General features: G+C 33.3%; 6 protein-coding genes and 2 long non-coding RNA genes across 16 annotated transcripts in view; 3 read left to right on the top strand and 5 right to left on the bottom strand.

Moving 5' to 3' along the window:
• Positions 1-171, top strand: part of mask (multiple ankyrin repeats single KH domain) — a 17,452-nt gene extending 17,281 nt beyond the window's left edge. For all 8 annotated transcript variants that reach the window (XM_066290667.1, XM_066290668.1, XM_066290670.1 and 5 more), the window contains exon 32: positions 1-171. This exon is cut by the window's left edge and continues 1,569 nt beyond it. The gene's annotated coding sequence lies outside the window, so the exon portion shown is untranslated.
• A 348-nt stretch (positions 172-519) lies between these two features.
• Positions 520-1,900, bottom strand: MED4 (mediator complex subunit 4). The gene is made up of 5 exons (XM_066290676.1): positions 1,585-1,900; positions 1,394-1,523; positions 1,118-1,320; positions 883-1,067; positions 520-822 (listed from the first exon to the last, which is right to left on the bottom strand). Exons 1-5 carry the CDS (start codon positions 1,647-1,649, stop codon positions 650-652), a joined length of 756 nt encoding a protein of 251 aa, XP_066146773.1. The 5' UTR covers positions 1,650-1,900; the 3' UTR covers positions 520-649.
• A 6,754-nt stretch (positions 1,901-8,654) lies between these two features.
• On the bottom strand, positions 8,655-12,962 carry LOC136343519 (uncharacterized). The gene has a single exon (XM_066290285.1). It carries the CDS (start codon positions 12,649-12,651, stop codon positions 11,131-11,133), a length of 1,521 nt encoding a protein of 506 aa, XP_066146382.1. The 5' UTR covers positions 12,652-12,962; the 3' UTR covers positions 8,655-11,130.
• Positions 12,963-13,039: 77 nt separating this feature from the next.
• On the top strand, positions 13,040-15,664 carry LOC136343518 (RNA-binding protein 28). Its single transcript, XM_066290284.1, has 4 exons — positions 13,040-13,273; positions 13,825-14,504; positions 14,567-14,744; positions 14,799-15,664. The coding sequence occupies exons 1-4, from the start codon at positions 13,240-13,242 to the stop codon at positions 15,614-15,616; spliced, it is 1,710 nt and encodes a 569-aa protein (XP_066146381.1). The 5' UTR covers positions 13,040-13,239; the 3' UTR covers positions 15,617-15,664.
• A 9,005-nt stretch (positions 15,665-24,669) lies between these two features.
• Positions 24,670-29,289, bottom strand: LOC136343671 (uncharacterized). Its single transcript, XR_010732832.1, has 2 exons — positions 27,629-29,289; positions 24,670-26,781 (listed from the first exon to the last, which is right to left on the bottom strand). It is a non-coding gene; the product is annotated as an uncharacterized lncRNA (long non-coding RNA).
• A 1,027-nt stretch (positions 29,290-30,316) lies between these two features.
• Positions 30,317-35,829, bottom strand: LOC136343670 (uncharacterized). The gene is made up of 2 exons (XR_010732831.1): positions 33,528-35,829; positions 30,317-33,415 (listed from the first exon to the last, which is right to left on the bottom strand). It is a non-coding gene; the product is annotated as an uncharacterized lncRNA (long non-coding RNA).
• A 6,196-nt stretch (positions 35,830-42,025) lies between these two features.
• LOC136343770 (uncharacterized) lies at positions 42,026-44,572 on the bottom strand. Its single transcript, XM_066290692.1, has 4 exons — positions 44,410-44,572; positions 43,921-44,199; positions 43,693-43,851; positions 42,026-42,480 (listed from the first exon to the last, which is right to left on the bottom strand). The coding sequence occupies exons 1-4, from the start codon at positions 44,570-44,572 to the stop codon at positions 42,026-42,028; spliced, it is 1,056 nt and encodes a 351-aa protein (XP_066146789.1).
• A 12,590-nt stretch (positions 44,573-57,162) lies between these two features.
• LOC136343668 (piggyBac transposable element-derived protein 4-like) lies at positions 57,163-59,380 on the top strand. 2 transcript variants are annotated; one of them, XR_010732829.1, is made up of 3 exons: positions 57,163-57,256; positions 57,311-59,250; positions 59,308-59,380. XR_010732829.1 is itself a non-coding variant. In XM_066290549.1 (2 exons), exon 2 carries the CDS (start codon positions 57,314-57,316, stop codon positions 58,655-58,657), a length of 1,344 nt encoding a protein of 447 aa, XP_066146646.1. In that variant the 5' UTR covers positions 57,163-57,256; positions 57,311-57,313; the 3' UTR covers positions 58,658-59,380. The 2 variants fall into 2 exon arrangements, 1 of the variants encoding a protein (XP_066146646.1); XM_066290549.1 differs by having other exon boundaries at positions 57,311-59,380.
• Positions 59,381-72,089: the final 12,709 nt, after the last annotated feature.

Here is a 72,089-nt window from a genome sequence, read left to right on the forward strand (position 1 = left end):
TCTAATCGAATATATTCTGAATTTTTCTTTTCCTACCAAGGGGTCCTTTCGAGAGGGCGCCCTATTCGGGGGGGATCGCCGCCCCCTTGTTATACTGTAGGATTATTATAATACGGATTATTATGTAATATTGCTTGTACATGAAGACAAATATATCTTTATGCACTATAACTTTAATTTGTTTTTTTTCAAAATGGCTTTAAGTTCCAGTAGTAGTATCTTCTAGAGACGTATTTGAAATGGTACCACCGTGGAGTACATGGTAGTGCAGTGTTAATTAAACAATTTCCATAATACACTGTAACTTTTTAAAAATTTAGATGACTGACATGGCTTGTACCCGTCGTAAAATTCGGTCAAATAGAATTATTTTGCTGAAAATATCGTGTTAAGCACTTCATTAGTACTCATAGGCTGAACTAACCTTTTAATGTTTCACACGTGTAGGTGTTTCTTATACTATGTTGAGCGTATACAAACCTTCAATTGCACCTTTCCTCTTGTAAAAAAAAAACTGAATCCGCAAAATTATAATATAATAATAACTATTATGTTAAATCTTAACCTACACGAAACAACTTATAATAAACACTTTCCAGAGTTACACAGTCCCATGTCAAGGATATGTTTAAGACTTCCTTTTATTATGCTATTGAGAATCGCTTGAGGAGCTGCTACTCGAATCAGTTGACATGACTTCAACATCTTCGTTTTCTTGTTTGTGGTTGCGAGTGTCCATTGGTACTGAGCCTTGTCCAACACTAATATGCATTTCGCCCGAGGGATGCCACGCGAATTGGTTTTGATTTGAGGCCGGGATATCTATGAGAAAAAAAAATGCAATAAGGTGGTGTGCTTAAAGTTAAGTCAACAATGCCTAACCTCCTGGATGGCCTGCCCGATGTAGGTCACTCATTGAGCTTTGTTGTTGCAGCATATGTCCATTAATTGGATCTCCTAATCGACCTAACATGCCCAGTCTCATCTCAATGTCTGTGGGATAAGGTCGTCTAGGATCACCTTGCTGCCAAGTCAATGGGGCGCAAATGGCATTTGATGCACTTATTCTAAATTGGGTTTTACAAAAAAAGGTTGCTGTATTTTATGGTATAAGTACCTATGAGCAAATTTAATAAGCTCTTCAGAGGAAACTGGTCGTTTTTTAGCTCGAGAGATACTCTGCAATTTTTGGTTGGCTTGATAAATTGCTGTTGATAAAATTTGTTCTGCCTCTTTCAGCTGCTTTTGTAAATTGTTGATATCCTGGTCTTGTCGTTCCACTTCAGCTTTTAGAAGCTCCATTTTGCTGTTTATCTGACCCTAAGAAGTGATATAAAATAAGGAGGAAGAACAGATTATTATTTCAATTTATTAATATACGTTCTTCAACTACCTGCTCTGCAGCAAGTTTTAATGTGTCCTTTAACTCTTTGTCTTTATCTACAAGTAAATCAGTGAGTTGCGAATATTCAGGTCCTGTTAATTTATTGCCTTTGGGAGCTATAGCATTCTCAATTATTTCCCTACAAATATCATACATAATCAGGGAGGTACGATAAACCGGGCTTGAAAGAGATTACATACTTTGCAACCAATTCCAAATCATCGATGATATATAAAAGTTTCTCCTTGGTGCTGATTTGGGACATTGCTAGTTTAAAGAATATTATCGAGAGCTTAGAAAAAATCCGTAACTTGTTTAGGCCTTCTAAAGTAAGAAAGAACAAGCAAATTAGAGATTAGAAAGTATAACAAGGGCTCGCCGCACCGTGTACGGCAAAGTAGTTAAGCATAAAACACGTTCATATCAATACAGAATTTGAACAGACTGAAGGAGCGCACAATTCGGATCTTACTGTAAATAATCACAAAAATACAGGGAGATAAACTAATGCGAAAAAAATTAATTGTCAGTGTCAGTAGTCATTATTGACATGACTTTTGACATTTCACAGGAAATACATATCGCAATATGCTGATATCAAAAGTTCCAGAGGAAATATAGAGATAGTGCACGTGAGAGAAGGATCGCATAAGTTTTATTATGTCTCTGACAAAGACCAACGAAGTGAGAGGAGCAAATTTGGCTGGTGTCTCCATTTCGATGTTTAAATGAATATCGATTTCGCTGCGTTTGTCAATTTTTATCGAACCATATTAAAACTTGAGCGATTCTTCTGTTACTCGCACAATTCCTATGTTTCACTAGAACTTGTCATATATACAGTGGTGCAAATAAGTATTTGGAAATGTTATTTCATTTTTATTTTTATTAAAAATTATTTTAATTTCCATTTATCACGGAAGAACATTGAGTTAACAATAGAAGCAGTTATTTATTAATACATACAATTACTCACAAAATTAACTCTACATAGGACAAAAAATAATAAAATGGTCGTAAGCCAATATATACTATATTATATTTATCGATATATTTTTGGCCAAGGAATATTTGGTTGAGTCTTGACTCTCTCATTATGGGACACCTTGTATATTGCAAAAAAACTTACAAAAATAGTTCTAAGTCGATAAATATAAATAACAAATAAAAATAAGCGAAAAATATAGGAACAAATATAACCGTACAAACATAAATACGTATATCATATAATCATTTTAGTATTTGAAGAAGTTTAAAGAAAACAGTCAACATTTAGGATTCAACATTTGGTGACATTCCCCTTCGCCTCAATTATGATCTTCAGGCAACACGGTATGAATTCTATAAACTTTCTAGCTACATCCGAAAAAATGTTTTCCCGTACGTTAAAAATTACTTTTTTTAGCTCTTCTAAATTATTGCAGTTTCTGCAATTTTGTACTTCATTTTTTTTTAATTTGCCACAAATTATTAACGGCGTTGAGATATGGCGATTGAGGTGGAGAATTTAATAATTTTGGTACATTATGTATTTACCAAAGCTTTACAATGTCAGCGGTGTGCTTTGGATCGTTGTCCTGTTGGAAATAAAACACTCTCAGCATGTTCAACTTCTCAGCTGATTGTCGCAAATTGGCTCTTAAAATATCATGGTAGATATTTTTATCCATTAATCCCTTAATTTGGTGTAAAGTACTGGTATCATTCGCTTCCATAACACTCTAACATTAATGATCCATCCCCGAGTTTCACTATTTTCTTTATGTTTCTATCGTGCAGTTGTGTATTTGGTTTCCTCCATACGATTTGTCTCTCATTTCATCGAAACAAGTTTATTTTCGTTTCATCTGTAAAGATAATAGTATTCTAAAACTAGACAGGCTTTTTTACATACTTTCTTGCAAAATCGAGGTGTTCCTGTTTATTAATTTTTGATACAGTTTCTTCCTTGGTATTCTACCGTTAAAACCGCTTTGTCTGAGAACTTTACTTACTGTTTCAGTTGACACAGTTTTGCCGATTTTCTAGAATATTTCTTTTGTTATTTTAAGGAAACTTTTTTTCGGATTAATTTTTAGTTCTCGTATAATAAATCGTTCATTCTCTTCAGAGTTTTTTTTCGTGTTCTTCCAGACTTGTCTGGTCAAATCCTTGACAATGATATTTGCTTATTATCCACTGTACTATCAAACTCGTGCTTCGTGTTAAATTATCAATTTCTCAGATAATTTTTCGGGTACAATAAAATTTTATTATTAATTGGCGTATCGCGATGTCGGTTTGCACTCTTTTATTTACCTTTCTTAACATTCAAGAAATAAATGAAACTGTTAAATGATGCTAGAATCATCTTATCGGTCTTGAACAAACTTGCAAAAAAAATTTGTAGATAAATATTTACACTTAAAATAAAAATGAATATGATGCGGTGTACGGTTAAATTTGTGCCTACGTTTTTCGTTTATTGTTTTTTGTTATCTATTTTTATTTAATTGAAATTATTTTTGTATGTTTTTTTTGTAACATATGTTCTATACTTATATTTGCAATGAATATTTTATCTTTTGTAAAACAAAAGAGGCTAGAAATATTGGCTTATGACCATTTTATTAATTTGTGCCCTATGTATTGTTAATTTTGTGAATAACTGTTTAATATATTTCTGAACATTATGATACTTACGAAAACAATAATATTAAATATGTAATGAGGAAAAACGAGTTTTATATTAATAATTCTAATATTTAGTTGAATAACCTTCAGCTTTGATAACGGTTACTAATCGTTTTGACATTGAATCGACAAGTTTTGCAAGTTGTTGATGAACGCCAGTTTTACTTAATTTTTAATGGATAACTGCAATACAGTCTGTTTTGTTAGACGTCTTGTATTTGCTTATCCTATTTTTAAAATTTTTCCAAAGATGTTAAATTGGGTTTAAATCTGGTGAGTTAGGAGGTGTACGAAGACATTTTGGATTATCATACAATAATCACTCTTGGACTATTTCAGGCTAATGTTTGGGGTCATTTTCTTTCTGGAAAAAATAATTTCCGTAAAGACCTTTCATGCATAATTTCGTTTATAATATGTAAATTTCCCACTCCATCGACAGTCATACACTTCCGTAACATCAACGAAGCTTCCCCCATGTTTGACCTATCGAAGCAGATTTTCTATTTCTAACGCGGTTCCTGATGTTTGCCCCCTACACTATTGTTCATCGGAACCAAATAAATTTATTTTCGTTTTATCGAACCAAATGACACGTTTCCAAAATTCTATCGACTTGTTACGATATTGCTTTGCAAAAGGCAGTCTTTTGCGAAAGTTAACTTTACTAATGAACAGTTTTTTCCTAGCAATTCTCTTAACATAGTTTCTCTTTCTTAACGTACGTTTCATTGTTTCGGTATTAATTGATTATTTAGAAATCTTTTCAATATCATAACAAGGTTTTTTACACTTTCATGCAGATTTTTTGAATTTCTTGAATAACTTTGCTCTCGATCGGTGAGTTTTTTTGGAAATCTTTCTCTAGGCTTATTTCTGATCAAATTATCAACTTTAAACTCTTTTATCATACATCCAACCGTAGAAATGTATTTTTTGCGGATGTTTCGCTTATTTGTTGGTAAGTTTTACCATCCAGATGTAGTTTAATCATAAACTCGCGTTTTGATCAGTTAATTTCTTTAGTTTTAATTTTTCATTGGCCAGATATGTTATTATAACGACTTTTTTAATGTGAACTAATAAACATTGATTAATTGTAAACCCTATCGATTTGATTTTTTCATTAAATAAATTAAAATTTTACTTCCAAATACTTTTATCGTTTATTGACACTAGTCGCTGTTACTACACTACACTTAGTACACTGTATTTTCAAATAGTGATGTGCTCAGCTGTATATTCGTTAGAGTTAGCAGAGTTCGGTCTAAAAAGTAAACAATGTAGAGTTTTATGGAACAATTAATTAATAAATGTACGAGACCGTCTTACTTTCGTTTTGTTTAAATACACTGCTCCAAAAAATTAACGCACCACTGCGTAATTTCTAATTTTTATTTTTGTTTACCTGAATTGAGGAATGAAACATTTTTCTTCTTTAACGTTAATCAAAATGCTTTTAAATAACCGATTTTTCCTTGTACATAACGTCAACTAAACCGTGAATCAGTAAAATTTGTCATTAATAATACTGTGAAAGAAACAAGTGACTTATTAAATTTACATAAGCCCCAAAGCTTATGTAAAATCTTACAAATTTAATAGCGGGTATTTTCACCTCTGCTTCTAATCGTGTCCTGACAACGACAATTCATGCTTAGAACCAGGTTGCGGATAGTGTCATGATCCAGGTTGTTCCATATTTCAATGAGAAGGCACCCGAGGTCTTCTAAGTTGTTAGGCTGGTTAGGATGACTCCGCAGTTGTCGTCCCAGTATGTCCCAGACTTGTTCTATTGGATTGAGGTCGGGACTTCGAGCTGGCCAAACCATAGTCTCAATACCAACATCCAATAGATAGTCACGAACGACTCGAGCCGTGTGGGGCCTAGCATTATCTTGCATAAACAAGAAATTGTGACCAATGTAGGGAGTAAATGGGACAACGTGGTCTTCTAGGATGTTCGAAATGTACCGATCAGCATTCAAAGTTCCGTTGTTTAACACTACCAAGTCAGTGCGTGCTGTCAAAGAAATTCCACCCCACACCATAACTGATCCTCCACAGGACAACGTTGTGTTTACCATGTTACATTGGGCATATCTTTCATTTCGTCTTCTAAAAACACGAACTTGTCTGTCGCAAGTATAGAGACAAAATCGCGATTCATTTGTCCAAAGAACTCGTTCCCAATCAGTATCTTCCCAGTTCACATGATTTGTTGCAAACTGTAATCGGGCTCTGCGGTGATCCACAGTTAACGCTGGACCTCGGGCTGGAATACGAGGACGCAAGTTTGCTTTCAGAAGACGTTCCCGAATTGTTTCCAGACTTATTCGATGGTTGTGTGCATTTTCAAGCTGGGATTGTAACAATATTGTTGTCCCAAACCTTTGCCTAAGCGCGGAAAACCTTAAAAAACGATATTGACGAGGAGTCGTGACGCGGTTTCTGCCTTGTCCTGCTCTTCTGGCATGCTCACCCGTTTCTCTGTAGCGGTCAATCATACGCGATACGGATGTATGGGACACACCAAATCTTTCTCCTATTCGCCGATAACCCCATCCCTCTTCATGCAGTACGACCGCTTGGGCACATTCAGCAGGTGTCAAATTTCTGGATTGCCGTTGCATGATACAATTCGAAGGGGGTACTATCAAATTTGCGTACATTTTACACCACACCGTCAAAATTCAAACCAATATTTGAGATACAATTCGTTTTAAAGGCAAAGAATTTTATCAATAACAAACAAAAAAAATTGAATTGCCAACTTATGGTTCGTATAAATAAAAAAATCTTTATAATCATGGAAACTAACATACAAAGAGCCATCTAAGAATTTTTTTTTTCGGACCTGAAATTATCAAATATTTCCATAATTATTAAGTGGTGCGTTAATTTCTTGGAGCAGTGTATATTGGATAGAGATATAGAAAAAAATGGAAAAAGCATGCTATTTTTATTTTTTAGGATCATCTTATAAAAATATTTCCAATTTCGAGGGATGTCTCACAAATTTGTAGCGTTACTAAATTGTGTTTTTAAATAGAATTTTACCAATATTATTATCGTTTTGTTTGCCATTCCAGCCACGCATATCTAACTATACCGAGTGATTCAAGAAGATGACTCGCTCTTATAACTTTTTTGTTTTTAAACTTAAGAAGTTGAAATTTGGAGGGAAGCTATATGAGAATCAAGCAGACTGATTGCCATTAATGAGGTTTACCTAGCACTTCCGGTTTAACTGAAAATGACCTCAACTTTCGATCTTTAAATGTAATGCCCTATAATTTTTAATTTTTTTTTAAATCTAGATCTCATTTTTAGGGTATAAATATGCCATTTTAAAAAATATATTTTTTTTGTGACAAAAATTGATATCCTGTTAGTATTTGGAGAATGTCGTCAATGGTCTTCCGATGCTGTGCGACTTTATGCGGAAAGGTTTCCGTTTAGAAATCATCCAGGCAGACCCTATTGAAAAAAAAAGTAAATAAAATGAAGACGGGAAATGCTAATGAACAAGAAAACTTTATTATCAATGAAGACAAAGAAATTGATGTTTTATTTCCGGTAGAAGTTAAGAAGTTAATCGAGGTATATCAATTTGTGAGATGGCTCTAGAATGTGAGATTAGCTATTCGTCAGGGCATAGAGTTTTGAAAAAAGTTCTGTGTTCTGGCGATTATCAACAAGTAATTAATTGATATGTTCCAAATAACCACCTTGTTGCTCTTGGCAAGCAAAACCATTTTAAACTCTTTTCCTCATAACGTTGTTCAATTGATTTGGGGTAATATTATTTATCGCCCTACGAACTTCTCCTTTTAATTCTTCCCTTCCCTATTGGGAGTTGCGTAAATTTGTATGTATGTTGTGTACCTCAAACGAAAAAATTATGAGGAATTTCGTAGAACGATCTACAAGTATTTATATATTTTATTTTTTAAATCGGTTTAAATTATTAATATTTAATTACCCAAGTGGCCATCTGATGGGTCCATTAGTACCAATTAATTGATTTTTAAAATTTTCCTGTAAAAAGTTTCTTACTATAAGAAAATTGTGTGGTAGAGCACCATTATTCTGAAATTAAATATATAGTTCTTACAGGGGTAAATGATCTAAAAAAGCCGATATTTCTCTATTTAAAAACTTTAAATACCGTTCCCCTATTAGCTGATTATCGAAAATCATAGGACCTGCAAACGAGCGTAAGAATTCTGTAACTAATTTGCTTTTAATATTCTTAGTAAAACTTACCAACAATTTTCCGTCCTAATAATCCCTGCCAATAGTTAAAGCCAATTTGTTCTTGACGATTACATTCAATCGTCACATCTAAATTATTTTGAGACCAATATTGCGTATTGTTCCTATTGAAGAATTCGAAATTAATAAATCTGCTTTCATCAGAAAATAATATTGTGGAAGGAAGCCGTGGATTTAAGTTATTTGTATAACTGGTATTTATGTTTCTTCAAAATTTGACGCTCAGGCGATTAATTAATCTCCCATTTTAAAACTATCTCACGAATTAATGTTTAGGTCTGTGAAAAAATATAAACTCAAGACAAAAAAACTATTTCAATTAGTTTAAGTAATTTATTGTGAAATTTCAGTAGCAAAGGGTATTAGTACATATTGTAAATGATTAATTACAATTTTAATAAATAGTTTAATCATATTGCTAGGATTAACTACTATTGGGATAAAATAAAAAAATACATCTGTGAAAAAGCATAAATACAAAAGTTTTCTGCCTCTTTAATAAGTAAATTCGTTTTGATAATGAGAACTTCTACCGTGTTTTTTAACCACCTCCAATAGTTTGGTGGGAAGACATTTATCAAACTAATTAAAGTACTATTTGGTATGTTTTCCCAAGATTGGTGATCCTTTCCTTGAGCTCATCAATATTTTGGATTTTTAGCTTTTAAAGGTCGTAGATTTCTTTAGCCATAATTTCTCACAAATTTTCAAAGGGATTAAAATCCAGACTAAGAGCTGGTTAATCCAAAACATTGAGCGCGTGACCCTCAAACCATTGTTTTGTATAGCGTGCTCTATGAATCGACGCGTTGGCTTCATCAAAAATTATTTCTTCTTCTTGTAACATCGTAATAAACGGCAAAAGGAACTCTTCTAAAACATCTGGATAACTAACAGCATTTATTTCAACGGTAATTAATGCAACTTTAGACTTTCCCTTCTCATTAAAAGCATCATCACTTCACCATTGCAATGCGATCTTCACATTTCATTTCCTTTTTTAAGTTCGTACCAATAATAATTAAAACCATCCCGACGATCAATGTAAATTTTTTTTTTATCGCTTGACCATTTTTTGTTATATTAAATATGTTTTTCAACAAACTGCAGTCGTCCCTGCAAATGATGTTTTTTAGCTCTGGTTTTCTTATAATCTTACAATATTTTTAAGAATTTTGATTTAGCTATCCCCTTCCTCACCAAAATAGCAACACATTATAAGTTGAATCGCCTCATAAACTCTGTAAAGAATGCTCCTGTTTTCGACATTTCTCTCAAAACCGCCCGTTTCACATAAAAAGAAAATTTTAAAGGTCTTTCACTTCCTTTCTTTTTCCTGTAATTGTCTAAGCCACAATTTAAAAAGTTTTTGATTACTCTCTGGAAGCGGTTTAGTTCGCGAGCAATTTGCCTCTGGGTCATTCCACCTCTTTTTAAGCTCATTATTTGCTGCTCAATTTCAGTAAGTTGACTTCCGAGCGGCATTATTAAAAAAAAAAACTAATCCACACGAAGCAATACTATCAAAAACGAACAATATATACTCTCTTTAACAGCAAGAAGAAAACTGTGGTGGTATTTATCCATTTATACACCAACAAATTGAAAACAAATGTTGAGTTTATACTTATTCACAGCGTAAATGAAATGTTTTTATAAAATTTGTTGCCTGCAGATTATCAAATACATTAACGACTCTTGGAAGTTTCTTGCTAATCTAATAACATAAAAACTATTTTGAAAACGTTATTTTACTACGAATTTACTTTCAAATTTTATACTTTAATTTTATCTGATGAGTTTATATTTTTTCACAGAACATATTTGGATTAAATTCTACCATAATTAAAATATCATGTCTTAGGATAGATTTCTTTGCCTTTACTGATAACAAAGTTTTCTTCTTTATTATCATTTCCTGTTTTCATTTTATTCACTAATTTTTTAAAATAGTGGCGGCCTGGATAATTTTTAAGTGGAAACCTTATCACATAAAGTCGCGCAGCATTGGAAGGCCGTTGATGACCTTTTCCAAATTAACCAAAGAGCACATAATTTTTTTTACCTTTGGTATAATTTTGCATTTTGTTTATAATTTTATTCACTTAAATTTTCACAACTGTAAACAATCTCTATAAGTAGAAATATTTTATTCTTTTGTTGTCATTTGGACGACAGCCAACGTATTTTTTTCTAAATTTGAACGTTTTTAATAAATTAACGATTCATTTGTAAATGAATCTATATTATGTTTCGTATCAGAAAATTCAGGAAAAAATAGTCTTTTAAAAAATCCCAATGAGTCGCCATGTTGCCGTTCAAAAACGAAAAATAAATGGAAAAAACTATTTTTCGGAATTAAAATTGATCGCAAAAGAAAAGTGCTCAATAAAATGACATATTAATATTTTTTCCTATAATTTTGAACTAAAATTGAACCTAATATGTATGCCTCAATGGCATAGCACAATATGAAAAAAACACAATTTTTTTAAATGACATATTCTTGGACTAAAAATGACCTCTAGATCCTAAAAGAGTAAGATTTTATAGGGCATTACATTTAAAAAACGAAAATTGATGTTATTTTTGATTAAACCACAAGTGCTAGATAAATGCCATTAATGTCAATTAATTGGCTCTATTCTCATATAGCTTTCCTCCAAATTTCAACTTGCTAAGTTTAAAAATAAACAATTATTAAGGTGAGCCAACTTTTTGAATGGCCCAGTATACAAAATAGATGCAATAAGTAGATATTGAAAAATAAACACATAATTAACTTTACACACAAATCAATCAAAATTAAAATCAGAAACATCATCAAAATCAATAGCAGCTTCTTCTTTATTTGGCTCTTCACTGAGCCTTATTGGCCACTTGCTCTTCAAGTCATCCAAATTTATGCCACTTTCATCACAGACTGTTTCTTTCAGCTTCAAATCATCCTGTACTAGTTTTTCTATTACTTTATTTATGATGTCAAAAGCCGTAGAGTATACCATCATTGTGGGGGCCAATGGGACTTTAACTTGACATTTCTCATGTTGAACATTAATACTGTTTAGGAAATCATATAAGGTTTTGTTGACATCAACTTTAGGTGCCAAATTTATGTCTTCCTCAGTGTAAATATGGGCTATATCATCAGCATATGGCAAGTTGCATAATATGAATCCTTTTATATTGAAATCTGATCTTGGAATTAATGCGACAAATTTAGGATTCAAGTCTTTGTTGAAGACTCTTCTGGCTATTATGCACATATCTAATTCTATTAATTCATCTACCAAGGCATGAAAGAATTGTAAGTATCCAAGAGACTGCCCTTGATCAGGCAAAACCAGATAGGAACCGTCAGATTGGAAAAAATATTCTGGAAGGTATTTTTTTTCCGAGATAAGTAGAACCTGAAAGCTCCTAGGACCTTGAACTTTAAATCTTCCATCCGTTTCAATTTTAACAAATTTCCCATACTTAATTATACCACTTATTGTGTCTCGTTCATCTATTATTTTATCCTGTTCTTCTTCAATGATCCACTTATTTTGAAAATTCCTTGGGAATGAATCCTTCAAGGCAAAAGGTGGTTGCCTTTTTGTTACTCTAATTGTGGAAGCAGGTAAATGTAGAAGAGTTCCAAAGCTCAAGGGTACCTGCCATGGCTGCATCCCTTTGTGGTATTTCAAAGAATAAAATAGATTCAATCCCACAGTATAGTTGCATATGACTGAATGAGGAGTATTCTCTACTATAAGTTTCATTTTAGCAAGTGCGTCGTCCTGTTCTGGTACTATAAAAGTAGTCATCCATTTCTTGACATCTTTATCAGAAGTAATTATCTTAGGAGGGTTTATTGCAGGCCCAACAATGGAGATAAATATGTCTGCCTCAACAATATCTTCAATTAGTTGGTTTAAAAGTTTGGAGCTTTGTGACGGTGTTTCAAAAGAACTGAGATCAGTAATAAACAATAATCTAAGTGTCATGACTCCAGGTTTACCTAACCATTCTTTAAGTTCATTGACACCTATTTGCAGAGCTTTCAGAGGATCTGCTGGCCCAGTTTCCACAGCCATAATTTCCTGAAGTACAGAGGCAATGTCATGGTCTACGTTAAATCTCGCGATACCATCGTAGCCAGAATCGTTCGCGCTTTGGGCGGTATTTACAAGGAACACTTTGTATAAGTTTTTAGAGTCAGAAAGCTGCTCATATAAAATGACTTGTGTAAAGGCACAAAAAGCACTGGCTCGACATTTCATTTTTAAATCTAATAGAATTACAATGATGTCTTTTGCTGTTGCCGGAGGCATCTTTGATATCGTTTTCTGAGCCTTTGATTCTTACCTAGGTTCACAAATTAAAACTAATTTAGTGGACAGCTGAGGATATACATGAAATGCATTTACAATTCATTTTTTTATATATATTTTGTTTTGCACTGAATTTATCGTTGTTGTACTTGTTTCCATGAAATTTCTTGTAATTTATCTCTTTTGATTTTTGAGACAATAGATGTTACAATCGAAACAATATGTTACGGCCATTCAGTCTAAATTATGACAGTGTTTACATTACATAACTTGGACCATTGCTCACGTGACACCGCTTAAAGAGTAAGTAATACCGGCACGTGGCTCAACGAACACAGGGAGAAGGATTTTTATTGACAAGACATATAGTAATTGACATATATTTAAAAACATGTGTATAAAGTGAGGTTATATTATTATAACGAAAGGTCTATTAGAAGTTCAAAAAATTGGATAATTATTTTCAATTTTTGAATAAAAATAACTTAATAATTAGTTTAACAAGATACCTGGTTCGATCATCATACAACCCCTCTGATATCAGATTATTTTTACGTAATATTGCGACATCATTTTAGTAGTTCCAGAATGACAAAACCACCTCAGCAAAGTAATCGTGAAAGTAAGTTCCAAAAGTTTTATTAATAGGTTTGCTTCAACCTTCAGAAAACCATCTTAGAGCGATTCGAGGTTCTTTCTGGGTAACTCACTTTGTAGATTTCAACATAAAATAAGCAATGTTCTTGTACTGAAGGATTTCCGAGTCGTTCAGCTATAACTTTCTGTTAGGTTGGAAGAGTAAGGTAAACTGCTTGCGAAAATTTTGTACTCAGCGTCCTATGTTTCTAGCATTTCCCAAGTTCCTTAAAAATATTTTTTATATCTACTGAATAGTAATTTCTGTAAATATAGTTATAAGCATGTAAATGTGCAAATAAATATTTTGTAAACTAATTTAAGGAATATTTTCCACAGTTTTTATGTGACTCAATTGAGCTTTTCTAAACCTAATTTCCAGTTTTCTCCTTGTATTTTAACTTTCCATACTTTCTTAAAATTCCCCCTACTTGTATTGAATTTTCTATAAATTTCAATGTGTCTCAGAACTAAATTTTCCTAGTAGTTGTTCCTTGAGTTTAGCAAGCTTTCACATAAAATAAAACTCCTTTTTAGAATCCTCAGTAAAAACTCTTTTTAAATCCAAAAAGAAACCATTTAAAAATTATAAATTATCGAAACAAATTCTCAAAGAAAAACGAGCTCGTTTAGTGGTTAAAAATCTACCATTTAAAGCTAGCGAGGAGGATATTAAGAAGCATTTTGAACAATATGGTCATGTATCAAGTATAGATCTTTTGAAAAAGCCAGATGGTAAACTTAAGGGATGTGCTTTCATTCAGTTCACCATGGTGCAATTTGCCAAAAAAGCCCATCACTATACCAACAACCAGCCATTTATGGGCAGAAATATATCAGTAAATTTTGCCAGGCCCAAAGATGAATTTGTGAAAGAAAATAAAAAAATGGCCATTAAAACTGAAGAAGACGACAAGTTAGTTGAAGTAAAACAAGAAGAAGTTGAAATTAAAGATGAGGACTTAGATTATGCACGCAAGGAAGATTTGGAAGACAATGAGGAAAGTGTATGCTCTGTATCTGAATCTCATACGAGTCGATTCAAATCTCATGATGTTGCAGAGGGTAGAACTGTTTTCATAAAAAATGTTCCATTTCATGCTACTAATGATGACATTAAACAGTGCATGTCTCAATTTGGCCCCACATATTATGCTTTGATTTGCCAGGACAAGCTTACTGAACATTCGAAAGGAACCGGCTTTGTTAAATTTGTGGTAAGTCATTATAAATCTTTTAAATAAGTGGCGGTGGTGAGTAACAGTCTTCTTGTATAAAGAATAAGGAGGATGCAGAAAAGGCCTTGAGTGCGGGGACCGAGTTAACATTACTGGGAAATATTTTGGATTGTCATCCAGCTGTAGATAGGAATGAGTTAAGAACTAAAGAAAAAGAACAGAAGGAGATGAAAAGCAAGCCAAAAGATTCAAGAAATCTCTATCTTGTTAAAGAAGGAGGTAAGGTTGAAAAAGAAACCTGAGGAAATTGCGAAAATATGTGTGTTTTTTTAGTTATATTAGCGAATTCAAAAGCAGCAGAAGGAGTTTCAGTTACCGACATGGCAAAGCGGCTTCAAATTGAGCAGTACAAAACACAAATGCTTAGAAATTTAAATACATTCGTGTCAAAAGAACGCCTTGTGGTACATAATCTTCCCGCTTCTTGGGACGATGCCAAATTAAAAACTCTTTTGATGAAACATGGAGGCAAAGGTGCGGTAATAAAAGAAGCCAGAGTGATGCGAGATCTCAATCAGCTGGATTCAAATGGAATCGGTCAATCAAAGAGATTCGGATTTGTCGCTTTCAATAAGCATGAACACGCACTTTCAGCCTTAAGATCTCTGAACAATAATCCAAATGTATTTTCTAAAGGTCAGAGGCCGATCGTATGTTTTAGTATTGAAAGCAAGACTGCTTTGAAGGCCAAAATAAAAAGACAGGAAAAATCACGGATTAAAAACCCAAAAGCCAAAGATTACGTACCCAAACTTGTTGCACAAAAACATACGCCCGCCGTCGATAATGGCGATATTGCAGATTACGCTGGAATTGCGGCAAAAGAAGGAACAGTGCAAAAGATGAGGGGTAGGTACAAGTTGAATCAACAGGCAAAGTTACATTATGAGAACGTTAAGAAGGAGAAACGAAAGAAGAAGATGTCGAAAAAGAGTTTAAAAGAGAAGAAAAAAGATTTTACTAAGCAACCGAAACAGAAAATAAATAAGTCAAGGCAGGAGGATGATTTTTCAAAAATGGTTAGTGGTTATAAAAAGAAGTTGGGAGAGGCATTTGAAAATTCCAAGAAATCTAAGTGGTACCAAGAGTAAAATTGTATTTTTGAGATATAGATGTATAATAAAACTTGTATAAATGATTGTATAATTTTTTAAATTTAAATAATACCTCAAGACATAATCTAATTCATTTATAATTAGTAGATAAATAAGGAGATTTCTAAGACAAATGTGCCGTTTTCACACATCCAAAAATCATCGATTTTACGTTATTTTTGTCGTTTCGTTATTTAAGTAGCCGTATGGATGTGGGGGTTTGTCGTAACGTTAATTTAGCGTTGCATTGCGAAAACTGTTTTTTGTCGTTACGACAAAATTACCATGGAGTCTTATGGCAAAAAGTTTATCGTTACGTTAAATGTATTTCCATCTCTCTCTGTGGAGTGAGCGTACCGGGGCGCCGGTACAGGTCCGAGTTTTTCCGGAGCACCTTGAGACAGGTCCATACTGGGGGGGGTTCTGTAGAGTGACAGGAGCGTGGAGCTCACGCGTGGGTGCAAGGACCTCAAGGTAAGTAAAAGAAAAAATGTTATTTTAATTTTTTATTAACACATAATACATACGTAAACAGAACAATACTATAAACTTTTTAGTGTTGTACGATAAATCCGGGTAGTTCCTGAGACCTTCCTCCAAAAAATTTTAAGTAACATTTTTATATCTTAGCGCAGTAATACTAACATAAGTGAACAATACATATGTAAACAGAACAATACTATATACTAGACATTTTGCAATACATAAGTGAACTTTAAACTAAGACGGACCGTGACGTATGCTACTAACTGAGACTAAAGTGTCCGTAAAGTTGGATAAAATTTGTAGTTTGTCATCATAAGGATTTAAAGCAATTTTATTTTGTTTAGTGCTATAAATTTCATGATTATAGGACCAAATAGACCGTTGACTTATCGACGTGATTTAAAAATTTTTAAACAGTCTATATAATCGTTAAAGGTTAATTTGTTACGGACAATAGTATGTTTCGCTCCTTTCGCTTTTTTGGTAACCTTTCCATCTTGAATTTTAAAACTGTACATTTTTCATCTGAGTCTTACAAAATGAGAAATAATTTTTCCATTTGCCTTATCTTTTATTAGTCCTAAGGCTTTTTTATTTGTTAGAGGGATATTATACGGATTGATTGCAGGATAATCGGAGGTATCATATTTCGTTAGATCTCTATAACTTCTTCTTAAGCATCATTACAACAGAGTTTGTAACTAAAACGTCGGTGTCTATGAACATGAGCATGCACCGATCAACTCCCATTTTCGATAGCACGTATTCATAATGAAAATCGTACATGTGCATGTGAGCTTTTATGAAGAAAGTGATACAAGGGTGTTTATCGATTCGCCTAATGTGAGTGTGAAAATACATGCTGTCTCATAAAGATAGTGCTATAACCTGGCCTTAGGCATAAGGACAATGTTACGAACACTTGGTACTGTCTTATCACATTTTAGAAATGGACTTAGCCTGTAATAGTTAAATAGATTATCGGTGATAAAAGATAAATAGGGCCTGTTTATAATCTCGCCAAAAATATATGGAAGTGTGAAGGGAGTGATTCAGGGATGCGAGCGTGGGAAGAATGTGGAGGCCTGGGTGCCGGTTCTGGTGAAAAAGAACAGGTGCACCCAGGGTGACTCGGATACATTATGTGTGGGGGGGCATTCGACCCCCGATCTCAGAGAAGTAAAGAAGTACTGCCAAGACTTGTGCTTTATTTCACCCTCCTTCATTACCCTTAAAAACAATTTTCTGACATGCATTTTAGACAAGTCTAAAATTGTCATGCCTATGTATAGTGGTTTATTGAAACAGATTATAGACTTTTTCAGTTCTATAATAACAAGGCGTTCATCTAGAATTAATCTGCTATGAAGCCTAGGACTCGAAATGAATTTTTTTGCATCATACCGCTCTTCCAAAAATTTAACAATTTCAACTACCCGGTGCTTCCGAATATTGTCCATCGTTTTCGTAAACACCGCGTTATTAAACAGCTTGAATAATTTTTTTTCAAAAGTTGATTGGGCTTGTGTTCGAAACCTGTTATTTAATTCAATATACGATTTTAACCATGGTGACTGGTTAACCTTTAAAATTTTATGAATTTTTGTCCGTATTAAACCTTGTTTCAACATTTGCTTTAAATTCCTATAATGAACAATATAATTTTCTTTATGAAACAAAGTGGTCATTAATTTAGGCAATTTTGATTGTGGCGGTTTAAGGTGCTCAGGTGCAAAAGGAAAGTCCTTATGCGTATCATGCAACCTTTTCGGGTATTGTAAATCTACCTGCAAAATGTACCATACAGGGGAGTCGTCAGAATTAGTTAACACATCAAAATCGGTATTTTCTACTCATTTGAAACCTCCATAAGGTAAAAGTTCACACATTGCCTTCCCGTACAAATTGTTCACATCTAGGTAAAGAGGGTATTTAGATTGTTTTAGAGGATCATAATCAAACATGTAGTTGTTATTTGCTTCTAAATATCTACTCTACATGAAGAAACATCATCGCTAATACCTTTTTCAATAAACGTTGTTTGATCAATATCGTGTAATAATTCCAACTTGCATTTTGTGTAGTTCAACATACAGTCCCAAATATATTCAGGCGTGGTAAAATACCAAGAAGGATCGAGATCATGTGTTGAAATACAATTTAATCTGAAATGTTCGAAAACATCAGCTAAAAGTATAACATCGGTTTTCAAATACAAATCTGAATATTAAAAGAATCCCATACCTTCAATGCATGCCTATATTTGTCATCATCAATATGCGAATCTTGTAGTTTATTATAGAAATATTCTTTGGACGGTAAAGTTCTTTTATCAAGTTTATCAATACTATCAATATAATCGTAACAAAATACGCCTTTACACGTTAAGAGTTTAAATTTTTCTTCCGCCACATGTAAAATTTGACTTTTTAAAAGTTTTAAATTTTCCGGTTGCATTTATTTTACAAATTCGTCAAGAGAAGCCCCCAAAAATCTATACGAATCAATATAGCGAAATTTAATGTTATTTTCTGTTATATGATGGGTGAATGAGATATATTTTTCTTTGTTAATCGGCAGTATACTCAAACAACCTTTTTTACATAGAAGTTTGATTAAAAAATTATTATCATACCCGGAAAAGTTATGGAAAACTATCGTAACCACAAACTGCTTACGAAAATTTAAATAGCACACTGAATGAGCAAATCCTCTGAAAATTCCTGTGAAATGATCATGGTCTCGAACAATTTCATCTTTAGGGGAAAACGGTTTTTCACAAACGTGACAATTTTTAGCCATTGTTAAATCGAGTTGAACGTTCATCGGAGTGTTTTTCTTCATTTCTTCATAAATAACTTTCGATTAATCAATCATTTCATTAACAAAACATTCTACACAGCTAGAAACTCGAAACATTTTGAATTGGGGTAAATATTCTTTGTGTGGATATTTGACGAAATATCCTGCACTAAAAGGAATGTGTTTTTAATATTTACCCAAATTATCCTTCAAAGAAAAATAAACGTCTTCCAATTGACTTTCGAAATCAGCATAAATGACAAACGGAGCTGTGTGTTTATAAATATAATTTTTAAACTCTATATATACAGGGTGAGCCGGGAGGATCGTGCCAAACTTCAGGAGCGTGTTGTACATGAAAAATAAATGTAAAAAACTCAAATGTTGTTATCCGATTTTCGTTTGTTTACAAGTTATAGTGTAAATAAAATTAAAACATAAAATAAAAAAAAATTATACATTTCATAAGAAATTCCATAAATTAACGTTTGGATATCATAGTAAATGTTCAAAAATATCGCCATTAACTTCTAAACAGTTTCGGCTTCGTCTATGAAGAGCATTCGTTGCGCTCCTGATTGTTTCATGTCTTTCTTTAATGGCAGCTGCAGCATTAGAAATGCTGCAGCTGCAATGCATCTTGAGTGTCCACTTTTACTCTGTACACTTCAGTTTTAAACTAACCCCACAAACAATAGTCTAGTGGTGTGAGGTCTGAAGACCTTGGAGGCCAACTAATAGGGCCACCACAACCAATCCAACGTCCAGGAAACGTTTCGTCTAAATGTTGCTTAACTTTTATGTTTTAATTTTATTTACGCTATAACCTGTAAACAAACGAAAATCGGATAACAACATTTGAGTTTTTTTACATTTATTTTTTATGTACAACACGCTCCTGAAGTTTGGCACGATCCTCCCGACTCACCCTGTATAAGTCATATTTGGGAAACGAAATTTGACAATCATTCAACTTAGTGCACGTATTTCATGTGTTAATAATTTACCTCGATTGGGAAAATAAGTTAAACATCTATCACAAGTAAATTTACGTTCTTTATATTTGTTTAACTGAAGGGATACCAATAGTGATAAATCTTTAATCCAGCAATAGTGATAGATAATATTGGTATCTTCTTCTACTGCATCTGTGGGAACCGGATCATAGTCATTTAATTTAGGATAATATTTTAAAGTTCTGAATTAAAAGCAAATTAATATGTTTGTTTAGTTCTTGAGATGTTAATTTGACTGGAACCACTGTATAGAATGTTTTTTTTCCTTTCTGGTATCGTTCACATTTCTAAGCCGTAAACATTTACTGATATATTATTTTATTTTTTAAATTTATATATTTTATTTGAAGACATAGGCATTTCTAAATTTGTGGTATTTAAAACAGTGGTGTAATGTGGATATGAGGTAATACAATTGATGTGATTTTTATGGTTTACAGGATAAAGAGCAGTAACAATTAACCAATAGAAACAGGCTTGGTCATTATTTTGAATATTAATGCAAGCCTGCTTCTTTGAAATTTTATTGGGCGATTTGATAAAAGTTGCTCCATTACCCATTGCAAATTTATTAATATCAATTTCTAAATGATCGATTTTTTGTAAAGCAAAGCCTGAATCACGTTGTGTAATTCTGACCGTTGATTTAATATTTGATCATGAATATTTTCGCGATACCGACCAGGGAAATTCGTTCCCACATCAATGATTGCGTATTTTATGTAAAACGTCTATTATTTCCTTATCCTGAGATTTTTTAAATAAATTCCCCACAAAATGTAGAACCGACTTTAAGAACTGGATTTTACTTTAATAACAGTTTTATCTTCTCTTCAAATAAAAGAAAAGAATAATTTAGGAATGGATTTACATCGTTATGCGTTAAATTGATAATAACTTTCAACAAATCACCTGAATCCATGATACAATTATATGGCTATTTACGAGTGGTAAAGTAATATGACCACCCCATAAGTCTTATTGCTTTACAGACGTAAACAGATAAATCTATAGGCGAACGTTATGTTTGGGAAATCATAATTTGGCTTGGGCTAACATTCAAGATACCGGAAGAGTCTCACATCTCACATGTACTAATTAATTGAAGTCATAACATAAACAACAGATTTCTTAATGATTGTATTTTTTTGGTATAAGGAAGGGATCGAAACATTATAGTTAGTTCTTAAGTCTGGAAGAGTCGAATTGGTTAGTGTGTTCAGATCGTAACCTGTTAAATAATAAATTATTTTTTTATAAATAATTATTTTTTTCATTACGATCGCGATCCATCCTTAAAATTATACACTACAAATTAAAAGGTCGCCAGTTCCGTTGCTGCTGATGATTCTTCAAGCCAAACAGATTTCGAATAATATCAGCGGATTCGGTTTTCCTACATCTTCTGTTCCCTTAAAGGCAAAGGCCTATTTGCCTTCAACAAAGTGATTCAATTGATTTGCAAACGTCTCGGTCACTCTTCGGGGTAGGAATACGAGTTTGGTTTCCAAGTGTAAAAGAATGCTCCCACCGTATTTAGTATTCGAAAATGTAGCTTTGTAGAATGAATGTTTTTCATTAATAGTTAGATCTTGCAGTTTGACAAGTTGTTTGGTATTTTCCACAAGACATACTTCGTTTAGTTTTTCCAAATCCATATCTACTAAAGAGTTCCTAAAGTTTAATAAGAAATTTCAGTAATTTACGAGAATATTTAAAAAACTTTCACTTTCTTTATATGTTTACGCCAAACACACCAAGGTGCACAAGTTCGAATCTGTCTGAACCAAGACACACTTATGAATTTGCTTTACTGTCTGCAGCAATCTCCTTTATTAAATTCAAAATTGTCTTATTTATAGCCTTTTTGCGACTACTTGTCTAAAATGGAATATTTTCTCTTGATTGGAAATATAAAACGTAATATACAGTGGTGGAAAAAAGTATGGAAACTTTAATATATGTCAGAAAATTGTTTTTAAGGGTAATGAAGGAGGGTGAAATAAAGCACAAGTCTTAGCAGTACTTCTTTACTTCCCTGAGATCGGGGGTCGAATGCCCCCCCATACAATGTATCCGAGTCACCCTGGGTGCGCCTGTTCTTTTTCACCAGAACCGGCACCCAGACCTCCACATTCTTCCCACGCTCGCATCCCTGAATCACTCCCTTCACACTTCCATATGTGTTTGGCGAGATTATAAACAGGCCCTATTCATTTTTTATCACCGATAATCTATTTAACTATTACAGGCTAAGTCCATTTCTAAAATGTGATAAGACAGTAACAAGTGTTCGTAACATTGTCCTTATACCTAAGGCCAGGTTATAGCACTATCTTTATGAGACAACATGTATTTTCACACTCACATTAGGCGAATCAATAAACACCCTTGTATCACTTTCTTCATAAAAGCTCACATATACACTGACTTTCATAAAAACTGCAACACCAAGAAGAACACATCGTACACGGTTGAAATTCTGGCATTACATTGGGTCGAGTAATAGATAAAAACGATCAAAATATCAAAAGAAAATTATTGTTAAAAAGTGAAAAAATTTAATAATAATTTAATAATGGGTGGTATCTCCTCTTAAATTAATACGTTCCTCTAAGCGACGTGGTACGCTTAAAATTAAATTGTCAATATCTTCCTGTGGTATTGTATCCCAGGCAATCTGCACCTGCTCGCAGAGTTCATCTGTGGTCTCTGGAGGGCGAGCTAAACGTTGAAGTCTCCGACCCATTATATCCTATACATGCTCTATTGGGGACAAATCTGGAGACCGAGCTGGCCAAGACAAAGTATCATTGGCTACATGTGGTTGCTCATTATCCTGTTGAAATGTGCTTCCAGGATGGTCGTGGATGTATGGTACAAGAATCGGTTCAAGACCGAAGACCGAGAAGACAATATTAATGTACCTCTGAGCATTTAATCTATCATAAATGGAAACAAGAGGAGACCGACTACCATACTGGATGGCACCCCAAACCATGACACCTGGTGTTAAACCAGAATGACGCCTTTCCAAAAAGTCTAAATTTAATCGCTCTCCTCTGCGCCTTCTAACACGTAACCGTCCATCAGATCGCCATAAACAAAATCGGCTCTCATCACTGAACACGATTCTTCTCCACTCATCCACCCATTGCACTCTCAGACGACACCACTCCAGTCGGGCCACCCTGTGGTTTCGTGATAATGGAAGCCGACCCATAGGACGATATGAATTTAGTCCAAAACTTCGAATTCTGCGATACATCGTACTAAGGAAGACCTTTCGATTTAGGGCGGCTACCCAGTTAGCACCAAGAGACGGAATTGTTTCAAACGGGGCGTCTGTCGCTGAACGACAAAGTCGCCGGTCTTCGCGTTGGTTCGTCATTCTTGGACGGCCACTACCACGATGACGATTTACTGACCCTTCGTCAGACCAATCTCTCTAAGCTCTTAGCAGTGTTGATGCGTTTCGATCCAATCTACGTGCAATTTCGCGGAAAGGTAAACCTGCCTCATGCACACCAACAATTCTTCCCCTTTCAAAGGGAGTTAACTGCCGATAAACTGCATTTTGGCGTACACGAGGCATTTTGCACTACCACACATTCAATATGGTACTAACAATAGTACCTTTATCGCTATCCGCCTGTAAAAAAATTTGCAAAAAGAACGATCGTCACAGATAAAAAAGTAAAGAAAAACTTCATATCGCATTAAAATACGAACTTGAAATTTTTATCATTTTTTCTCTTTACAAGTCTAAAATCATACCAAAATTTCAAATACATACAATGCGTTCTTTTTGGTGTTGCGGTTTTTTTGAAAGTCAGTGTATTAATGCTCTTTCTGAAGCGACGAGGTGCAGCAATTCATGCCATTTACTTCAGGTAAGTGCCTAGGGATTGTAGACTACTAAGAGGGCTGTTATACCCCAAACCCGAAAAATACCCCGTTCGACACGTAATTCTAACCCAAATTGTATAAATCTTCAGATAACTATCTGGAATAAATGATTTTTTTTCTAAAAGTAATTACATTACACTACATACGATGTACGATGTCTAGATGCAAGTTTTGTTGATGCAAATCGCATGTGTAATGGAACTTCGCGAACAAAACTCCGGAGCACTTTTTGAAGATCTTTATTAAATCGGTTATGATACACACCTTAATCGTTCACAAAATTAAAGTATGAAGGATTTTTGAAGTTAAGGTAGCTAAATGAAAAGATGATGGGAGATTCTTTTAGTCCTGCATTGACACAAGTTTCTTTTCTTCTGGCACATTGTACTTCCAGTTTTTCAGGGTATCTTTAGTGCCAGTATGTGGGGATTGGTGTTCATAGACATACCCTGAGTTTTTTAATTTTACAGGGTGATCGATAGCTGGTAACTTTCCAAATCTTTTAAATGTGACGTTTAAAAGAATGGCAAAATGGAAATTTATGGGGAATTGCAGATGTGTTGATTTATTAGCCAAATGGTTACATACTTAGACTATCGTCCTGATAAAGGTAAGGAGCGAGAGGTTCTTTATGTAAGGGAACCCTTAAAGGAAAATAATGGGTTCCCAACATATGGTCATCTCAGGGCAATCTACTAAGTAACGTATTCCATAGACGTAGCCTAAGGGTACATTACACATGCACCGATGTGAACTCTTCATTTTTTATCAATCGTTCAATGTCGTGATACAAAAAAGTTGTATGGAAGTGGTTAAATAATAACAAATACAACAAAATATAATGCATAGTCAATATATTATTTAAATATATAATTTTACACATTCTTAGATATTAAATATGTTCAGCTTGCTAAATGAAGATAACTTGTATTTACATTTAAAATTCTTCCAACATTTATACCTATATAGATACGCTGTTCAATCTTATCAAAACATGTTTTCGTATTAAATAGATCAAAATATTTATTATCAATAATTTGCCGTAGCGCTTCATTAGAAATTTTCTTATATACATTTTAATTAAAAAATAATACTTACACTACTATGATACACACTATGATATAAAATTAAATGTATTGTACCTCCCGTATTATCTTAGTTCTCATGGAATATTTATTTTGAACATTTAGACACATCACAGATCAATTAAGCAATTTGCTACATTTAGATATTATCTCTTTGTTCATATACAGTAATTTCATTCTGTAATTTGCTGGGGCAAATTTCAAAGTTCAGGCTAATCTACAAACTACCCTTAATGACAAGCAGTAGTATATAAGCAACTTGGAACCCCTTGAAAGTACAGATTCCCTACAGAAGTCACGCAGATTCGTTCTCAAAAACCAATAGTTAGTGCCTAGTGTTGTCTTGCTCTTGTACCATTGAGTTGAAGTTGAATAAAAATGTTGCATCTTAATTCTCGTATAATTCCCCACGATCACTTTACATAAATTAACCTTCTCATTATAAAAACTAAATTTTGTAGCTATTAAGTACTGGTTTCTGTATACAATGTAGATAATAAAAAAATAAAAAGTATCCTCGTTGTTTTTTACAAATTTGTCGTTTAATACTTCGATCACTGTTTGAAACGACTTCGTAAATTGTTTAAATTTAATTTGTATATTATTTAGATTATATAGTTTATAAATTTGCACAAGTACTTATACTTTTCCAGATTCAAATTATAAAAACTCGTTATGTGCTCTTTGAATTCCTTTGCAATTTCGAAATTAGCAATTTTTAACTTATATATTTCATCGCTCATTTTTTTTATGTACGTGAGTAAACATGCAAAGTAGATTCTTGACCAAGTGAACTGTCATTGTAATCGTTTGTGCGGGAAATTTCGAATGGAATGTTGTGAATGAGCCTTGCCCCGACGACTATTTTGATAAAAAAAAAACCTGCCTGCTGAAGAACTCTTCAGTTCAACCATTAATTATATGGACGCTTAATAAAGGAATCATTATCTTAGTGATAAACAACATAACACGAGCTACATGTGTTTGCATAGACAGCATCGGTTAGTCATTAAGCTATTAGCGTAGAGATTCTCAACCTGTAACTTTCTATTTTTAAACTTAATAATTTTTTTAAAAAACAAAGTTGCGTAAAAGGCAATTTAATTCATTCTTTGCTATACTTAAGGAAAGAAGTAAAGAGGAAGTGCCTTGCTATTGAAACAATCATGTTTTTTCCCGTGTTTGGGCTATTAACAGGCTATCGCCTCAATGGGGAAGTCAACTTTTCTCGGATAAAGCACGATTTTTCCACATGCATTCAGTCAATAACGAAGTGACCTGTTGAGTTATGGACACCTAAACTTTAAAAGATGACGCTAACCTAGCTAATGGCACAATTTAGATACACTCCTCGCCAGAAAGATAGCCCAGGTGTGCTATCTTTAATTTTTCACCAACGCATGTAAAGTTTTGAATTTGCGACGAATAATATCAAACCTTATCAGCTCAGAATATGCGGTTCGTTGAGAATAGTTAAAAATATTAAAAGATGTAGCGGGCAAAAAAAAATTTGTTTTAATTTGAAGTACGAAATGATAGCACATCTACAAGATAATATGTAGTAATCAACATAAATCTTAATTAATAATAATTTAATATACAGTGGTGGCCATAAAAATAGGACCACTTCAAAAATTTCAATTTTTTATTTTTATCAGTAAAGAGATAAAAAATTAGAACAAAAAAAACTAGAATACATTTAATAATAAAGAAAACAATTTACAAAAATATAATTTAATGTAAATAATTAATTTAATGTAATAACTGTAAAAAAACTCAAATGTTGTTATCCGATTTTCGTTTGTTTACAAGTTATAGCGTAAATAAATTTTTTTAACTAGGATTCTATTTACCATAAACGTACCTTTGGTATTAATGATATTGACACATGTTTATTTTCGAGTTCAATTAAAGTGTTACAAGATGCCAAACATTTATTCAAATTTAGAATATGCAAATATGGTGTTTGTTTATGGTTTTTATAATGGGAATGCTAGAGCTGCTGCTGAAGAATATCGTCAACGGTTTCCACATCAAAGACATCCTTCTAAAAACGTATTTATCCGAGTGTTCAACAATTTGTGCGAGACTAGAAAGCTTCCCAGTGCCAACCTATCATCTGAACGATCTACTGAACAAAGCTTGGAAGAAGTAGAAAATATCCTGGATCTAGTAGAAGAAGATGCAACGACCAGCTCACGAAGAGTTGCTACTCAATTGAGCATTCCACAAAAAAGAGTAATAAACACATTTCACGAGCAAGGCTTATATCCATATCACGTACAGAGAGTACAGCACTTACAACCCGGAGATTATGCTAAACGTAGGGAATTTTGTGGATGGATCAATAATAATCATGGTGTTGTATCAAGCATTCTTTTTACGGATGAAGCAACATTCACCCGTGACGGCATTAATAATAGACGTAATTGTCATGTATGGTCAGACGAAAATCCTCACGCAACAGTCGAAAGTCATTTTCAACATAAGTTTTCAGTAAATGTGTGATGTGGTATAATTGAAAGTTATTTAATTGGTCCTTTTATTTCGGAGAATCGCCTCACGGGAGAACGCTACTTGAATTTCCTTCAAAATGAATTGCAGAGACTTTTTGAGGATGTTCCTTTAAACATCCGAATCCAAATGTACCATCAGCAGGATGGAGCTCCCGCACATTCTGCTCGACAGGTTAAGCAACATTTAGACGAAACGTTTCCTGGACGTTGGATTGGTCGTGGTGGCCAGTAGTTAGTTATTACCGATTTTGGCTCACTTCCCCCCAACCACCATTCTAGCTCTTTGTATATATTTTAATCTTTTAAGAGGATTTGCAATAAATATAAGTAAAGTTTTAGTAACATTTCAATATTTTAAGTAAAAAAAGTAATATAATGCATCTGTGCAATGGATGTAATAAAAGTTTTACACAAAAGTGTAACATGGAACGACACATGAAGCAATCATGTCGTTTTCGACCGTCTTGTTGTGGTGTAGTGAATAAAGCAGAGAAAAGAAAAGTAGATTTTTCCAGTAGTGCTATCAAGAAAGCCAAAATACCAAACCTGCTACTATCCCATTGCAAAGAGTGTAATAACTGGTACAAGAAGAAAACACTTAGTGCTCATTTACGTTCAAATCTTCATAAAAATATAGTGTGTGAAAAAAAAACCATAACAGAGCTGTGAAAGTCATAACTTCAGCATTTAAAAATCGTATTATTTCTTTAATGCTGCTTTCGGAAAAGAAACATGTGGATATTGGAGATTTTTTTGGTGATGTGAAGAAATCTTTTATAGAATTGATCTTACAACAACTTAAGAAACATAAATTGGTAAAGGTGAATGTTGAATTGTTTGGACGATACCTTTTACACTCAAAAGAGATTGTAGAACTTAAATCTTTTAATACAAAGAATAAGACTGTTTCTTTATCGTCGGACATGGAAACGATCTTTGGTGACTTTTTGAGTGAAATCGAGGAGAAAGTGTCAGTGTTTGCTGAAAATGGATCAGGATGGGCCTTGGAGAAAATAATGCATTTAGAAGTCAACATTAACAAATATAATCCAATTCGAGCTTCCTCATATATTCCTTTACCGAAACAGATCGTTAACGAACACGCCATCATTAATGTGAAGAATAAGGATCAACACTGTTTTGGATGGAGCATTATAAGCGCATTGTTTCCTGTCAAAGCGAACGCCGACAGAACAACTTCGTATCCAAATTTTTTTAATATTCTTAACTTTGCGAGAATATCGTTTCCAGTAAAGTAAAAAGAAATAAAATTATTTGAATTGCAAAATAACATTTCTACGAATGTTTATGGTTTAGAGAGTGTTGATTGTGGACGCAAACACGAGATAGTTGGACCGCTCCATTATTCCTCTCAAAAATTTCCCACACATGTAAATTTGTTATTATAAATTTATTCCCAAAGAACTAGCAGCTCACGATGGAGAAAAAATATGTCACTATATTTTTAAACCACCACACAAAATATCTCTCCTATCACCTGAGTGCTATAAACAAGCAGTTTGGTTAATGAAGAATCACCATCGGCTTCCATGAGGGTCAAGGATATACTCCCATTCGTGAGTTTTCCAAGATAATAAGAAGTTTAACAGAAAAAGCAAAACATGTGTATGTAAAGGGGAAGGAAAAAGCTGATTATGTTAGAAAGTACTCATTCGAGCCGGTTTTAGAACTCGAGAAGGATTGAAAATTCAACGTGCAGAAGGTAGATGTTTGTATCATATTAAATCTACATGTATTTGTGCACATCATTTTATTGATTAACACTATACATCAGTCTTAAAAACACTAATAGTTGTAAAATAAGGTTTGCCTAAATTTATTCTTTCAAAGAGAGAAGATTGAATACTGTTAAGACCAATTGGTAAAGCAACTACTTTGAGTAGGTATAAGATATTATTCATTTTAGGGAATCAAGTTTTTTTATTTTTACATTATTGAATGCAAAAATAGAAAATTAATATTAAAAAATTCCCATATGATTATCATACAAGTAAGTGGAAAACCCAAATATGGTTAATCACCCAATTTGGGATGGTATAAAATATTATTCATTCCAGGGGATCAAGTTTTTTTATTTTTACATTATTATTAAATGTCAAAGCAGATAATTAAAACAACATCTTGTCCACTAAGGGATTTTTTTATGTCGGTGTTGATATAAATACGATCGGATCGAGCACTCCGTCATCATTTTAGTTTCATCAACAAAACATAGTAAGTGTAAAATTTATTTAATACTTCTATTATAACATGTGTAGCAAACCAAACGTTTATTTCTTAAAATCACTATGTGAAGAGGGTCCAGCTAATATACATCATCAAGTGGTGAATGGAAAAAAATCCAACCAATAACCAATTGTGACACTTCTTCAGGGACCAAAAGAAATTCCAATTTCACCAATACTAGTGGAAGATGAATTGGAGGGTAAGGAGGAGGAGGAAGAGGAGCTACACAAAATATTATCTGAAGGTACAACAAATCCTTCTAATGATTCAAAAACTCTTCAGAACCTTGCACAATCACCACTAATATTGGATGAAATAGAAGAGGCCATAAGCAATTTAAATAATTCTTTACGTTGTAATGAAAGCACTGAAGCTCAAAAATGGGTGCTCGAAAAAAGTAATCCAGAAGAAATTATAATGGAAGAAAAAAAACAGCAGGACACACGAGCGTCTCGTTGGGAAGAACATCAACAACGTTTGACTTTGCTCGAACAATCCATGGATGCAACCAAAGATAAAATAAAGGATCTTGAAACACTAATAAAGCTTCGACAAATAAGAAAAAGAAAGTTAATCGAACTTTATTCGAATATAAATGAAGAAGAAACACTTCGAGAAAAAATCAACAAAAGAAAATTGTAAACAAAATTTTTAACTTTTATTTTTGTGAAACAGATATGGACAACAAATCAGAGATGTTTCAAGAACCTCTTTCGCACCAAGCAAATGATGTGAACCAGGATGTAGAGGCAAGTCGATCACACGATGAGAAGCGGGATGGTCAACCAACTTCCATCCCCTCAGTTGATGAGAGCTGGGACATAGGAGAAACCCCAACATACAATCCAGAATGATATGTTCTCAACAACCCAATCATTCGAACTATAAGAGGAAAAACAAAAAAATTAAGAAAACAGTTTATTTTTAGTGAGCGAGAAAGGTGGATGAAATTGAAATAAACTCGATATTATTGAATACCGTCATTTTATTACCTAATTACAAACGGAATCAAACATTCGAATGAACATTTTAATAACCTCTATATAAGAATACATTCATCACGAACAGGTAAACCACCATGTTAATATTCATCGTTGAATGACACACACACGCCCTTGTTACATGATTAAAAATATAAATATCCACTTTATTATTCACTAGTGTTTATTAAGTCACTTCACACGTAGTTAAATAATAATATGATGTGCGTATACTTTATTACGAAAAAAACACTTTTCTTGAGAGTCTGGAGGTCCATCAACACGTGTTCTCCATTCTGGTCGATTATAATGAACAAAACACGGTAACTTCACTTGAAGGGCAAAGTTTGTCTTATATTCCGTTGGTAGTTTTCCCCAAATATCCAACGATTCGAAAGAATTTGCATATTGAATTAGATAATCTGTGGGTAGAGATTTAAGTTCTTCTTGACTAAAATTTCTCAGAGGCTTTTCTCCACTCGTGTGTTATCATAGCAGATACTGAAGGACAACAATTCACGTTTCCGGACAAGATGTTTCGAGTTACTAATTATTCTGTGTCATATCAAAAATAGTTTAAAAGACTAAAATATATACAAAGAGCTAGAATGGTGGTTGGGGGGAAGTAAAGTGGTGAGGGGAAGCGAGCCAAAATCGGTAATAACTAATTACTCCAAACGTTAATTTATGGAATTTCTTATGAAATTTATATATTTTTTAAATTTTATGTTTTAATTTTATTTACGCTATAACTTGTAAACAAACGAAAATCGGATAACAACATTTGAGTTTTTTACATTTATTTTTCATGTACAACACGCTCCTGAAGTTTGGCACGATCCTCCCGACTCACCCTGTATACTTAATTTGCCAGGAGTATGTTGTAATTTCATGTTAAAGGGAATTTTTCTAGTGTGCAAATACTTTTTTTGTCAACTGTAGTAGTGTTGTACTGCGTTCAATATATCGAACTTTGTGCCAAATAAAGAGCATTCGCGAACAGTATTAATTTTTTGTTTTCATTTAAAGAAAACTGCTGCTGAAGCATACCGATTACTTCAAGAAGCTTATGGTGAACATGCTTCATCGTAAGATACGTGTGAACGATGGTTTCGGCTTTTCAGAAGTGGTGATTTTAGTGTTAGTGACGAGGAATGCGGAAAACCGCCAAAAAAGTATGAAGATGCAGAATTGCAGGCATCGTTGGACGAAGACGATTCACAAACACAAAAACAACTTGCAGAGCAATTAAGCGTTAGTCAACAAGCTGTTTCCATTCGCCTACGAGAGATGGGAAAGATTCAAAAGGTCGGTAGATGGGTACCACATGAGTTGAATGACAAGTAAATGGAGAGACGCAAAAACACATGTGAAATTTTGCTCGAAAGATACAAAAGAAAGTCTTTTTTGCATCGTATCGTCACTGGTGACGAAAAGTGGATTCACTTTGAAAATCCAAAGCGCAAGAAGTCATGGGTAGATCCAGGTGCACCATCCACTTCAACTGCAAGACCGAATCGCTTTGGCAGGAAAATGATGCTTTGTGTGTGGTGGGACCAGAAGGGAGTGGTCTATTATGAGCTGTTAAAGTTTGGTGAAACGGTTAATACCAAACGCTATCAACAACAATTGCTTGATTTGAACCATTCAGTTATATGACCACCCCATAAAGGCTTATTGCCTTAAAGGTGTAAACATATACAGTGGCCAGCAAAAGTATTCATACACCTGTAACGCTGTTAAACAAAATGAAATAACAATATGACTAGTACATTGTAACATTATTTAATTAATTTTGTATTAAACGGCAACATGTAAACAACTAATCTATAATAATTTTTTTACTAAATCATATTATTCATAAGTACTATAACAAAATGTTTACAAACATGTCATAAAATTAGACCGCAAAAGTATTCATACATTTGTGTCGGCACACAAATACAGGTCTAAACCTGCAAGGAAGTCGGTCGTATCTACGGATATTCATTTTTAAATTATATCAGCTAGTAATAACAAGTGAATGTGAGTAGTAAATCAGAAATGAAACTAAAAAATAATTGTTTCAAGACGTAATGGGTCGAAAATTGGGAGAAACGACAATTGCTGAGAGAGAAATAATAATCAGGTTACATAAACAAAATAAATCATATCGAGAAATAGGGAAAACAGTTAATAGAAGTTTTGCAACTATTCAAAGCATTGTCAAAAAGTTTAAAAATGAAAACTTCGTTGTTAATCGCAAACGAACCGGACGACCAAGAAAGATGACTGTTAGAGAAGAGAGGAAAATTGTACGAGAGGTCCAAAAGAATCCAAGAATAAGTGCTACACATTTAGCTGCAAGGGTTGAAGAAATGTTTACAAAAAAAGTAAGCCCCGATACTGTACGAAGGATAATAAAAAAAGGTGGATACTGTTCAAGAGTAGCTAGAAAGAAACCTTTTATTAATGAAAAAATAAACAGAAACGTTTACAGTTCGCAAAACAATATATAAATAGCCCACTAGATTTTTGGAATAGTGTCTTATTTTGTGATGAAAGCAAATTCAATATATTTGGTTCAGATGGTCGACAGTTGGTGTGGCGAAAAAGAGGAGAAGCTTTAAACCCCAAGAATCTGCGAGCATCAGTAAAGCATGGAGGTGGTTCCTGCATGGTATGGGGCTGTATGTCAACCAATGGAGTGGGAAACTTAGTGATCATTCCAGGGATCATGGATAAAATGATTTATTTGAATGTTTTAAAAAACAATCTGAAACAAAGTGCTGAAAAACTAAACATGCCTCGAATTTATTCATTCTACCAAGACAATGATCCTAAACACTCGGCGAAAATTGTTCAGGAATGGTTAGTATACAACATACCAAAAATTGTTAAGCCTCCACCCCAATCGCCAGACATCAATCCCATAGAAAATTTATGGTATGAATTAGAGAAACGAATCAGAAAACGTGAAATAAGTAACAAAAGTGACTTAGAAAGAATTTTGCGAGAAGAATGGTTAAAGATTGATCCTTCTGTAACACGAAACTTGGTCGAATCGATTCCTCGACGCTTAGCAGCTATTATTGAATCTAAAGGCCATGTCACAAAATATTAATATTAAATATCATAATATTATTTCTAATTAATTACATTATGTATGAATACTTTTGCGGTCTAATTTTATGACATGTTTGTAAACATTTTGTTATAGTACTTATGAATAATATGATTTAGTAAAAAAATTATTATAGATTAGTTGTTTACATGTTGCCGTTTAATACAAAATTAATTAAATAATGTTACAATGTACTAGTCATATTGTTATTTCATTTTGTTTAACAGCGTTACAGGTGTATGAATACTTTTGCTGGCCACTGTACATAACTCTATGACTGAATGTTACGTTTAGAAGACCATAAATTGTCTTAGGCTAATGTTAAGGATGCCGGAAGAGATTCGGATTTTATATGAGTTTATTACTTACAATCATAACATAGACCAACAGATTTATTGGTTTGGCTAACGATGGTATTTTCGGGACATAAGGAGGGGCTCAAACGAGCATGATTTTTCTCTAGTTAGTTCTTAAGCTGATGTGGTGACCGAATTAACTCAACATATTCACATCGTAATCCATTGAATAATAAATTATTTAGAAAATAAATAATTATTTTTCTTTACGTTCACGATCCACCAATAAAATTGAATAATTAAAATTTTTATCGAAGTTCAGAAAGGTTTGAATACAAGTTCAGTGATGTCGCGAGTTACAGTCTGCTTATTGTGGTATCAGCAGTACGGTGACGTCACGCCCGCTTTAGCTTAAATAGGACAGTAGCATTAAGAACTGGGCTTGTTGTAATCAATTCGTTGTATTGTACGTTCGCTTTTGTTCTCGTTTTGAATAAATTTTCAGTGAAACTAAAATAGTGTTTTTTTTATCGCGTTTTCTGGGATCCGAAACATAACTCGCGTAAAGACCAACATACCTCCCTTGCAGTACGTAAACTTGTAATTTCTAAATACAATGAAGGTTTATCGGGTGGTCGAATATCAAAATTATTAAATGTTAGACGAAAAACCGTTTATGCAATCATACGTCGCTTCAAAACGGAAAATCGCATCGAATCAATCCCTCAGAAAGGTCAACCGAAAAAATTGACTGAAGTCGATAAACGTTGGATGAAGAGGGAAATAGAAAAAAATCCGAAAATAAGTGCACTCAAATTAACTACAGAGTTATCACAAAGAAAAGGAGTGACAATTTCAACCGCAACTATTTGTAGAGCGATAAAAGAGACGGGGTACTTTTCGCGTTCTGCTCGAAGGAAACCCTACATTAGTGCAGTGAATAAGGAAAAGCGGCTAAATTTTGCAAAAAAACATCAGTTTGAGTCGGAAACTTTCTGGCGTGATGTGATTTTTACTGATGAGTCGAAGTTTAACCTGTTTGGAAGTGATGGGAAAGTAAAAGTATGGAGCAAACCTAATACAGCCCTAGACAGTAAAAACTTGACTGCATCAGTAAAATATGGTGGCGGTAACATTAAGGTTTGGGGATGTTTTGCCGCAACTGGGGTAGGAGCATTGCACTTTATTACAGGGAATATGGATGCTGCAATGTACATTGATATTTTGAAAAAGAATCTACGACCTAGTGCTGAAAAATTGGGGATCCTGGACAGATTTCGATTCTACCAGGATAATGGCCCCAAGCATAAAGCCTACCGTACGCGAGAATGGCTCTTATACAACTGTCCAAAAGTTATCGAGACACCGCCCCAGTCCCCAGACTTTAATCCCATTGAGCCCTTGTGGGATTATTTGGACAAAACAGTTCGTGAAAGGCCGGTTTCAAATTTGAAAGAACTGCAAGAGCATCTAAAAAGGAATGGGAAAAAATATCGCATAGTTACTTAGAACAATTGGTTTCATCTATGCCACGAAGATTAAGAGCAATTATAGACGCCAAAGGTGGGCACACCAAATATTAAATTAAAAATTATTAAGTAACCAAAAGGATATTTGCCATAATTTCGGAAGTGTTCAAAGATTAATGTCACTCACTGTAAATCTATAGACGAACGTTATGTTTAGGAAATCATAATTTGGCTTAGGCTAACATTGAAGATGAGTAGTGTGTTATTACCGATTTTGGCTCGCTTCCCCCCACCACTTTACTTCCCCCCACCATTTTACCTCCCCCCACCACTTTACCTCCCCCCACCACTTTACTTCCCCCCACCACTTTACTTCCCCCCACCATTTTACCCCCCCCCCCCACCACTTTACTTCCCCCCACCACTTTACTTCCCCCACCATTTTACCTCCCCCCCACCACTTTACTTCCCCCACCACTTTACCTCCCCCCACCACTTTACCTCCCCCCACCACTTTACTTCCCCCCACCACTTTACTTCCCCCCACCACTTTACTTCCCCCCACCACTTTACTTCCCCCCACCACTTTACTTCCCCCCACCACTTTACTTCCCCCCACCACTTTACTTCCCCCCACCACTTTACTTCCCCCCACCACTTTACCTCCCCCCACCATTTTACCTCCCCCCCACCACTTTACCTCCCCCCACCACTTTACTTCCCCCCACCACTTTACTTCCCCCCACCACTTTACTTCCCCCCAACTACTTTACTTCCCTCCACAACCATTCTAACTTTTTGTATATATTTTAATCTTTTAAGAGGATTTGCAATAAATATAAGTAAAGTTTTAGTAACATTTCAATATTTTAAGTAAAAAAAGTAATATAATGCATCTGTGCAATGGATGTAATAAAAGTTTTACACAAAAGTGTAACATGGAACGACACATGAAGCAATCATGTCGTTTTCGACCGTCTTGTTGTGGTGTAGTGAATAAAGCAGAGAAAAGAAAAGCAGATTTTTCCAGTAGTGCTATCAAGAAAGCCAAAATACCAAACCTGCTACTATCCCATTGCAAAGAGTGTAATAACTGGTACAAGAAGAAAACACTTAGTGCTCATTTACGTTCAAATCTTCATAAAAATATAGTGTGTGAAAAAAAAACCATAACAGAGCTGTGAAAGTCATAACTTCAGCATTTAAAAATCGTATTATTTCTTTAATGCTGCTTTCGGAAAAGAAACATGTGGATATTGGAGATTTTTTTGGTGATGTGAAGAAATCTTTTATAGAATTGATCTTACAACAACTTAAGAAACATAAATTGGTAAAGGTGAATGTTGAATTGTTTGGACGATACCTTTTACACTCAAAAGAGATTGTAGAACTTAAATCTTTTAATACAAAGAATAAGACTGTTTCTTTATCGTCGGACATGGAAACGATCTTTGGTGACTTTTTGAGTGAAATCGAGGAGAAAGTGTCAGTGTTTGCTGAAAATGGATCAGGATGGGCCTTGGAGAAAATAATGCATTTAGAAGTCAACATTAACAAATATAATCCAATTCGAGCTTCCTCATATATTCCTTTACCGAAACAGATCGTTAACAAACACGCCATCATTAATGTGAAGAATAAGGATCAACACTGTTTTGGATGGAGCATTATAAGCGCATTGTTTCCTGTCAAAGCGAACGCCGACAGAACAACTTCGTATCCAAATTTTTTTAATATTCTTAACTTTGCAGGAATATCGTTTCCAGTAAAGTTAAAAGAAATAAAATTATTTGAATTGCAAAATAACATTTCTGTGAATGTTTATGGTTTAGAGAGTGTTGATTGTGGACGCAAACACGAGATAGTTGGACCGCTCCATTATTCCTCTCAAAAATTTCCCACACATGTAAATTTGTTATTATTGAATCAAGGTAAGAATTATCATTATTGTTGGATAAAGGATATGTCTAGGTTAGTGTCTTTTCAAATTAATAAAGTAGGACATAAAAAATATTTTTGTGATGGTTGTTTAATATATTTTAATTCGGAATACCAATTAGATGTACATCAAAAAAATGATTGTAATCATGTGACAACAAAAATTCCTACAACGAAAATTAAAATAAATAAATATGGTCAAAATATTCCTGAAAATATTCTTCAATTTGAAAATTTTCAACGCCAGATAAAAGTTCCTTTTGTAATATATGCAGACTTTGAATGTTTTTTAAAACCTTTAGAGTTTGAAGTACCCAAAAGTTGTGATGAGTCTTATACTAAAAATACTTTTAAACACGAACCGTACGCCTTTGCTTATTTCATTAAATGCTCATTCGATAATTCACTGTCACTATTAGATTATTATTTTGGTGTGGATGCAGCTGAAGTATTTTGCAAACGAATTGAAGAACACATTCACAAAATTTACAATACTCATCTGAAGCATGATGTTAAAATGCTTCCATTAACAGACGAAGAAAAAAATAATTTTGAAAATTCTGTTATTTGCAGTATTTGTGATGAAAAATTTAAACCCGAAGATGATGTGGTTAAAGATCATGACCATATTACCGGATACTACCGTGGAAAGGCTCACAATCTATGTAATTTACATTACAAAATACCAAACTTTATTCCAGTTTTTTTTCACAATCTAAATTATGATTCCCATCTATTTATTAAACAGCTTTGTTGTGAAGGAGATATAATAGATATTCTTCCACAAACAAAAGAAACATATATTTCATTTTCTAAATCAATTTTAGTAGATAAAGTAGCTACAATGGACAATAGAATTAAAAATATTTTCATTAAACTTAGATTTCTAGATTCTTTTCGATTTGTTGCTTCATCGCTTGAATCTTTAGGTGAAAGTTTAGAAACAGAGCAATGTATTGAAATAAAAAAAATTTTAAAGATCCAAATCAATTTAATGAAATTAGAAAAAAAGGTGTATTCCCATATAATTATATTAATTCAATGGAAAAATTATATGAAATTCAATTACCCGCTATTGATGATTTTTATGATACACTTAATGATAAACCTATAAGTCCCGCAGACTATAACAGAGCTAGAAATATTTGGAATTTATTTAAATGTAAAAATTTATTAGATTATACTAAAACATATTTATTATCTGATGTCCTCATTCTTACTGACTTTTTTGAAGCTTTTCGAAATGTTTCATTTAATATATTTAAATTAGATCCTGCTCATTATTATACATCACCAGGTTTAAGTTGGGATGCTATGTTAAAATACACTAAAGTAAAATTAGAATTATTAACAGATATTGATATGTTGTATTTTTTTAAAAATAACATAAGGGGGGGTATATGTCACTGCAGTGTTCGAAAGATAGAAGCTAATAACAAATTTCTTCAAAATTTTGATTCTACAAAACCGTCATCATATATAATGTATTTAGATGCAACCAACTTGTATGGACATAGTATGAGTCAACCACTTCCTATTGATAATTTTTCTTGGATGACTATTGAAGAAATAGATTCTCTTAAAATTGAATCACTGAAAGATAATGACGAATATGGTTATGTTTTTGAAATAGATATTAAATATCCTAAAAATTTGCATGAAGAACATAATGAGTTACCCTTTTTAGCTGAAAATATTTGTGCACCTAATTCTAATCAAAAAAAATTAATTTGCACTTTAAATCATAAAGAAAAATATATCATTCATTATCGAAATCTTAAACAGGCTCTTGAGAATGGGTTACAGTTAATTAAAATTCATAGAGGACTTAAATTTAAACAAAAAGCTTTTCTAAAACCATACATTGATTTAAATACTGAAATGAGAAACAAATCGAAATGTAAATTGGAAAAAGATTGTTATAAATTGTTTAATAATGCTATCTATGGTAAATCCTTGGAAAATGTTGATAAACGTGTTGATATAAGATTAGTAACACATTGGAAAAACATTGGACATAAGCAGGGTGCTGAATTTTTAATTGCAAAACCGAATTTCAAGAATTCTTTAGTCTTTAACGAAAATCTTGTTGCTCTACAACTAGAAAGGTTAAAAGTACTATACAACAAACCGGTGTATGTGGGGTTTAGTGTATTAGAATTATCAAAAACTGTAATTTATAATTTTTATTACCAATATGTAAAACGGAAATATGGTAACAAAGCAATTTTATTATACACCGACACCGATAGTTTAGTGCTTCATATCACAACAGACAATTTTTATGAAGATATGCAAGAAAATTTAGAAAAATTTGATACTTCAAATTATAGTGAAATAAACCCACATAACATCACTAAAAACAAATCGGTTTTGGGTCGTATGAAAGATGAGTTCGCAGGAAGAGCAATCGAAAGTTTTTATGGAACAGGAGCAAAGGCTTACTGTATTAATTTAGAACATTTGACTGAAAAAAAAGCAAAAGGTGTTAAAAAATATGTCATTCAAAATTCGCTTACTTTAACAGATTATAAAGATGTTATTGAAAAATTCGAAATTAAATATAGAAAAATGAATTTATTTCGATCAATTTTGCATGAAATGTATACACAGTTGAAAAATAAGGTTGCGTTGTCACCTGAAGATGATAAAAGGTATATAATTCGAGATAGTTTCAGAACTTTAGCGTGGGGTCATAAGGATATAGATATTTTAGAAACCAAAACCAATAATGAAGATGAATCAGTAAACAATCTTATTATAACTTTACGAGATTTAGTGCATAGTAAATATAAATAAAAAAATGTAATTAGTGTAAAAAATGAATAAAAATATATTTATTGTAAACATTTGTTTTATTAACCAGCATTTTAGTCTCAATCTTCTTACGGTATGGAAGTGATCAAAAATATAGTATTATACTCTGTATTGGGGAGTACATTATACGTATTCAACCCCACAAATTCCCATTATCAATATATCTGTTTAAATGATAGCAAAATTGAAACATATCCACACTGTTATAAAGCTATGAATTTTTCTAGAATAAATAATGTTGATGTATTTTCATACAATTTAAATTCCTCCATTCCTACATTTTTCAAAATCTTGTTTGTATATCTTAATGGATCTCAAGTAGTCTCAACATGGAATGTAATTACTCAATGTTCTAATTCTTATTTTAATAAACACAATAATAACATAAAAAGCGACGAATTTGAAAATACCTGTTCACATACATCATCCTATATAGCATTTAGTATTTTACTACTTATAGTTTTTCCTACCATTTCAACAATACTTTATTGTTACTTAAAAAATCGATTTAAATTTTGCATCCACTATCCCCCCACTACTAACCCCCCCCCCCCCCCAACGCCACTAATAATCCCAACCACAATTTCTTGATTATTTAAACAATCACGTTAAGTCCACAAATAGTCAGAATTAAGCGTTAGTTTAAATCTAGCAATAAAATGTATAAATCTCATAAAAATCAATTCTCCAAGAATACGGAAGAATTTAAAGTAACCCGCGCCGGTATTGTTATAAATGAAATAATTTACTACATAAACAAATCAAAATCTAAATGGATTAGTGTTGGTTTGTCTTTGGAGAGAGAATACAACCCAGTTATTAAACTAGGAGGTGCAAAGAATAATCAATACGTTATTTTCAATGAAGAACAATGGATTTCTTTTTTGAACAACCAAGGAATTATGATGAGCTTCGTGCATTCTACCAACCAAGGATGGTTACCTATGCAGGGGGATGGATACGAAATACATTTTACGTTTATTGGTGATTCAAGAATAATTAAGATCGTTCAAGATGGTGGAAATGAAATTTTTCTCGGAGGTGATACTATAAGTGTACTAACAAGTTTAGTGAATTTAATAAAATATCGGTTTGATACGTTGAAATCGCAAGAATTTCCATTGTACTATAACACTCTTTTAGAAGGAGTATCACAAAAAAACGGTGACTTGATTACAAATATGTATACTATTATTTCTCCATTGAAAAACAGTTATAATGTGTGTTGTGTGTTAGAATTATTAGAATTTCACAAAAACTGTATTGTAGAGGATGTTGAAATAATTGCTTGCAATGAATTTGTAAAAAGTTGTCTTGAAAAATAAAATTATTGATGTAAAACTTTTGATTTTGTAGTGAGAAATTTCAAATAAATCCATTTATTAGAAAGCATGTATTTTGATGATATAGAAATACTGTTTATACATATTTGATTATTAATAAATAAGAAAAACTATAACACACTTGATAATACCATGGAAAAAACAGTATCTTTTAATGACAAGAACGAAGTCTTCAAACTGGTTGCATGGAGTTTTGCTTATAGAGAGGCTAGAAAAAATGACCATCTAACTTTGCATATTAATAGACTCCACTTTCAAAGAAGAATTCGGTTGTGTGAAGAAATAATTGCTCAAATATGTTCAAATCCACACAGGATGAAAATTTATAATGAAAGATTTAATGTTACAACTATTGGAGATTAATTAAAAGAAAATTTTAGTAAATGAAAAGTAAATTTATTACAGAATATCTTTTTTCAAAATCCAGGAATTGATTGAGTTACTAAAACCAAGCCATTTAACATAAACTTTATCCCCTTTTTGTTTTAAAATTTTTTCAACCAAGTAAACGTCAGGATATTTAACTTTCTGCAATTCTTCTTTATAGAATCCTCCCTGAACATCTTCATTTTTGTAATCTTTCAATAAGTATGTTGTGGGATTGGTCAACTGAACCTTTTGTATTTGGAATATTTCGCTAGACCAATTCGGTGTGTAACCTTTATCGAAAGCTTCTCTGTGTTTGGAAATCCTCACAAAATCATTCAATTTCAATTTTGACCTTTTGGGATCCACCGTTTTCAAATGGGTGTAGGAGTTTGATAAAATTTCCTCAGCATTCTTATTATTGACACTGTTAGGTTTGTAACCAGTAGTTCGATGAATTGTGTTATTGTATTTTTGTACAATTTTTTCTAAAATATCAATCCATTTATAATTTCCTTGAATTGAGAATTGTTGCCACATAATGTTCTTCAACGTGCGATTTACTCTTTCAACGATGCTTGCTTTTAAATTAGAAAATGTACTGTAATGATTAATTTCATATTTTTTCATAAGTTTATTAAAATCCCGGTTGTAGAATTCGGTACCAAGATCTGTATGCAAATTTTTCGGGGGATTAGATCTTCTTAAAATTGCTTCAAATGCTAAAGTAACATCTTTACTTTTTTTACTTTTTAATGGCATTACCCAAACATATTTTGAAAAGGCGTTTATAACTACCAGGATATAACGAAACCCCTTATTTAATTTGGCATACGGTTGCATTTCTACGAGATCCGCTTGCCATAAGTCATGCAACCCTTTAATGATTACCCTACGTCTTTTATAATTTTTCCTTGTAGGTTTATGTAGCTCGCGAGCCACAGTTTCCTTTGGAGTGAATGACATAATTAAACTACACTATCGCTTCCTTTTAGTAGTTGTTTGTTTTAAAACGTTTGCCTCAATCTGCAAAACTCTTTGTATTATCGAATTAGTGTTATAATTTAATGACTTATAGACTTTCTCCAGAAAGTCATCTATTTGCTTCAGCTTATCTTTTACTTCTGCAAGTGTTTGTGTGAATAAGGTTAGTTTTTCTCTTAGCTCTTGACTTGAAACGTTATTCCTATCATCCATATTTTTTATAGTATCATTTATCTCTTTTTTCAGTAAAGCTGCAGCTTTGTGAACTTCATTGGGTATCATATTTTTTATCAACAGTAGTTCGTTAGTCATTTTTTCTCCAATGTTCTTCGATTTGTCACTTTTAACAAAATGTTTTTCCAAATGATCACCAATTGTTTTATTTGAAATGTGTCGACCAAACTTATCAACAGTCATCTTGAAAATATAATACAAATGAAAAAGGTTGTGGTTTTATACAATAACATCTGCTTCCCTAAGTTCTTCTATAATAGAAATTATTTCATTATTATGACCTGTATGACCTGCTGACGTAGAAGCCATAAGTAAACGAAGCCTGTCAACGAGTTCATTCAAATCATCCCAATATACATAATCCGTTTTTGATTTGTGATTTTTTAAAATTAATCCTCCACCCTTTTTCATTCTAAGTCTACTGCGTGGAGGGGAAGGTTTACGAAAACTTGTTGAGTGTATATTTCTAGTTTTCGTTATACCTTTTTCTTGCAAATATGGTGCTATTATTGTAATATATTTAGATGATTTAGCGCCTTGAACTTGTTCATTGGGATCATAATTCCGTCTATAAGCGTTAGTCCTTTTCAATATATCCATGTAATTATCCAAATCCTCTTTTTTATAGCCAAGTGGATTTACTTTAAATAATAGTTCATATAATCCAACTGTACCAGGATATGTTAATCCTGCAACTTTTACATCTTTACCAATAATTTCGAGAAGTTCTCGGGTTAAGCCTAAAAAGAACTTATCTGATTCAATATCATGAATTATACCAAATTGATGATCGAAACTGTGTTTTTTGTCCTTTATATTATTATCAATATAATTTCTTGGTAGTTCATGGAAGGTTTCTAACCACTCGTTATAAGCAGGAGCACTAACTATTGGTTGTATTGCTAGCTTTGATCGTTCTAAAATATCCGATAAATTCAATGCTTCATCGCTAGATTCTTCTTGAAGTGGTGTACTTTCACCAATCTCCACTGAACGTAAAAAAGAAGGAAATTGACTTTTTGACGTTAAGCTTTCATCAAAGAAGGAGGGCATCTTTAAAGGTAAAAGTGGGGTTTTCCCAGTTCTCATTTTTTTTTCTTTTCTTGGGGTTGAAGTTGCAGATGCTGCATTTTCGATATTAAAAGATTTTTTTTCTTCCTTTTTTCCTTCGGTTATGATATCCGGTGGTTTACTCTTACCATGAACAGCTGAAATTAATTGTTTTAAAGGTTGTGTTAGTGGTTTGTAGGTTTGCTCTAGTCTAGCTTGCGTCTCAAATTCTGCATTTTTTAGACTCTGATATTTTTCTCTCACTGCTTTCCTCGATTTAACAAGCTCTCTCTTTAAACGTGCATCATCCATGTTGTAGGATATAATAGTGAAGTGACATTACTTTGAAAACTTTTATAAGTAAATAAATATATCAAATCCCTTTCGGTATCTACCACACTTTAAATTTGAATCTTTATCCACCACTAAAAATCCATACGGTTCTTTCCAACAAAGCGAACATAATTTCTGAAACTGGTTAAATGTCATATCGACATTGATATGGTTTTGATAAATATGTTTTAAATTTGTGATATCTTGTTGAAATATGATAAGTAGGTTCGCATTATCCCTTATTAATTGTTTAGGTATAGACGAATATGTCTGACACAAATAAAAACAATCAATGTTTTTATGTCTTCCAAAGCAAAAATAATCCTTAACAATTTTTTGATCACAACAAACAATATCATCGAAAATAATCAAAGAATTAGGTTCAATTTCTCTTGGATCAACAATATTCTCAGCACTATCTGACTCATAGAAACCAATTTGTTTAAGAGGTTTCATAAGTGTCCTCAAATACTCATACTTTGGTTGATACAATGACTTGGAATAAATATACAAATTTTTAAATCGTAGCCCATTGCGATCTTCAATTAAAGAAATTATAACATTAGTTTTTCCGCATCCTGATGGGCCAATAATTAAGCCCCTTTTACTACTTCCCTGAAATAAGTCACCATGTTTTCTGAAAGTATTTTTTCTCAATTCGTAAGCTTTAATGTTTATCGTGTGTAGCTGTTTTTCAAGACGCATCTTTTAGGTACTTAAAGTACATAAAAAGTGAATGTCTACCAGTTGTTGGATAACCTTATATATAAAATGATTAACTTTCACAATGATCCCATCATTCATACAAAAACTCCCAAAAAAAGAGGAACTGGTATTATCAATACTTTGATAAACAAATTACCTGTTGAATTGCATGTCCCAGGATACAACTTCTGTGGTCCAGGAACCAAGTTGAAAGAAAGATTATCCAGAGGTGATACAGGTGTAAATCTTTTAGATGAAGCTTGTAAAGAGCACGACATAGCATACAACGAGAGGAAAGATTTACAAAGTAGACACGAAGCGGATAAAATCTTAGCATCAAAAGCACTAGCACGGTTCAAGGCAAGTGATTCGGGAATCGGTGAAAAAATTGCAGCTTTAGGTATTAGTGGAGCTATGAATGTGAAAACAAAGTTAGGAATGGGATTGCGAAAAAAAAGGAAAACAGGTCGAGGCTTAAAAGGAGGTAGTAAAAAGAAAACTCTAAACAAAACAATTTTAAACGTAAAAAAGGGACTTATTGGACAAAAGTTTAAAAACTTAAAATCTAGCGCCAAGTATGCTCTAACACTTGCAAAAAGGGGTGGAAAAATTTTACCTCCAAAAAAGAGAGTTATTCCTATTCCTAAATCTGGCGGATTTTTACCTTTGATACCCCTGTTTGCTGGTTTATCAGCATTAGGTGCATTAGGGGGTGGAGCTGCCGGTATTGCAAAAGCGGTAAATGATGCGAAAGCAGCATCTCAAAAATTAGAAGAAGCGAAAAGACACAATGAGACAATGGAAGCTATAGCACTTGGTAAAAAAGGAAGCGGATTATATCTAAAACCATACAAATCAGGATGTGGACTCTACTTAAAACCATATTCAAAAAACTGCTAAGTGAAATACCTCGAAAATCACTAACAAATTTTCAGTTATTAAAATATATAAAAAAATTGCAAATTCCACATTTCCGAGGTATTTTCATGAGAAATAAATTACCAAAGAAAATTAAAGAGAACGAGCATGGTATAGTGAACCTGGATGATTCAACCAACAAAGGAACTCATTGGACCTGTTATGCTAAAAAAGGAAAAAGAATTATATATTTCGATAGTTATGGAAACTTAAAACCGCCAATAGAGTTAGTGAAGTATTTCATTAGTGATGGTCTCAAGAACGATATAAAGTATAATTATACGAGATATCAAACCGAAAAGCAAGTAAATTGTGGTCAGCTCTGTCTAGAATTTCTTTATAATGAAGTGTATAAAACTCAATAAATTTACTTCTAATTTCAGTATTGACAAGACATGTCTTATAGTTTTGTTCTTAATGGTAAGTCTTCAACACTCACTGCGAAATTTAATCCTCCTATACATCTTGATGACAATTTCGAATACGTAATCGGTTTAGTCAATTTTGAAACATTCAACTCAATTCCAAATGTTGAGAAAGGATCTAATTTGTTTATTATTGGTGGAGAGTATATTACAATACCACCGGGTTGCTATGAAATAGAAGATATTTCTAAATATTTAAAAAAAGAAATTGAAGAAAATACGACACTTGAGTTAACTGCAAACAACAACACTCTTAAAACACATCTTATTTCATCTGCAGACGTTAAATTTGAAGAAGGAACTATAGCAAAACTTTTGGGGTTCGAGTATAAGGTTATACCAGCTAATACTTTGGCAGTGTCTGATCGCCCCGCAAACATTTTTAAGGTAAATGCTATAAATATCGATTGCAGTATAGCTGAAGGGTCTTTTTTAAATGGTACACCAGTTCATGTAATACATCAGTTTTTTCCCAGTGTACCACCCGGTTTTAAAATAATTGAAACTCCCCAGAATGTCATTTATTTTCCCGTAATTGTGAATATTATAGATAAAATAACTGTAAAACTAGTTGATCAAGAAGGTAATTTGATTAATTTTCAAGAAGAATCCGTGACGTTAAGACTTCATCTTAAACGCTTGGACTCGGGATGGTAATTTTGTATAATAGAACACCAAACCTAGATTTTGGCAGAACGCTTAATATCCTCGGTAAACAACAAAACTCTGATAGTACAAAAAAATACACAAGAGGGTTAACACCTTTGAATAAACGGTTTCTTATTTCCCTGGGATTTACATTAAAAAATGGAACATATAAACGTTCAAGAAAAAGTTCTTATTGATGATTCAATTTTGAGTTGGGAAGTGCTCTCTTTTGAACCATTCAATCCCACTAAATTGGGGTTGAATGATGAAATTAGAATATCTTTACAACAAACCGGGAAATATCCTTTACCATGCAAAAGTGAACTTTACCTCGAATTAAAGGTTACTAAAGAGGATGGTACGCCACTTACAAACACATACTTGATAAATAATGCCGCTGCGTTTTTATTCAAAGAGTTGAGATATGTTTTAAATGGAGTGACAATTGACTCAGTGCGAGATATTGGTATAACATCAACCATGAAAGGTTATTTATCATATAATTTAAATGAAAGCGTTAAGCTTCAAAATGCTGGATGGTATCCAGCGGAAAAAAAAGAAAAAATCATTATGGTAGACTCTAATGGAAATGTTTCTTTATGTATTCCTCTCAAGATGTACTCTGGTTTCTTTGAAGATTACAAGAAAATAATTTTAAATTCACATCAAGAATTAATTCTAGTTAGAGCCAACGACGATTCCAATGCATTGGTGCAAACAGCAGAATCTACAGAAAAACCGAGACTTACGATAACAAAACTCTGTTGGAGAGTTCCACACTTGACAGTAGCAATTCCACAGGAATTAGCACTTACAAAAATTATTGACAAAAATATTGACATCCTACTAACTTTTCGAAGTTGGAAATTAGTTGAATATCCGGAGTTATTAGAAACCACCAGACATAATTGGCCGGTAAAGACATCAACCAAAATTGAAACTCCTCGCCATGTTATACTTGCATTTCAAAAAGATAAAAGAGACAATCTTAAAAAGGATATGAGCAAATTTGATCACTGTGACCTACGAAATGTAAATGTCTATTTAAATTCTGAAAGATATCCGTATGGTGATTTGCAACTGGATTTTAAAAACAATAAATTTGCAACGCTGTATGAAATGTTTTCTGAATTTCGTCAGGTTTACTATAATAACACACAAGAATCGATTTTCACTCCATCAGAATTCAAAGATAAAGCACCCCTTGTTTATATCAATTGCACCCATCAAAGAGATTTACTTCAAACTGGACCAGTCACTATGAGAGTGGAATTTGAAACTGCAGAAAAAATGTCTGATAAAACGACGGCCTATTGTCTCATTATTCATGACAAAATATTTAGTTACAATCCACTTACAAAAATTGTAAAACAGCTTTAAATTCCCACCACAAATGACTATGTATATTAGGTATTAGAAAAAATATTGGGTTTAATTGAAAGATTGTTTATAAAAATACTACAAGTCATTTTGAGCATTTTGGTAAATAGACTTGAATCCTTTTTAGAAAATCCATGAAATCTTAAATGTTGGATTAGAGAATATTCTATCATGAAATCTACTTTCCTAAAGTTTGAACAATTAAAAATGTGATGACAGTTTTGAATATTCGAAGATGTAAAGATAACAAAAAGTGTTAAAGAACTTTAATGGGCATGCTTGCTAACAGCTATAAAATGGAGGATAATTCCGCAATACATATCAAAATGTTTTCAGAATTCAAAGTGAATTTGTCTATTTACATAGAAAATTTACAAAAATTAAAGCAACAAATTAAAAACTATACCAACAAAAAAACAATGTTTAAAAAGTTTGAAGAATTAAAAGTATGAAAGTATTGGTGATTGATGTGCAAGGGTTTTTAGTGGAAAATAAATTTATTCCCAAAGAACTAGCAGCCTACGATGGAGAAAAAATATGTCACTATATTTTTAAACCACCACACAAAATATCTCTCCTATCACCTGAGTGCTATAAACAAGCGGTTTGGTTAATGAAGAATCACCATCGGCTTCCATGAGGGTCAAGGATATACTCCCATTCGTGAGTTTTCCAAGATAATAAGAAGTTTAACAGAAAAAGCAAAACATGTGTATGTAAAGGGGAAGGAAAAAGCTGATTATGTTAGAAAGTACTCATTCGAGCCGGTTTTAGAACTCGAAGAAGGATTGAAAATTCAACATGCAGAAGCTAGATGTTTGTATCATATTAAATCTACATGTATTTGTGCATTATCTAATGTTTATTTTTTATATGAAAACTATTTAAATGTTTGAAAAAAACCAATTTATTTAATAATTCTTTAACATCTTTTATACATTTTATCCTTCATTTCCTGGTTTCTTTTGGTATAAACTTTAATACTTCATCTAAAGAATCTTCTAATCCTAAATCTTCTAACGTTTTTAAAAAGGTTCTTAAATCAGATGTATGCAAAAACATATTACAGGCTTGTACTGCGTTTCGATATTTTTCACCGATTTCTTTACATTCTTCATATGTATATAATTTTTCCATTCCATATATGGCTTCGTGTTCTGCATCAAACTCCAAATCTCTAAAATGTTAGGCTAAGTTTTCTATTGATGAAACCAAATTAAAGGCTGGTTTTTCTTGAACATAAGCTGACCACATCTTAATCGATACTGAAATACTGTAATACGTGCAGCGTATTATGTTGTCAAATGATATTACCATATTTTGTTAACTATAATCACTTAGATAGGGGAAGTCATTGTGATGGAATCTCAATAAGATATTATTCCTTTTAAAAGATAAAGTTTTTTATTATTACGTTATTATTGAATGCAAAAAACAGAAAATTAATATCAAAAAGTTCCCATGTGATTACCATAAAAGCAATTAAAGAACCCAAAATTGGTTAAACACCTTATTTGGGATGGTATAAGATATTATTCCTTTTAAAAAATAAAGTTTTTGATTATTACGTTATTATTGAATTAAAAAACAGAAAATTAATATCAAAAAGTTCCCATGTGATTACCATAAAAGCAATTAAAGAACCCAAAATTGGTTAAACACCTTATTTGGGATGGTATAAGATATTATTCCTTTTAAAAAATAAAGTTTTTGATTATTACGTTATTATTGAATCAAAAAACAGAAAATTAATATCAAAAAGTTCCCATGTGATTACCATAAAAGCAATTAAAAAACCCAAAATTGGTTAAACACCTTATTTGGGATGGTATAAGATATTATTTCTTTTAAAAAATAAAGTTTTTGATTATTACGTTATTATTGAATTAAAAAACAGAAAATTAATATCAAAAAGTTCCCATGTGATTACCATAAAAGCAATTAAAAAACCCAAAATTGGTTAAACACCTTATTTGGGATGGTATAAGATATTATTCCTTTTAAAAAATAAAGTTTTTGATTATTACGTTATTATGGAATTAAAAAACAGAAAATTAATATCAAAAAGTTCCCATGTGATTACCATAAAAGCAATTAAAGAACCCAAAATTGGTTAAACACCTTATTTGGGATGGTATAAGATATTATTTCTTTTAAAAAATAAAGTTTTTGATTATTACGTTATTATTGAATTAAAAAACAGAAAATTAATATCAAAAAGTTCCCATGTGATTACCATAAAAGCAATTAAAGAACCCAAAATTGGTTAAACACCTTATTTGGGATGGTATAAGATATTATTTCTTTTAAAAAATAAAGTTTTTGATTATTACGTTATTATTGAATTAAAAAACAGAAAATTAATATCAAAAAGTTCCCATGTGATTACCATAAAAGCAATTAAAAAACCCAAAATTGGTTAAACACCTTATTTGGGGTGGTATAAGATATTATTTCTTTTAAAAAATAAAGTTTTTTATTATTTTTTATATGTCGGTGCTGAAATAAATACGATCGGATCGAGCACTCCTTCATCATTTTAGTTTCATCAACCAAACATAGTAAGTGTAAAATTTATTTAATACTTCTATTATAACATGTGTAGCAAACCAAACGTTTATTTCTTAAAATCACTATGTGAAGAGGGTCCAGCTAATATACATCATCAAGTGGTGATTGGAAAAAAATCCAACCAACAACCAATTGTGACACTTCTTCAGGGGGCAAAACAAATTCCAAATTCACCAATATTAGTGGAAGATGAGTTGGATGGTAAGGAGGAGGAGGAAGAGGAGCTACACAAAATATTATCTGAAGGTACAACAAATCCTTCTAATGATTCAAAAACTATTCAAAACCTTGCACAATCACCACTAATATTGGATGAAATAGAAGAGGCCATAAGCAATTTAAATAATTCTTTACGTTGTAATGAAAGCACTGAAGCTCAAAAATGGGTGTTTGAAAAAAGTAATCCAGAGGAAATTATAATGGATGAAAAAAAACAGCAGGACACGAGAGCATCTCGTTGGGAAAAACATCAAAAACGTTTGACTTTGCTCGAACAATCCATGGATGCAACCAAAGATAAAATAAAGGATCTTGAAACACTAATAAAGCTTCAACAAATAAGAAAAAGAAAGTTAATCGAACTTTATTCGAATATAAATGAAGAAGAAACACTTCGAGAAAAAATCAACAAAAGAAAATTGTAAACAAAATTTTTAACTTTTATTTTTGTGAAACAGATATGGACAACAAATCAGAGATGTTTCAAGAACCTCTTTCGAACCAAGTAAATGATGTGAACCAGGATGTAGAGGCAAGTCGATCACACGATGAGAAGCGGGATGGTCAATCAACTTCCAACCCTTTAGTTGATGAGAGCTGGGACATAGAAGAAACCCCAACATACAATCCAGAATTATATGTTCTCAACAATCCAATCATTCGAACTATAAGAGGAAAAACAAAAAAATTAAGAAAACAGTTTATTTTAAGTGAGCGAGAAAGGTGGATGAAATTTAAATAAACCATATATTATTTAATACTGCCTTTTTATTACCTAATCACAATCGGAATCAAACATTCGAATGAAAATTTTAATAACCCCTATAAGAATATATTCATGAAGAACAGGTAAACCACCATGTTAATATTCATCGTTGAATAAGACACACACACACACACTTGTTATATGATTAAAAATATAAATATCCACTTTATTATTCACTAGTGTTTATTAAGTCACTTTACACATAGTTAAATAATAATATGATGTGTGTATACTTTATTACAAAAATAACACTTTTCTTGAGAGTCTGGGGGTCCATCAACATGTGTTCTCCATTCTGGTCGATTATAATGAACAAAACATGGTAACTTCACTTGAAGGGTAAAGTTTGTCTTATATTCCGTTGGAAGTTTTCCCCAAATATCCAACAATTCGAAAGAATTTGCATATTGTATTAGATAATCTATGGGTAAAGATTTAAGTTCTTCTTGACTAAAATTTCTCAGTGACTTTTCTCCGCTCATATGTGTCATCATAACAGATACTGAAGGACAACAATTCATGCTTTCGAACAAGATGTTTCGAGTTACTAATTATTCTGTGACATGTCAAAAATAGTTTATGGAGAAGTAAAGAGGTGGGGGAATTAAAGTGGTGGGGGGAGGTAAAGTGGTGGGGGGAAGTAAAGTGGTGGGGGGAAGTAAAGTGGTGGGGGGAAGCGAGCCAAAATCGGTAATAACACACTACTCCCGACATTGAAAAATGCTTCGATAAATGTAAACAATTATTGACATCCAAAAATGTATTAGCATACCCTGATTTCTCAAAACAATTTATTTTGACCACCGATGCCTCGAATTTCGCCATCGGCGCTGTTTTGTCACAAATAAATGACGCCGGCCTAGATCAACCAATAGCCTTTGCGTCCAGAACTTTAAACGAAACCGAAATTAAGTACTCCACAACAGAGAAAGAATTATTATCAGCCGTCCACTTCATAAATTATTTCAGGCCATACCTTTTTGGCGTTAAATTTAGATTGATAACCGATCATAAACCTCTAATATGGCTTTTGAACTTAAAAGATCCTAATTCAAAATTGTCGCGTTGGAGACTTAAATTGAGTGAATACAATTTCGAAATTCAACATATATCCGGCAAAATAAATATAGTTGCAGATGCTTTATCGAGGGTTCGAATATATCACATTCGTCAGTGTAAGACAAACTTTGCGGAATTTCAAAAGAATAAAGCTAACGTAGTCCTGACCAATTTCAACTATTCCAACGAGCAAATTTTGGACCTTAATAATAAAAATATTTTATATATTTATGACGAGGAAGATAAAAATGAAAACCATTTTAATGTTATCAACGACATTTTTCCTAACATCAGTGATTCAGATTTCGAAAACATACTTAAACTACAAAACAACGACCACAAGAGAGAAATCATTCTAATTAAAATTAAGCCACACCATTGTTTAGAAAACTTTAAAGTTCTGGAAAATTTAAAACTACATAAAAATAAAACCTATTTCGTACCATATTTCGATAGTAAGACTTATTATAAGATGCTCGGTTTTCTATATCCCGATACAACCTTTGTCGCTTGCAAAAATATTGTCACTATACCGCCTATAGAAAAAAGAGAAAAAATCATTTTTGACTATCATAATGATCCTAGTAACTACCACAAAGGAATTAAAGAAACTGCGGACAAGATTCGCCAATTATATAAATGGAAAAACATGTATAGGGAAATTGCTGAATTTATAGTCGCGTGCCCCACATGTCAACTTTCTAAATTCGATCGCAAAAATAGAACTCAGACCTTAAACGTAATGGAGTCACCAAACAAACCCTTTGAGATTTTATCGGTAGATCTCTTCTTTTCCGATAAAAAAAAGATGCTGACTATCGTGGACAATCTAACTAAATTCGCCCAAGCCTATATTATAAATGACAAAACCCCAGACACAATAATTAATAACTTGAAGATGTATTTTTCCCTTTTTGGTATCCCTAAAACCATCATGTCAGATCATGGAGGTGAATTCAAAAACAAAAAAATCAATAGCTTTGGCGACTTATTAAACATTACGTGGCATTTTACTTCTTCAGAGCACCATCAATCAAATGGTATGATTGAACGATTTCATGCAACTATTACCGATACACTACGAAGCTATCTTTTAGAACACAACCAATGTGATTTAGAGGACGCACTTCTAGTTGCTATAAACTCTTATAATTCAAGTAAACATAGTTCCACTTTGACTACGCCCTATAATTTGGTGTTTCCTTATAAAACCGACGGCGAGTTTGATCAGATGCTTTTTTATAACAAAATAACAGCTGTTCGGGAAAAACAGAGCGACCTGAGAAAAGGGCAGAAGAATCGCTTTGATAACTTGAAAACGCGCAACTCAGACGTAACATACATGGCTGGCGACAAGGTATTAATAAAAAGACCTAGAAATCCAAATACCCCAAAGGCAGTATTAAACACGGGACCATATGTCATAAGTGAAGTCAATAAAAACAATAAAACATTAAAAATTCAATTAGACAATGGAGTGATACGGAAATTCCATTTTAACAATGTAAAACCATTTTATGATATTACATAATTTATACTTTTCCTTTTCTCCTACTTCTCAAATTAAGAAAACAGAGATAAAACATTGGTGAGCTGCAAAATTGAATGTAACATTAAATTAAAAAAAAAAAAAATATATATTGTAACATGTAATTCGACTTCTATGCAACACGTCTCGTCCACGGTTCTTCAGTGAAAGTCTCAAGACATTTCTGTTGCCTATTATTCTCTTTCATGTGGGCACATGCACCGAGCCGCTGTATCGCAGATTTCAATCCTAAGGACAATGATGAAGCTACAGAAGCCGGGCCCCCGTTGGACGTCCCTGCTTCAGTCTTCAGGAGGAAGGTGTCATATTATCCCAGAGGCCTACAGGCAGACGCTGTATCAGCAGCCTGGATCAAAGGGTGCCGCTTCGGCCATAAAACTGATAGCGGTGCGATAGAAGTAAAAAGGACGATTGACTAGTTAAAAAAAACTTTTTCCGCGTGAGATCGACAGATTCGCTCGAACTTTCAACCTGTTACCATCACCGCAATAAAGCTCAAAATCCAAGAATTTGAATCACTAATTCCCACCAACCAAAACCTACAACATCCATTATAGTAGAACATAACTTATATACGACTAGATAATATAAACAAAAGACGGAAATAGGGGATACAGCACGACATAGAGAAGAAATTATTAGTTAGTCCAGGTATAGATCTCGTCCTTTGAATACCATAAAATAAAATATAGTGCTCTGGCTTGTATTGACAACTCGTGTCATTTCATTATCAACGAAACTCATTTTTCCCTTCCTTATCCAAGAATTCCTAAATACCCCAAGTATTTAACAAATAGATACCCTGAAATTCACCGTGCCAAAGTCAAAAATCAGATATCTAAACTATTAGAACGAGACATTATCAGAAATTCAAATTCACCATGGTCGTCACCCATCTGGATTGTGCCGAAAAAATTGGACCATTCAAATAAACAGAAATGGCGCATGGTTATCGATTATAGGAAACTGAACGAGCAAACCGTAGATGATAAATTCCCTTTACCCAATACCAATGAAAACCTAGACAAATTAAGAAAGGCTCATTATTTTACAACACTAGATGTTGCGAATGGTTTCCACCAAATCCAAATGGATGAAAAGGATGTCCATAAAACAGCCTTTACCACCCGAAACAATCACTTGTGATAATGGTAAAGAGTTCAATAATGAATTATTAAGAGAATCTTTAAAAGCCCAAAAAATAAACGTTCACTTCACAAACCCCAGACATCATGAATCAAATTCACCGACGGAACGTTGCCACTCTACTTTGATCGAACACCTCCGAATTTTAAAACAAAAAGATAACGTTAAGCCAATTACCGAATTAATTCCATACGCCATAATTGCGTACAATAGTGCAATTCATAGTGTAACAAAGTTTACACCCCACGAACTCGTTCTAGGCCATAAAAATTCTAGAGATCCTTTAGGCCTAATATCCAATACGTTTTACTCTGATTACGTCTCTTCACATAAAGACAAAGTCGACGCCATATGCAAGGATATTATTACAAAAATTGACCGTAACAAAGAAAAAATCATAGCAAAAACAAATATGAAAGGAAACGAAACATTTGATTTCGAAATCAATCAAAAGGTCTACAAAAACCTAAACCCGCGAAATAAAAAGAACCCGAGATTCGGCGGACCATATATAATCGTAGAAAAATTGGAACGTAACAAAGTGAAAATTAAAAACACCAAAAGCCCCTATAAAATCGAAATTGCACATGTTAAAGAATTAAAGAAAACCCCTCGTTACAGATGGCCCCTCAGGCAAGGAAAATCCCAATACCACAATTTAAACACCAACCCCGGCGTACTACCTTATAAACTAGGCAAGGCTCAGAAGATGATCGATCATTGGAATTTTATCCAAATCTTTGACATGACTAGCTTATTACAGGAATTTTCAGAAATCAACGTTAAGTTCGACCTACTTCATGAAAATATAAATAACTGTACTGAATACGAACTAGAGTTCCATAATCCCTTTGCCATGACTAACAATTTAAGACAAAAAATTAACCGTCAAATAAGCCAGATTCTCCCTACTAAAATAAGAACTAAACGAGCTCTAATAAATGCACTTGGCTCTATTATTAGGACTACAACAGGGAACTTAGATCAAGAAGATGATAAACAAATTGACCAGAATATTAATATACTTAACCCTAGAATACTAATGTATCGTAAATTTTACGACGCTCGGTTTTCTTAGTCCGAATTCGTAAGGTTCCGTTTGATCCTGTGCCGCCTACTTATCAATACCTTCCTGATTATTGCGAAGCTAAACGTCGATGAAACGGTATCTTGCTGGCTAATTGTTTCATGCGTCTAATAGTGTGAGCGTCGTAAAACTTACGAGTGATTAGTATTTGCGTAAAATATTTACGAAAAGACAAAAATTAGTATAATCGGTAAAGCTTGGTTTTTCATGTCTCTTTTTTTGCACTAACGCAGTTTTTTTATAGAAAATGGCATCCAACAATAGGCCTTTGAGTGACAAAGAACTGCAAAATGAAATTCAAAGAATTATGAATGGCGATTTCCAAAATGATTCATATTTAGAGTCTGGTGATGAAATTGATAATGAGTGGGAAGAAGAAGATCGTTTGGAGGTTGAAAGTAAATCAACTGACAGTAACATTAGTGACTTTGGGGAAGAAGTAAACAATGAGAGAGATAATGTAAACGGGACTAATTTAGTTATTGCTAATCAACCTTTGGACAATCCAATATACGGAGAGAGTAGTACATCATCTGAAGAAAATATTCCGTTATCTATTATAGCGGCTTCGTTAAAACGAAAAAGGAATATAATAAAACCAAAATCAATAAGACTAAAAGGAAAAAATGGATACAAATGGTCCACAAAATTGCCGCAACTATCAAAAAGGACAGCAAGAAGAAATATAGTCCATTTCATATCAGGAAGTAAAGTTGGTGGTGAAGTGTGTTCAGAAATTGTTGATTATTTCCTGCTTTTTTTTTCGGAGGATATTTTGAATAGAATTGTTGTTCACACCAACGAAGAAATTGCCAAACAGGCAGAAAAGTATACTTCTAATACGCCTACCATATCTATACTATCTAAAATGGAACTATTGGCATTGTTTGGTATTCTAGTAATGACTGCCGTCAAGAAGGATAACCATTTGAATGCCAAACAAATGTTTGATAGCACAATCTCTGGCTCTTTTTATAAAGGATGCATGAGTTGTGAGAGGTTTATTTTCCTGGTAAATTGCCTACGATTTGACAGCAAGAAGACAAGAACGGAAAGGTTAAAGAACGACGCATTTGCTCATATTCGTGAAATCTGGAATACATTCATCGAAACGTGCCGAACATCATATACTCCTTCATCATATTTGACGATTGACGAACAACTCTTGGGGTTTCGAGGCAGATGTCCGTTTAGGATGTATATTCCAAATAAACCTTCAAAATATGGAATTAAAATTGTTATGCTCTGCGACTCTTCCTCGAAATATATGATCGATGCCAGTCCTTATTTGGGAAAATCCACGCACACAGGAGGGTTACCATTATCTAACTATTACATAAAAGAGTTGACTAAATCTGTACATGGAACAAACCGAAATATCACAATGGACAATTGGTTTACCTCCGTTGGGATAGCAGATGAACTATTGAGTGATCCATATAAACTTACCATCATTGGAACAATTAGAAAAAATAAAAAAGAAATCCCACCCGAAATGCTTGAACTTGCAAAAAGAAAGCCTCAATCCTCAATGTTTTGTTTTGACAAAAGTAAAACTTTATTGTCGTATATGCCTAAAAAAATAAGCTAGTATTACTGCTTTCCACTATGCACGAAGGGGCAGAAATTTCGGAAATAAATAATAAACCAATAATAATCTTGAATTATAATGAGACAAAGTCCGGTGTGGACACATTTGATCAAATGTGTTCAAACATGTCTTGTAGCAGGAAAACTAGACGGTGGCCACTATGCATTTTTTACGGAATGGTAAACACAACCTGTGTCAATTCGTATGTATTATATTGTTGTAACAATTTGAAAAATGGTGAAAAACCCCTTCGTCGATATCAATTTATGATTCACCTAGCTCACCAGCTTGCCAGGCCTTGGATGGAACATCGACTAAGTGGTACAACTTTACGCCGCAAACTTCGACAAACTATTCAAGAAATCCTCAAAATCGAAAAAAGATTTGACAACGCCACTCAAGTAGAAGGCAAACGTACCTTATGTTACTATTGTCCCAGCAGGTTAAGGCGAATGACGACCATTTACTGCACTCATTGCAAACATGCTATGTGCGGCGAACACCGCGGGAAATCTTGCACGGAATGCTTACAGGATTAAAAGTGATTAAACACCAAACATGAAATTATATTCCTTAGGGACCAAAGAGTATAGGTTAACTTTTGTTTCAATTTAAAAAAATTTTTTTTTATGAGTTTTTCGTATTTCTAGGAAAAGTCGTAAAATTTACGACACATTAGTATTAACGTGTGATAAAATCACATTAATATTCTAGGGTTAACATACTTAAGCAAACCCAAAATGTTCTAAAACTAGCTCTCAATAAACGAACGACTCTCCTCACCAAATCAATAAGTCATTTTCAAGGCACAATAAAAAATGTATCACACAACCAAATTGTTCTGGAATCGCGAATTAAACAAATTATAGAAGTCATTAATCAAGTCAGAATTGATGAAGCAAATCTCTTCGAAGTTTTCCGCATCTACATGATTATCACACAAATTACCGCCTTCTATCAAAACATTTACGATATATTCTCAAATATAGAAGAAGCAATCACATTCGCTAAATTAAATACGTTTCACAACGCCATAATAAATTCAGACGAGTTTCTAATCGAATTAAAACTCATACATAAACAAATACAGTTGAACTCGCTTATAACGAACGCTCGCTTTTAAGGAACAAAATGCTTGGAACGTAAAAAGTGTCTATTTAACTATATGTTATTCTTGTTCGGATATAACAAACACATTTATAACGAACGATTGGCTTTAGCGAACGCTTTCCGGTAAAAATTTGCAGGTCCGATCAGTTATAATGAACCAATCTATAAAAAAAGAACATTCTGTACAATTTATTAGGTTAGTTTTAGGGTATTTTTTGCCGACATAATCTCGATCCGGGAAATCCCCGTGTATTGAATCGTAGTAAATTTTACGCGAAATAAGTATGGACCGCATCAGTTGCACTTCATTTGTGTAGGAAGAAGCAAAATCCCTTTCAGGTTACACATGGAAGCTAAAAAGCGTAATGTTTAACCATCAAAACAAAAATTGAATATAATAAACGATTTAGAAATCGGTCTTTCCAATTCACAAGTGTATGAAAAGTATAAATTGCCAAAATCTACAATTTCCACGATTTTCAAAAATAGAAATAAATTTAAAACTTTGAAAGGTAATGTAACATAACAAAAGAAAATTCGAAAACCCATAAGAGATGACATAGATCAAGCACTTTTCAAATGCTTTACGATTCAAAGGAGTCGAAACAATCCCATTATTGGCGTGATTCTACAAACAAAAGCAGAAGAACTTGGAAGACTAACGTATGGAGTAGGTGAAAGTGGTAGTGAGCAGTTTGTGTGTACAGGGTCATTCAAACTCGACGCCTCACCCATTTTATGCAAAAACAGTTGGACTTAGCAAAATAATTTTTTCACCAGATTAAATAAAAGGACGTAAGCTACAATAAATGCTAAAAACGTTGAAATGTGGAAAGCAACGCTCGGCGTCGCGACGCCGACTTTATGTTTTTTTTCAGAAACATACCCTTTTTCTTTCAAAAATGTGAACATTGATACATTCTAAACAAGTTTTGTATAAAGAGTTTTTTGAAATTTCTAATCATTTAAAAGCTACAGGAGAAACAAATATTGACATATTAGGTAGTCTTATGTTAACACATTGCATGGGGATATACTTCGCTACTATACTTCTACAATGTAAACCGTTGCCTAGCAACACAAACGTGTACTTTTACGTGATCAGTTTGACTGCATGTTCATTCTCATATTTGATAGTTAACAGTAGAAAGATACTTTTTTAATTTAATATTAGAATAATGGTTAGTCATCAAGAAAAAGTCGATATGTTATTCATTTATGGCGAGATTCAACGTAATTCAAGAGCAGCAGTTGGACTATATCGAGAAAGGTATCCAGATCGAGTGATTCCTGATCATAAAATGTTTCCTCGTTTAGAAACAAATTTAAGAAACAATTCAAATATATTTTCATGCAGGAAATCAATGCCAATAGCAAAATCTGTTTCTAATGATTTTGTCGTAGCTCAGATCTGCCAATTTTTTTAAGGCAATCCTAGAGCGTCAATTAATACTGCAAGTCGACAATTAAATTTAAGTTATTCTACAATTCAACGCACTCTAAAGAAGAATAATTATATTCCCTATGAACTGAACAACCTGCAGCTTTTAAATGAAGAAAACCGTGTTAGAAGAATTGACTTTTTAAGTAACATGGTCATTATGGAGAACGATAACCATAGGATTTATAATCATATTTTATGGAGCGACGAGAGCAGATTTGTGAGAAATGGGCATCCAAACAGGCATAACGCAAGATACTGGGCCACTGAAAATCCTCATGTAGTTAATCAAATTGAAAACCAAGGGCACTTTGGAATTAATGTATGGTGTGGCATAATTGGTCAACGTTTAGTAGGTCCGTATTTTTACGACTATAACTTTAATGGGCAAAATTTTCGAAACTTTCTGGAATTTGATCTGCAAGTATTATTAGAAGATCTGCCTTTATTGCTTAGACAAAATATGTGGTTTCAAATGGATGGTGCACCATGCCATAATGCTGCAATAGTTACCCAATACCTAAATCAGATATTTCCTGATAGATGGATCGGTAGATCTGGCGCAGTTCCTTGGCCTGCAAAATCGCCGGATCTAAGTTGTTTAGATTTCTTCTTGTGGGGAACATTAAAAAACATTGTTTACAGTACTCCTACAAATAATGTAGAACATCTGAAACAAAAAATTCGAGATGCCTGTAATTCGATAGATCGCAGAACTCTTGGAAAAGTTACGTGTCAAGAAGTCAGAAAGCGTTTTGGATATTGTTTGCTAGTAGACGGCGGCAATTTTGAGCACATTTTATAGTTTATTTTTTTAACTTGTTACTTGTTTTATATCTTAAGATTTTGTGTTATGTTTTTCCTTTATTGATTTTGATAATTTTACTGATAGTATTATAAATAAATAAAAAATACTTGACAATTTAAATGTTTGTGTTGCTAGGCAACGGTTTACATTGTAGAAGTATAGTAGCGAAGTATATCCCCATGCAATGTGTTAACATAAGACTACCTAATATGTCAATATTTGTTTCTCCTGTAGCTTTTAAATGATTAGAAATTTCAAAAAACTCTTTATACAAAACTTGTTTAGAATGTATCAATGTTCACATTTTTGAAAGAAAAAGGGTATGTTTCTGAAAAAAAACATAAAGTCGGCGTCGCGACGCCGAGCGTTGCTTTCCACATTTCAACGTTTTTAGCATTTATTGTAGCTTACGTCCTTTTATTTAATCTGGTGAAAAAATTATTTTGCTAAGTCCAACTGTTTTTGCATAAAATGGGTGAGGCGTCGAGTTTGAATGACCCTGTACAAAAGGTTGGATTGATAGATTTAAGTCAAGACATAATATATCAGCGGGCAAAATTCATGGAGAGACTGCAGGAGTATCAACAGAAATAACGTCAGAATGGCTAAAAAGTCAATGGCCAGTCATTAGTACAGGATACGATATGAATGACATTTTCAATGGAGATGAAACAGGTTTATTTTACAAAATGACTCCGAATAAGACCCTAAAATTTAAGGACGAGAAATGTGCTGGTGGAAAGCAAAGCAAGGAAAGAAAATAACTGTCTGGGTTTGTACTAATATGACTGGAACTGAAAAACGCCCCTTGATGGTTATCAGTAAATCCAAATCGCCTAGATGCTTAAAAAATAAAGGCAAGTTACCAGTCATCTATGAGTCGAATCAACGAGCATGGATGACTGACTTGTTAAAAATCACAATATTAAGGATTAATTATGGAAGCGGCTCTTTTATAGGACATAAACTCTCACGGTTGATTGCTTCATGCAAGGGAGATTGTTTATGTTTATGTCTGGGCTATGAGTTATATTTCTTTTAGCTCCGAATCTATAGTCCTAATCTCCCTAGCCAGTTAGTCGTTCGTAGAATGCGCGAGAAGCTAAATATCGTCTCACAAACTCTTAGATTACTTTCTCCTTTTTTTGTTAAAAAAAAAATAAATATTACATATACTTGTGACGTGTGGTCTAGTGAATGACTATTTTTGTCTAGACAAAATGGGCATCGTTCTTCCTAATGTCTGAACATTTGTTTGTTTTTGTTTTATGTTTATTAAGGCGAGCCTGCGAGCTCGGATTATGATTTCAATGTGCCAGAATCAATTGGTCACTCGTAGAGTTAACAGGTTTAATAAACTGTTCTTTTTCCTTCAATATACCATTTTTATTAATTCGTTGTCGAATCATAACTTACTTCTATAACTTAGTGTGTATTATTCTGATCACCCTTTCTTAATTCCCTGCACAGTTTTCAAACCAACATGACTAGTGAAATTTTTGAAGGATTACTTCAAAAATAGAATGACGAACTTCGCAAGAAACGAAGGAAAATTTTACTTCTTGTGGATAACTGTCCAGCGCATCCAAGATTAGAAAGAAAATTTTGAATACATCAGTCTTGTGTTCCTACCACCAAACGTGACAGCTGTGTTACAACCTATGGATCAAGGCGTTATACACTCTTTAAAATCTTTTTATCGAAAAATGTTTTTGGTGCGACTAATGAGCGCTTTTGAAAGTAATGAAGACCTTAACTTTATATTGTTTGACGCGATAATAATGATTAGCGCCGCATGGGGAAAAGTCTCGCTAAACACCATCGAGAACTATTTTCGTCATGCGGGATTTAAACTGCACATAATACAAGAGTACAGTTATATGACCACCCCATAAAGGATTATTGCCTTAAAGGTGTAAACGTATACATAACTCTATGACTGAATGTTACGTTTAGAAGACCATAAATTGTCTTAGGCTAATGTTAAGGATGCCGGAAGAGATTCGGATTTTATATGAGTTTATTACTTACAATCATAACATAGACCAACAGATTTATTGGTTTGGCTAACGATGGTATTTTCGGGGCATAAGGAGGGGCTCAAACGAGCATGGTTTTTCTCTAATCAGTTCTTAAGCTGATGTGGTGACCGAATTAACTCAAAATATTCACATCGTAATCCATTGAATAATAAATTATTTATAAAAATAAATAATTATTTTTCTTTACGTTCACGATCCACCAATAAAATTGTACGATGATGAAGACAACATACCGTTGGCGCGTTTGGTAGAATTTCAACAAGGGGAACTTGCAGATCAAGATGACGAAGAAGACATTTCATTGACAGAATGGATTAAAAAACACAGTAACATTGATCTAGAAGAGTACACCAAAATATATAACGATTTGATAACAACCGATTTTCCTAGTGATGCTGAGCTAATGAATAATGTTAAAGAACTCCTTACAGACGAAATTAAGGAGAGTGAAAACGAGGAAGAAAAGGAACCAGACGACGATGCTATGCCCACTGTGTCACAGACCCTTTCTTCTCTGAAAGTGGTTTCGAAATTTATTCACTGTACAAGTGCCGACTCTTCGGTATATCAAGCCTTCGATAAATTATATGGCTATATTGAAAAACATTCGCTTATTAAAAATCAAGTGCAAAATAAAATGACTACTTTACAGTACAAAATAAATAGCAATAAGACGTGTATCTGTATTAGGTGCATAGGAGCAAATAAAATAAAAATGTTATTTTTACCCATCTTTTCCTTTTAACTAATGCATTAATTTTAACTATATACATCAAAAAAATTAATTTTTAGCGAGTAAAAAGTTTTAAGATTAATCCAATACATATTAAGTAAAATTCGATTTAACGAATGCCCGGCTATAACGAACAAAATCTTTTGTCCCCTCGTGTTCCTTATAACCGAGTTCGACTGTGCTTCAAAGAAAATTACCATTTGAACCAAATACTGAGAACTTCTTAAATATCGAAAATACTTTAGAAATAAAAAGTTTCATTAAAAATGACGCAGTCATCTTCGTAATAGAAATTCCCTTAGTAGAAAAAACCGATTACGATCTGTTTCGACTATTCCCTTTGCCTGCCAGACAAAGCAACACCTATAAAGTCATCGTGCCAAATTCCGAATATCTATTAATTAATGACAAAACCTTTGGTCATGCAAATGAACCCTGTCGATATGTGTCCACTGATGAATACTTATGTTCCCAGTTACATGTGGATAATTTTTCCATGATTATATATTAGGAGTTGGAATTAATTCGTAGCGTTTTACAAGAGATGGCATAGATAGTACAGTATTTCGTTGTTATCTACAATAATATACTTATCGTGAAACAGCGGTCATTAGAGGTCATTTGCTTTGCATATCCACTTTTTGAATAATAAATAACGACATTTTATAATTTATTGAATATGTCACAATTTGTGCCGAATAAAGGGTTTTTACGGGCAATTTTACTTCATTACTTTAATATGAACAAAAGTGCTGCTGAAGCTCATCGTATTTTAGTGGAAGTATATGATAAACATGCTCTAGGTGAACAAACGTGTCGGAAGTAGTTTGCACGTTTTAAAGCTGGTGATTTCGACTTGGTTGACAAGGAGCGACCTGGTCAGCCAAAAAAAATTTGAAGACAATGCTTTGGAGGCATTGTTCAACGAAGACCCATGTCAAACATTTCAAGAATTGTCTACATCATTGGGAGTTAACTTAACAGTAGGAAAACGTCTTAAAACTTTTGTAAAGCACCCCGGGTTACGCATACGTAACAATACCATATATGTATTAACCTCTTACATTATTTCTTGTACTATTTTCTCATGGAAACCTAAGGACGATATTAGAACTTAATTAGAATGTATATTTACGTAGAAACACAATTCCTTTGTATAACTAACCCATCAAATTGTAATTAGCTGAGACTCAAAGTCTCAGTACTGTTTAAGGTTCAAACTACCCTTATTAATGTACTTTAGCAAAGTCCACGTAGATATCATATATATAAATAGGGCAGTCAAGCAGTTAAGAAAAAGTCCGGCAGAAACCTTCAGACTGATCCTAAAAGAAACACTTACATAAAAGGGTCTTTACGCCTCGCTCCCGCTCTTGTATTATCGAGAAGTTAATAAAGTGTTATATTTTTGACTCGCGTATAGTTATTCCAACCCGGCACATTACACTTTGGGTATGATCCAAAAGGAAGGACATTGGGTTCCATATGAATTGAAACCAAGGGACATTGAGAGGCGTTTTTTGACGTGTGAACTGCTGCTTCACCGGGAAAAAAGAAAAGGTTTTTTGCATCGGATTGTCACTGGTGATGAAAAATGGATCCATTATTACAATCCGAAGCGTAGAAAGTCATGGGTTAAGCCCGGTCAACCGTCAACATCAGTGACAAAGTCGAATATCCATGGGTCTAAGCTTCTGCTCTGTATTTGGCGGGATCAGAGGGGTGTGATTTATTATGAACTGTTGAAACCGAATGAAACCATAACTGGAGACCGCTACCGACTACAACTGATGCGATTGAGCCGTGCATTGAAAGAAAAACGACCGGAATACTCCAAAAGACACGACAAAGTCATTTTGCTGCACGACAATGCTCGTCCGCACGTCGCAAAACCGGTACAAACATACCTGAAAAGACTTAAATGAGAAATCCTGCCCCACCCGCCGTATTCCCCAGATGTTGCTCCATCTGATTATTATTTGTTTCGTTCGATGGCTCATAGTCTGTCTGAGCAGAAGTTCACTTCTTACGAAGATTGTCAAAAATGGGTCGATTCATGGATTGCATCTAAAGACAACGCGTTCTTCCGACGCGGTATTCGTTCCCCTACCCGAAAGATGGTCAAAAGTAGTAGAAAGCGATAGGCAATACTTTAATTAATGTATTTTTTTATTTTCATTTAAAATCAATAAATTTTTTTCTTAAAAAAACGCTACGAATTAATTCCAACTCCTAATACCATGTGAAATACAACTTTTGAGATATGAACATAATACCTCTCATTGAACCCCGGTATATATCAACATTAAAAACATACAAATCCAAAATATAGACCAAAACAAATAGATACTAGTGACAACCCAAGACGTTATTGGGCTAGAAACTTGTAAAACGTCACAAAACCACTTATTATTGAACGGAACATATTTAATAGAATTAGATTACCAATTTAATCTTAAATTAGGAGATATTATTTTGCGAGGAAACAAAAAAACAAAACATCCAAATGTTCCAAAACGTTCCATTGTTAGATAATACTACTAATTATACTTATCACGTACCACATAAGGACATAGAACTGCCCAATTTAAACCGCATTGACTTGAACAAAATTGTTGAGTTACAACACGAAATTGAGACAAAAAAACGAAAATTCTAAATTATTAAATAACAACATTTATTATAAACGAACAAGCATTTGGACAGTCCTATTGTATGTCATAATTATTGTAATAATACTAGCATTACTAATGAAGTATCTATGGCCTATTTACTTGAAATCAAAAGCAGTTAATGTTTCCGAAACCGATGCATTTTAGGTCATAGAAACTCCTAGTTTATATGTCCATCTAAGGGTGGAGGGAGTTACATCTTCATAACCGCAACGTCAGTGTTATGATGTCATACGTTGTTTGATTATAAATAGGCAGTAGCAGTAGAGAGCGTGCTTTTTGTTATTCATTCACCACACGCAGTTATTCTGTCTTGTCGAAATAAAAACTTAGAGTTATATACCTTCCTATCCTCAAATCCAGTATCTGTCATATAACTTATTATCTCAGACGATATGAACCTTTCCCAATAATATGGAGTTATCATAGGAATAATTTAGAGCAATTGGACTATCACCAGACTGCTCCTTCATCTATACATGAACAATTAACCGCGACCAAAGTTTCAAGTCCCCGGGTGTTTGCCCTTAGTGTAATTGAGATAAATTATTCTACGCATATACAGTTAGGTGCAGAACTGAGTCAATACTTAGAAAATTCGTATTAATGGTGGCATAAACAAAATATCTAACAAGTACTCAAAGGAAGGCTATTATTTTCAAAAAGTACATTAACATTAACATTAAAACCATACAAAACATTTGCCGAAAATAAATGGGGTACATTAAATAATCCTAAATAACATTGGTTCAATTTTGCACCGTCAAATTCCAGCCATGAACAAAAATGATACGATCGAGAACTAGTCGACAAACAAGTAGAAACTCGCCATAAAATGCAGTGTGCAGCTAATATAGACGAGTACGAACCATTTAATCGCATATCCTCCGTTAATAAACACCATAATTCAAAATCTTTAAACAATGAAGCCGATTTCAAAGTTTCAAAGAAAATTAATTGAAAAATCACTGATTGATGGAAGATCCACACGGGAAATCGCATTTCAATTAAATATAAGTCAATCCATAGTACAAAGGGTAAAAAATAAGTGCAAAATTTCCTTAAAAATAAATAAAGGTGGCCAACCAAAAAAGATGTCTGCGCAAGATACTAGAAGAGTAATTAGATATTTGGGCAGTGGTGAAGCCTCTTCGGCCTCCAAAGCAGCCGTGTTGCTGCGAGGGGATACTGGGAAATCGGTGATCAAATGGACAGTCCAACGAGCTTTACATCAGTCCAAATTTGTTGCTGTGGAGAAGAAGAAACCCCTACTTTCTAAGAAAAATATTAGGGCACGACTAGATTTTGTAAAAAGATATGAGGCATGGACCGAGAAGGATTGGATGAAGGTTATTTGGTTTGATGAAACTAAAGTTAACAGATATGCAACAGATGGTCGACATTGGAGCTGGAAACGAGAGGGAGAATCCATGAAACTAAAAGATTTCATTCTGACGGTGAAACATGGGGGAGGAAATATTAAAGCTTGGGGCTGTATGTCGGGATATGGGGTTGGACCATTGAAGAAAATAGATGAGATAATGAACCAGCACATTTATAAAGCCATTTTAAATGATTGCCTAATAGATACTGTTAATAATATGCCTCATCCCACTAGCAAAGTAATTTTCCAACAAGACAACGACCCCAAGCATACCGCAAAATCTGTGAAGGAATGGTTGGGTACTCAAAACTTTCAGGTTTTGCAGTGGCCGGCACAAAGTCCCGACCTAAATCCCATTGAGAATCTATGGGCTTACGTGAAATATCATCTGGTCAACGACTACGATTCGCCACCATCTTCACTTAAAGTTTTATGGGAGAGAATAGAAGAAGTATGGGACCAAATTCCACCTGATTTCTGTGAAACACTAACAAAAAGCATGCCAAGACGTCTACTAGCTGTTAAAAAAGCTAAAGGTCTCTGGACCAAATATTAGTGTCAATGTCGACCAAAGTGTCCAATGTTAACATTAGTGGAGCAAAACTGAACCAATGTTATTTAGGATTATTTGATGTACCCCATTTATTTTCGGCAAATGTTTTGTATGGTTTTAATGTTAATGTTAATGTACTTTTTGAAAATAATAGCCTTCCTTTGAGTACTTGTTAGATATTTTGTTTATGCCACCATTAATACGAATTTTCTAAGTATTGACTCAGTTCTGCACCTAACTGTATAAGTAAGTTTCAGCCCCAAAATGCGATATTATGATTTTTTTCCTCAGACAGAGTGCATAGTGTTAGAAGCTCTTAAATTCCTTCAAAATAGTCCAGAGTAAAAGTATAGAACCTTAGTATTAAAATAAAGAGTTGTTAGTGAGTTAACGAGTCGTCTTAATCCTGACAAATCAACGTCGTGGTGTCGATCACGTATAAAATATCGGCTGGTGTCACAACACAAAATTTTGGTGTCAGAAGTGGGATATTCAGCCACAATTGTGAACCAATTAGGGCACTCCCAATATTTTACCACTTTAGACCTTGCTAGTGGGTTCCATCAAATTAAAATGAAATCCGATGACATTCCAAAAACTGCATTTTCAACACGTTTTGGACACTTTGAGTTCACTAGAATGCCATTCGGTCTGAAAAATTCTCCAAGTACTTTTCAAAGATTAATGAATACTGTTCTTACCGGGTTACAAAGATTACAATGCTTTGTATATCTTGACGATATTGTTGTTTACGCCAGTTCAATTAATGAACATGAAAAGAAATTAAAAGCTATTTTTGAACGTTTATGATCTAATCAATTGCTACTCCAACCAGACAAGTGCGAATTCATGAAAAGGGAAGTCAGTAGTGTGTTATTACCGATTTTGGCTCGCTTCCCCCCACCACTTTACTTCCCCCCAACTACTTTACTTCCCTCCACAACCATTCTAACTTTTTGTATATATTTTAATCTTTTAAGAGGATTTGCAATAAATATAAGTAAAGTTTTAGTAACATTTCAATATTTTAAGTAAAAAAAGTAATATAATGCATCTGTGCAATGGATGTAATAAAAGTTTTACACAAAAGTGTAACATGGAACGACACATGAAGCAATCATGTCGTTTTCGACCGTCTTGTTGTGGTGTAGTGAATAAAGCAGAGAAAAGAAAAGCAGATTTTTCCAGTAGTGCTATCAAGAAAGCCAAAATACCAAACCTGCTACTATCCCATTGCAAAGAGTGTAATAACTGGTACAAGAAGAAAACACTTAGTGTTCATTTACGTTCAAATCTTCATAAAAATATAGTGTGTGAAAAAAAAACCATAACAGAGCTGTGAAAGTCATAACTTCAGCATTTAAAAATCGTATTATTTCTTTAATGCTGCTTTCGGAAAAGAAACATGTGGATATTGGAGATTTTTTTGGTGATGTGAAGAAATCTTTTATAGAATTGATCTTACAACAACTTAAGAAACATAAATTGGTAAAGGTGAATGTTGAATTGTTTGGACGATACCTTTTACACTCAAAAGAGATTGTAGAACTTAAATCTTTTAATACAAAGAATAAGACTGTTTCTTTATCGTCGGACATGGAAACGATCTTTGGTGACTTTTTGAGTGAAATCGAGGAGAAAGTGTCAGTGTTTGCTGAAAATGGATCAGGATGGGCCTTGGAGAAAATAATGCATTTAGAAGTCAACATTAACAAATATAATCCAATTCGAGCTTCCTCATATATTCCTTTACCGAAACAGATCGTTAACGAACACGCCATCATTAATGTGAAGAATAAGGATCAACACTGTTTTGGATGGAGCATTATAAGCGCATTGTTTCCTGTCAAAGCGAACGCCGACAGAACAACTTCGTATCCAAATTTTTTTAATATTCTTAACTTTGCGAGAATATCGTTTCCAGTAAAGTAAAAAGAAATAAAATTATTTGAATTGCAAAATAACATTTCTACGAATGTTTATGGTTTAGAGAGTGTTGATTGTGGACGCAAACACGAGATAGTTGGACCGCTCCATTATTCCTCTCAAAAATTTCCCACACATGTAAATTTGTTATTATAAATTTATTCCCAAAGAACTAGCAGCTCACGATGGAGAAAAAATATGTCACTATATTTTTAAACCACCACACAAAATATCTCTCCTATCACCTGGGTGCTATAAACAAGCGGTTTGGTTAATGAGGAATCACCATCGGCTTCCATGGGATCAAGGATATACTCCCATTCATGAGTTTTCCAAGATAATAAGAAGTTTAACAGAAAAAGCAAATCATGTGTATGTAAAGGGGAAGGAAAAAGCTGATTATGTTAGAAAGTACTCATTCAAGCCGGTTTTAGAACTCGAAGAAGGATTGAAAATTCAACATGCAGAAGCTAGATGTTTGTATCATATTAAATCTACATGTATTTGTGCATTATCTAATGTTTATTTTTTATATGAAAACTATTTAAATGTTTGAATAAAACCAATTTATTTAATAATTCTTTAACATCTTTTATACATTTTATCCTTCATTTCCTGGTTTCTTTTGGTATAAACTTTAATACTTCATCTAAAGAATCTTCTAATCCTAAATCTTCTAACGTTTTTAAAAAGGTTCTTAAATCAGATGTATGCAAAAACATATTACAGGCTTGTACTGCGTTTCGATATTTTTCACCGATTT

This window comes from Euwallacea fornicatus, chromosome 15, assembly GCF_040115645.1.
Source record: "Euwallacea fornicatus isolate EFF26 chromosome 15, ASM4011564v1, whole genome shotgun sequence".
Lineage (NCBI taxonomy): Eukaryota > Metazoa > Arthropoda > Insecta > Coleoptera > Curculionidae > Euwallacea > Euwallacea fornicatus.

What these genes read in the sequence shown, in the direction of transcription:
- MED4 (XM_066290676.1), bottom strand. Translation starts at nt 1,649, where the DNA reads ATGTCCCAAATCAGCACCAAGGAGAAACTTTTATATATCATCGATGAT. An exon ending in TAAAACTTGCTGCAGAGCAG is followed by an intron (nt 1,321 to 1,393) that starts GTAGTTGAAGAA and finishes ATCACTTCTTAG; the next exon opens with GGTCAGATAAACAGCAAAAT. An exon ending in CTTATTAAATTTGCTCATAG is followed by an intron (nt 1,068 to 1,117) that starts GTACTTATACCA and finishes AACCCAATTTAG; the next exon opens with AATAAGTGCATCAAATGCCA.
- LOC136343519 (XM_066290285.1), bottom strand. Translation starts at nt 12,651, where the DNA reads ATGCCTCCGGCAACAGCAAAAGACATCATTGTAATTCTATTAGATTTA.
- LOC136343518 (XM_066290284.1), top strand. Translation starts at nt 13,240, where the DNA reads ATGACAAAACCACCTCAGCAAAGTAATCGTGAAA. An exon ending in TCAGCAAAGTAATCGTGAAA is followed by an intron (nt 13,274 to 13,824) that starts GTAAGTTCCAAA and finishes ACTCCTTTTTAG; the next exon opens with AATCCTCAGTAAAAACTCTT. An exon ending in CCGGCTTTGTTAAATTTGTG is followed by an intron (nt 14,505 to 14,566) that starts GTAAGTCATTAT and finishes TCTTGTATAAAG; the next exon opens with AATAAGGAGGATGCAGAAAA.
- LOC136343770 (XM_066290692.1), bottom strand. Translation starts at nt 44,572, where the DNA reads ATGGATGATGCACGTTTAAAGAGAGAGCTTGTTAAATCGAGGAAAGCA. An exon ending in ATTAATTTCAGCTGTTCATG is followed by an intron (nt 44,200 to 44,409) that starts GTAAGAGTAAAC and finishes TTTTACGTTCAG; the next exon opens with TGGAGATTGGTGAAAGTACA. An exon ending in AGAACTTCTCGAAATTATTG is followed by an intron (nt 43,852 to 43,920) that starts GTAAAGATGTAA and finishes TATTATTTAAAG; the next exon opens with TAAATCCACTTGGCTATAAA.
- LOC136343668 (XM_066290549.1), top strand. Translation starts at nt 57,314, where the DNA reads ATGGCATCCAACAATAGGCCTTTGAGTGACAAAGAACTGCAAAATGAA.